Source organism: Rattus norvegicus, chromosome 19 (genome assembly GCF_036323735.1).
Source record: "Rattus norvegicus strain BN/NHsdMcwi chromosome 19, GRCr8, whole genome shotgun sequence".
NCBI lineage: Eukaryota > Metazoa > Chordata > Mammalia > Rodentia > Muridae > Rattus > Rattus norvegicus.
In genome coordinates this window covers 56,220,960-56,281,907 of record NC_086037.1, presented here as the reverse complement: position 1 = coordinate 56,281,907, position 60,948 = coordinate 56,220,960, and the positions used below count along the sequence as shown (strand labels likewise).

The 60,948-nt window shown below is 47.6% G+C and overlaps 1 protein-coding gene across 1 annotated transcript; it reads left to right on the top strand.

Moving 5' to 3' along the window:
• Positions 1 to 8,427: 8,427 nt before the first annotated feature.
• Fa2h (fatty acid 2-hydroxylase) lies at positions 8,428 to 59,668 on the top strand. The gene is made up of 7 exons (NM_001135583.1): positions 8,428 to 8,766; positions 38,670 to 38,762; positions 48,614 to 48,756; positions 49,305 to 49,411; positions 55,625 to 55,797; positions 56,742 to 56,994; positions 58,287 to 59,668. The coding sequence occupies exons 1-7, from the start codon at positions 8,497 to 8,499 to the stop codon at positions 58,364 to 58,366; spliced, it is 1,119 nt and encodes a 372-aa protein (NP_001129055.1). The 5' UTR covers positions 8,428 to 8,496; the 3' UTR covers positions 58,367 to 59,668.
• The last annotated feature ends 1,280 nt before the right edge of the window (positions 59,669 to 60,948 follow it).

Sequence of the window (60,948 nt, the reverse complement as noted above, 5' to 3'; positions counted from 1 at the left end):
CCATGTGTGCTCTTTGGTTGGTTGGCCAGTCTGTGAGCTCCCATGGGCCCAGGTTAGTTGACTCTGTAGGTCTTCTTGTGTTGTCCTTGACCCCTCCCTCAATCCTTCCCCCCACTCTTGCACAAGACTCTCCAAGCTCTCAGTCTAATGTTTAGCTGAAGGTCTCTGCATCTGTTTCCATCAACTGCTGATGACTCCTCTCAGAAGACAGTTGTGCTAGGCTCCTGTCTGTAATCATAGCAGCGTATCATTATTAGTGTCAGGGGTTGGCTCTCTCCTATGGGATGGGTCTTAAGTTGGGCCAGTCATTGGTTGGCCATTCCCTCAATCTCTGATCCACCTTTATCCTTGCCCATCTTGTAGACAGAGCAAATTTGGGGTCAAAGGTTTTGTGGGTGGGATGGTGTCGCTCTCTCGCCATCAGAAGCTGTAACTCACTTTTTAAAGACCAAGTAAATACATGAAAAGAAAACCAAACCTGATGTCATCGTGGCTCAGACCTCTAATCCTAGTTATTATTCCAGAGGCTGAGGTTGGAGGGCCTCAAATTCAAGGCCAGCCTGGACAATCTCATGAGACCTGTATCAAAACACATGGGGAAGAGGAAGAAGAGGAGAGAAAGAAAAGAATTTTACATCACTATTAGAAATGGAAAACCCAGTTGTCCTTGCCATGTGTCTAAGGCAGCTATAACAATAAATGTAACGAAGAAGATAAGATTGTATGATTGCTAAGGAAATCTCACTAGGAATTGCCCAAGTAGCAAAAGCTCACGTCTTTGGCAAAGAGTGAAAGACCAGCGTCAAACAACGGCTTTCTCGTCCGTATAATCAATAAGACCAGGGGTGAGGATGCCATACAAAGTAAATGGCTTTCTTGCTGCATGCTGTGGGGTACCATTACCCTCAGAGCTTTCCCACTCTTGGAAAACACTGAGGGAGGAAAGGCTCTGGGCACCTCAGCACTAAACACCCTGAGAGGTGAGGGATGCACCAGTCTTGAATTAGGGATTCTGAGTCATTCTAGAATTTTGTGTTCCTTTCGATTTTTATTTTTGTCTTTTTAAAGACAGAGTGGCTCTGTGGCTCTGGCTGGTCTGGAACTCATTTTGTAGACCAGGCTGGTCTTGTACTTACAATAATCCTCCGTTCTCTCCCTCCTGAGTACAAGGATTACAGGCACGTGTAATTGTAGATTAAAGGCTCTACCGTTGATGGGCATTTTGGAAGACTTGCTTTCCTCCTGGTAGATCTGCAGAGATCCATTTTGGGGCTCTGTCTGAGAAGCCAAAGATACATTACTTGCACATGGGGTGATTTTTTTCTGGGTAGTAAGGCATGAGTGTGCAAACAGGTAGGAGAAGCTAGACTGTGGGTAGATGGCTCACGACTTCACTCGCAGCCAATATACTCCCTCAGCAAGTTCATGGCCTCGGGTTTGTGCTAGGACCCATTGCTTCATGGAGTACTTACCCAGAGTGTTTCCAAAGAAGAAGAAGAGAGAGAAAGAACTGAGTAAGTATCCAAAGGAGCTGAAAGTGAACTGATTGGTGTGTGCATGTGTGCATGTGTGTATGCATACATATGTGTGTGTGCATGTGTGCATGTGTGTATGTGTGTATGTGTGCATATGTGCATGTGTGTATGTGTGCATGTGTGCATGTGTGTATGTGTGTGATGAGAGCTATGGACCCCTCAGAACAGAATTGTATTAAATCTGAGAATCAAATAAGGAAGAACTGATGTCTTAGAACACTACTAAGTATTCTAGTTTATTATTACTTAAGCAGAGTCTTATGTAGCCCAGGCTAGCCTCAAACTCATTGCATAGTCAAGGATGACCTTAAAAAAAAAAAAAAAGGACGTGTCAATCTTTAGAATTCTTTCTAAATTTCTTACCAATGTTTTCTTATTATTTATATCATCACTGACTGCCTTTGATCAGACATATTTTTTGTAAACACTCTTTTTTTTAAAGATTTATTCATTTTATTATATATATAAGTACACTGTAGCTGTCTTCAGATACACCAGAAGAGGGCATTGGATCTCTTTATAGATGGTTGTGAGCCACCATGTGGTTGCTGGGAATTGAACTCAGGACCTCTGGAAGAGCAGTCGGATGCTCTTAACCGCTGAGCCATCTCTCTCCAGCCCCCTGATCAGACATATTTTTTAACATTTAGTTATTTATTTTACTTATATGAGTACACTATTGCTTTCTTCAGACACACCAGAAGAGGGCATCAGATCCCATTACAGATGGTTGTGAGCCACCATGTGGTTGCAGGGAATTGAACTCAGGACCTCTGGAAGAGCAGTCAGTGTTCTTATCCACTGAGCCATCTCTCCAGTCTGTCAGACATATTCTTATTTCATACTTATATTTTATTTTTGCATGGTGGGTGTGCGTGTGCATGGGGATATTCTAATGGGTGGCTGCATGTGGATGCTCACACTATGGAGGCCAGAGGTTGCTATCTGACATCATCCTTCATCAGTCTCCAGCTTGTACATTGAGGCAGGGTCTCTCATCACCAACTAAGTTAGGTGTGTACTGGGGAATCTTCCAGTGCTCAGGTTTGTACGCCCAGGATTTTATCCGCCACCCAGCTCCTCTAGTTCACATTTTTTAAATTTTTTTATTTTTTTAAAAAAGATTTATTCATTTATTAAATATAAGTACACTGTAGTGTCTTCAGACACACCAGAAGAGGGCATCAGATCTCTTTACAGATGGTTGTGAGCCACCATGTGGTTGCTGGGAATTGAACTCAGGACCTCTGGAAGAGTAGTCGGGTGCTCTTAGCCACTGAACCATCTCTCCAGCCCTCTAGTTCACATTTTTAATGCTCTATTAAATAGGTGTTTAAAAGAAATTTTCGGGGCTGGGGATTTAGCTCAGTGGTAGAGCGCTTACCTAGGAAGCGCAAGGCCCTGGGTTCGGTCCCCAGCTCCGAAAAAAAAAGAACCAAAAAAAAATTTTTTTTTCAACTTCTGACCATTTGTTTCTAGTATATGGAGCTATAATTGATTTCTGTAAATTGACCTTGAAGCCATATCCTTGCTAACCTCATTTACCCTATCTCCAATGTCTGTGTGCATGTGTGTGTGTGTGGTGTGTGTGTCAATTTTTATTGGATTTTCTACATAGATGGTTGTGTCACCTCCCAATAAGGAGGATTGAGCTCCTTTCCTCTGAGCCTGAGGAGATGCCTTTTCTTTTTGTTGACCTTTACACCGGCCAGATCTTTACTATAACACCTTACATTTGTAATCCTGGTCTGTGGGAGTGGAAGCAGAAAGATCAGGAGTTTGAGATCACCCTCGGGCACATAGAGAACCAGAGGCCAGCCTGAGGACACTTGAGATCCAGGCCCCCCAAAATAAAACAAAAGCCAGGTGTGCCTTTAATTCCAGCACTCTGGAGGCAAAGGCAGGTGGATCTTTGTGAGTTCAAGGCCATCCTGGTCTAGTGGGTTCTAGGACAACCCAGGGCTATACACAGAGAGAGACCTTGATGTCATCAGAGATCTTGGGAGGGCATCAGATCTCCTGGCACTGTAGTCACAGACGGTCGTGAGCGTCCATGCTTGTGCTGGGAATGGAAGCTAGGTCTTTTGCAAGAGCAGCTGGTGCGCTTAACTGCTTAACCATCTCTGCAGCCAAACTTGTCATTTTTTTAAGTATTTGCTAGTATTACCAGTAGAGCCAATGCTTCACAGAATTAACCCCTGAAGCCCTGTGAGTCTATAATTTCCTTTGAAAGTTTAAAAGTATGTGTGGAGTTTTATTAACAAACATGGGGCTATTCTGTGCACCTATTTCTTCTTGAATGGGTTTTTAACAACTTGTATATGTGAAAGTTATTAGCTCACTTAATCTAATTAGCAAATTTGTTGGCCAAAATTAGTTAACATTGACATGGATTAATTTTTTGAGGGGGGAGGGTAAAATGGGCTGGTCTTAAACTTGGGTTCCTCCTGCCTCTGTCGTCTGAGTGCCATCTTCATGTGGATTTGCCACCATTCCTGGCCCACGCCTGATTTTCTAAGACCATTCATTATCCAGTAAAAGGAACAAGAGAGCTACAGAAGAACGGTTGATTCTATACCTGAAGGAGAATATCAAAGACACACAACAGCTCCCAGTGGTCAGAAGTTTGAGCAGCAAAATAAAGTGGCACTGTATTATAACCTGAAGTATAAAATGAATGTTGACTGCATAAGTATATGAAGGAGAATATGTAAATCTCAAATATGAAAAAGTATCACGTGGTTTATGTGGATATTACGTTATCGAGGAGACAGGGAGTTTTGTACAGTACTCATAGGAATGTAGACCAGCATAGTTACTTAGAAGCTAATTTACCTTATCTTGTAAGTGTAACACTTGTATATCCCAGGACACAGTAATTTGCATCTCTGGATATATAAGCTATAGAAATTCTTACCCATGTATACAGGAATGCTTATGCTAGAAGAACAAGACAGAGCTAAGTATGGTGGCACACTCCTTTAATCTCAGCACTCGGGAGGCGGAGGCTACCAGCTGTCTGTGAGTTCCGGGATAGCCTGGTCTTCAAAGCAAGTTGCAGATCATCCAGGGCTACTCCGTGAGACTCTGTAATAAGAGAGATGTTGGGGGGAGAGAATGTGCTTCCTGTGCAAAGGACAGAGAAAATAGATAAATTCATACAGCGATGATTAGGATGATTAGCAGACTGCAGTGATGCTCCGCCCCACGGATGATCCTTAGACACTACCAACTGAAATGCACAAGGCTACACAATGACAAGTGAATATCAGGTGCTTGGCACAGGACCAACTTAATTCAAACTATACTTCTTGTGGACACACACAGATTGTTAAATAAAAGATAAAGAGGCTGGGGAGACAGCACAGAATGTAGCATGCTTGTCTGTCAAGCATGGGAACGTGAGTTTGACTCTCTAGAACATGCACGAAGCTGGCCAAAGGAAGCAACAAAGCTGGTTCTGTAACCCCAGCTATGACAAGATGAGAGGGCCCTGGGTTCGGTCCCCAGCTCCAGAAAAAAAAAAGATGAGAGGCAGAAATTATTTTAATTTCTTAAAAATGAGACTAGAGAGATAGCTCAGCAGTTAAGAGTACTTGCTGCTCTTCTAGGAGACCTGAATTTGAGTCCTAGCACCCCACTAGGTGGCCAGAGATCCAATGCCCTTTTCTGGCCTTTGTGAGCACCCTCATACACATACTTACATGAATGCCTACACACACAAAAATAAAATAAATCTGAAAAGTAAAAAAATAAATAAATAAATAAGAGGTGAAGATCAGCTGAGAATGTAGCTTATTGGTAGAATGTTTGCTTAGCATGTATCCGAGTTCAACCCCTAGCACAGGAAAAAACCAGAGTCAGGGTCAGGGGCTGTTTATTGATTGATAACCAGGAGGCAGAATGTCCACAGTTTGGAGTACGAAAATAGGCTCAAGTTCAAGTGTCTGTCTTACCTAATTATACCGTTCGTTTTAAAATTTGCATATACCCCTTCATTTGCATAAGATATTTTAAAATACCAAATAATTAAAAGCAACAAGGCCAGGCATGGTGGTGCATGCCTTTGATCCCAGCACCCGAGTGGAGGCAGGTTGATCTCTTTGAGTTCGAGGCCAGCCTGGTCTACATAGTGAGTCCAGGCCAGCCAGGGCTAAATGAGGAGACTGCATCTCGAGACAAACAAGCAAACAAACAAACAAGCTGTTGGCACACTGTGCACACTGTTCTTGTTTCCCACTACAGTGTCCTGGGGCTTGTTCCATCTGTTCCCAGTGCATCTACCTGATTCTGTGTAATGGCTACATGGTATTTGCTCTCATTCCTCCCTCATGATGGCTGCATCAGCTCTGTGAACCGCATTGTAACTATTGCTATTAATCATACACCTTGAAATAACTCGTCTGCGCGATCACATTTCTAGACATGGAATTACTAGGGCAAAAATGTGCAGGTCACAATTCTGAAAGGAGGGTTCAGCTTCTTACAAGGCAGTGGTAAGCAGCAGTAACAGTAAGGGAGGGTCCCCCACATGGTATCTTCTAATGCACTTAGGAGCCTGGGCCTACCATGCCATGTATTTGGAACAGAGGAGATGTGAAATGGGGTGAGGACTTGTTGCCCAGGCCTGATGGCTACCTGTTCCTTAGCGGACCTAAATCCACAGTAGAACTTTTACCTATCCCTGCAGGGTGAGACCAGCTAGCCAGACTGTAAATCCTTCTATTGTTGTAGTGGCCCTGAGGCTTCTGAGACAGGCTTACCACACAGAGCTAGCTAGCCCTGTCTGGGTACAAGCACATGCAACCTGGAGAAACTTTTCAGGGGGTGGGGGCTGGGGGCAAGACAAAGTCAGCTGGATGGGGCAGCCTTGGAACTGGGAGTTTGGTTACAAATCAGGATCCATAGCTGGGCAATTAAAGCCGAGCATGGCTTTCCTTGTTAGTAACAAGGTTCTGATGATACACCCAATCCACAGGCTTGCTTCCCCTGTTTTTCCTTGTAGAAAGGAGGCATGATTCCCTGGTCTCCCTCCAGGATTCTCTCCCAGGAGGCGTGATGTAAGACAGAGTGAGGGGCCAAAATCTAAGAGCCTATGAAAAAATTCAAGATAACTTCAAATCTCAAGATAAATGTTTTAAAGGTTTTTTTTTAAAATTACATTATGTTCCTAGATGTGGTAGTGCACACCTTTGATCCTAGTACACAGGAGGAAGAGGCAGGCAAATCTATATGAATATAAGTCTAGCCTGGTCTATAAAGTGAGCTCTATATGTACAGTGAGACTCTGTCTCCAAAGAAAGAAAGAAAGAAAGAGAGAAAGAAAGAAAGAAAGAGAGAGAAAGAAGGAAAGAAGGAAAGAAAGAAAGAAAGGAAGGAAGGAAGAAAGGAAGGAAGGAAGGAAGGAAGGAAGGAAGGAAGGAAGAGAGAAAAACTGTTCCCAGGGAGGTCAGAGTGGGTACGGGATTCTTTGGAGTCAGTTATAGGTGGCTGTGAGCTGCCTGCTGGAAACTGAACTCTGGTGATCTGGGAGAACAGTGAAGGGTCTTAGCAGTTATCTCTCTAGACCCAGCAAAAATATGTTTTTCCTCCTTGAAAATATTACAAGTTTTGTCCTCCATTCACCGGATGGTGGCTTTATTCAGCAATCAATAATCCAATTATCAGTCAGAATAACAGGTCTCACAAAGGAGAAGATGTGTGCACACACCCATCAATTGCCAGGCAGGCTAGCAGTTCACCTCTACCTCAGAAGGGTTCCAAAGCCACTGCCCTTCCCAAACAAGAGGAAAAGCGGAGGAGGCTGGGGGGAGGGGGCACTGGATGAGCCATGTCTTTATTACAAGGTTGTGAGGTGACAGATTTGCTGATAGGTGGATAGATACATAATGAATTCATAAGTCAATAAAGTAAATAGTAATTCCCAAGATAAATACTTTAAGTCTCCCACAACTCAGAACGAATGCAAAAGGTCCATAGTGAACAAAATAGAAAACACAGTCTAGCTGTGCGGCTTCCCAATGCTGTCTTACTAATAATGACTTTTGTTTCAATAAAATATGATTTATAAAAACCACTAGAGAGTTGGCTCCGTGGTTAAGAGCATTGGCTGCTCTTGCAGAGGACCAGGATTGGGCTGTCAGCATACACATGACTCCTCAAAAACTTCCGAATCTCCAGTTCCAGAGAATTGACACTCTCTTCTGTCCTCCACAGGCATTGCATACCGTATACATATACACACTCGCGTATAAAGTAAAATAAATCTTTTTTAAAGTCGTCTGTCCACTCACCCAACCCACCCAGTAAAAATCGTTTATTTTTTCATTTTTATTTAAAATTGTAATAAAATGTGTATAATATAAATTTACAGCACTTCGAGAATAAATATTCAGCATTTAGACGCGCATTCGCATGGTGCGACGATATAAGTTTTAAATATTACATCATTATATATTGTAGCTGAGTTTCTGGTGAAACTCATACCCCCCTCTCCAACCCCCGGGATTAGATTAGACTTCTGCCCTGGTGCCACTTGTCATCGGCGCCTCTTGAAACTGCCGAATTGAATACAGTTAAGTTTCCCCTTTGAAGATGTGGTCCCTTGACGATGTTAGTGCCCGCCCGCCGAGGAGGTGGTCCCCTCGGTCCCTTCAGTCGGCTCGCAGCCACCCGCATCGCGGCACACCTGGTGGGCACGCCCTCTACCTGCCCAGGGCCACCTGGCGGGCCACGCTCCGCGCCTTGCGCTCGGGGCTCGGGTCCCTGCGGGCCAATGGGGAGGCGGCTCCGGCACCAGCCGCGTCCCCCCGAGTGGCCAATGAGAGCACGGCATGCAAATGAGCAGGTGCGGTGGCGGCCGGCCCGTTGCGGCTGCCCCGGCTCCCGAGATGTTAGAGGCGCGCTGGGCGGCCGCGGAGCAGACTGCCGGGCTCCGAGATCCGAGCTCCGCTCTCCCGCCATGGCCCCCGCTCCGCCCCCCGCCGCCTCCTTCACGTCCGCCGAGGTCCAGCGGCGCCTGGCGGCCGGTGCCTGCTGGGTCCGTCGCGGGGCCAGTCTCTACGACCTCACCGGCTTCGTGCGGCATCATCCGGGGGGCGAGCAGCTGCTGCTGGCGCGGGCTGGCCAGGACATCAGTGCCGACCTGGATGGGCCACCTCATAAACACTCGGACAACGCTCGCCGCTGGCTGGAGCAGTACTATGTGGGCGAACTGCGAGCGGACCCGCAGGTACCAGGCGGCCCCCAGGCACACCCCGCTCCTTGCCTTCTACCCCTCCCCCAGTCCGCCACTTCAGAGAGCCTAGATCACCTGCCCTCTAGGAGAACGCAAGGTGACAGCCGCCGCCCTCACTTCCCTCCGTTTTCCCAGTTTCTCTCCAGGTAACAGGTCACTGCCCTCCCCAGGACCCCCATTCCCCGTTCCTATCCCCAAGAGCTTGATCTTCCTCTTTCCAGCACTACCCTCTGACCCGGCTGCACCCTCCCTCCAACATGTCCCTTCTATGGCCCCCTGCCTCCTGACAACTTCAATTCCTGTTTCTGGCTCCAACCACTACCACCCTCCTTTTCTCTCTTCTCTTTCTTTCTCCGTATCAACCCTTCTGGTTTCCTTTCTTGTTTCAATAATAGGTCCCTAGGCTCACCTGGCCTCAGTTCCCCATCCCCACCGCTCTCTTGGTTCAAAGAGGCACAAATCCAAAACTCTGCTCCGCTAACTCCAGGGGCTCCTGTGGGTGGGTGGGGGACTAGACCTAGTTTTATTTCCGTCCTAAACAGTGTTGTGGGTATGAAAGAGTGAAATAAAATACATGAGCCAGCTTGCTAAGGTGAAGTCGATACTTCTAACCCAGACTATAAGCCCGGTACTGCCGTGTGGTACAGACTCATCTCGGATTTTGCCTTCAACCCACCGTGGGTGTCATTCTCCTTTCAGGATGTGAAAACAAAGGTTCAGTGAAGTTCTATAAACATTTGAGGTCAAACAACTAGGTAGTACAAAAATCAAGTGTTTCTTCCTCCAGAATCAAAGCCGTCTCCATCCTAAGCTTCAAGGGCTGGAGATCCAGTCCTTCTCCACAGAGCTCTTCTTGGTAGACTCAGGTTGGAGCCAAGCTAATTCCTTGTTCCCAAACCGGACAGTAGGACTGGTAACAGTAAGGCCATCGTGATGAGGTGTGAAGCAACGGTTGTTCCTTGTTGCTCCCTTTCTTTTTTTTTTTTTTTTTTTTGGTTCTTTTTTTTCGGAGCTGGGGACCGAACCCAGGGCCTTGTGCTTCCTAGGTAAGCGCTCTACCACTGAGCTAAATCCCCAGCCTGTTGCTCCCTTTCTTTCGAGTGCTTTTAGATCTTTAGATGAAAGGACGTGCCATTCACTGTTCCAGGAGAACCTCTTACCCACCTTGCCTCATCTTTATCTCTTACTCAGTTACTTACTTGGTTCTTAAACTGGTTGACAAGACCGTGCTAGACACCAACAGACATTGAACAGAACAAACACGGTTACCATTTTCACGGAGTGAACACGTTAATGGGGAGGGAAGGGACCATGCTACTGACATGATAATCGTTTAATGACATTCATTAATATTTATAATACTTGCCTACTGAGTCCAGGTGAGGGTTTCAGGAGAGCAGGTTCAGTAAGGGCTACCTCGAAGAAAGTGACATTTTCACCAAGAGCTAATTGAAGACAGAGCTTAGCCAGACAAAGTGGTAAGAAGAACATTCCAGACAGAGGAATAGCATGTATTTTAAAAAAAAAAAAAAAAGCATGACACAGTCAAGAGACAGAAATAAAGTATGGTGACCAACAGGCTGGCAGGTGAAGGGAAGAGGTGGGAGCTAGAAGTCACCAGGGCTTGATCTCGTGAGCCTCAAAGGCTGTGGTTGGGGGTTTGACTTGTGAGGCTAAGGACGTAAGCTGGAGAGTGGCGCAGAAAGATTTGCATCTTTGAAAGAGTATCCTTGCTCCAGTGACAAGAAGGAGTGGAGGGAACTCCAGTGGATGTAAGGAGACCAGAGAAAAGGCGGCCGTATAGCTCAACTGCCAATGTCCAGAAGGGAAAGGAGATTTCATAATAAGTGTCCAGACTTTGCATAATAAGTGTCCACAGTGGGAGTCCAGAACAGTAGAGGAAGCTGGAGTTTAGTGTCAGGTCTTGCTGAAGGAACTGTGAGAAAAATCCTACAGAAATCAGCAAGCAGTTAGGATCAGAACACTGGAGACGGCCAGGCCTGTGAGGGTGCATGGGCCTGCTCTGTATAGTAACTATTTTCAACAGAAGGGAGCCTGAGGGTGTGGCCTCTCTACTCAGTATCATTCTGAATGTCACTCCCTCCTGTGCGCTGGATGGCCCCACCTTCCTGCTTTGCCAACCAGCCTGCGTTAGGATTTGGTTTTGTTTCACCTTGCTCTGCCCGACCTCTAGGGTCAGAGAGGACTCAGAGGCAAAGCTAGTTCACCTTTGTTTTCTATGTCTGCTCTTAACCTGTCCCATCCACCAGTACCAGTGTGGTCACGTTGCAAACATCCAGATTTCTGGGCCCCAACTGGAGGGGATAGAGGAAATTAAAAATCTAAGAGTACACCTCCAATCCCACAGACCAGATCTCGCCAGCAGCCAGGCCAGTCACCCTACGTTACAGTTTCCTGTCACTCTGTTGGCAGAGTTCAAATGTAGATAGTACAAGAGTCTCCTTAATTTAGCTTATGGTTTTGTTTTGTTTTGTTTTGTTTTGTTTTGTTTTGTTTTGTGTGGTACCTCACTATATAGGTCAGGCAGTCAGGCTGGTCTCAAACTTGAGATCCCTCTGCCTGGGCCTCACAAGTGATGGGATTAGAGGCATGCACTACGATACCAGGCAAGGGTCTCTTTTAAATTGAAGGAGACAGGTAGTCAAAGGAGAAATTGGGGCTGGGGATTTAGCTCAGTGGTAGAGCGCTTACCTAGGAAGCGCAAGGCCCTGGGTTCGGTCCCCAGCTCCGGAAAAAAAAGAACCCAAAAAAAAAAAACCAAAGGAGAAATTGGGGGGCGGAGTGTCCATTCGAAGAAGTGACTAGGTAAGTCCTTTAACAACCTCCATGTTCCCTTCTCTACCTCCCTCCTCTCCTGCTGAGCCAGGGGTGCTGATACCCCCAAAGGTTGAGAGCCTTCTCCTGATGCGTGAGGAGCAGAAAGAAAATGCTAAGAAGTAGCCCCCCAGGGACCCTTCTCCAGCCTAATCATTAAGTGGGGGACACTCTCTATCTTCTTCCATAAAGAAGGCCCACCACACTTTTTCCCCAGTTCCCTACTTTGCCACACCCCTATGTACACGCTTACACACACATTCACACTCACACAAAGGCACACACAGAGAACAAGTCAGACTTGTTTGAGCTAACATACTGTGGGGTAGGGGAGATAAAAGATCCGTGGCTGATCGGGGAGGTTATCTCACTATGCCTGTCTGCCAACGGTCAGTTGGGTCAAGCTTCTTAGCCTAGGCACGGACAGATGTGTTCTCCCGCCTGCGGACATGACGCCCTGTTGTGAACACCACTTCAAAAAAAAAAAGTAGGGCCGGCGAACGGCTCGGTGGGTAAGGACACTTGCCACCAAACATAATGACCTATCCCGAGGTGGATCCCTGGAATCCATAGAGGAAGGAGAGAACTGACCCCTGCCTCTGACCTACCCCTGTGGACTCTGCACAATAAAGAAAATAAGGTATAGAGAGAAACAGGCAAGGAAGGGATTTTGTGTCTAAACCTCCTTCCAAGACCACAGATGTTATGTTCCCTAGACTTTGGACACCCATGAGTCACTGACACCACTTAAGTTGGATAAACCTCTCTAGATGGACTCACCTTTTATTTTAGCATTTACTGACTCTAGGTGACAATACCAATGGAATCACGGTCTTTTTGTTTAGTGTTTGTGGGTTGCTTTTGTTGGTTTTGTTTTGTTTTGTTTGACACCAGGTCATCCTGGCTGTCCTGGAACTCAATGGGCAAAACAGGTTGGCCTCAAGTTCACAGAGATCCACCTGCCTTTGCCTTCAGGGTTCTGGTATTAAAGACAAGCTCCGTCACACCCAGCCTTAAATATATTTTAAAATAAATATAAATTTGGGGTGGGGGTGGAGACAGGTATCCTGTGGCCCGGCCTGGCCTCAGATTCACTACGTATCAGAAGGTGACCGTGACCTTCTGTTCTTCCACCACCCAGGTGCTGAAATTACAGACATGTGCCACCATGCTCAGTTTATGTGGGCCTGGGGACCAGCCCTGTGCATGCAGTGCACCAACTGACCCAGATTCGCCGCCCCAAACTTAAAATGAGAAAAAGTGTCTCTTGTATCTCCCAAAACCATCATGGGTACTACTTGGATCACGCTATAGGAAGCGCTGAAACAAAACTTTTTGAACATAGTATTCTGTGGGACGTCGGCTAAGACTAGTGAAAGAGATAAAATTATGTATAGAAAAAAAATGTTTTTCTGGTGCCAGTTAGGGCTTATATCACAGCCCAAATGGGGTCCTTTGCAAACCACAAATCTAACACCAAGGGGGATCCTAGCTGTCAGAAAGAGACCTGTGTTTCGCCTACGTTGTATCACAGACCTGAAGAGTTCTTGGTCAGGAACTGGTGAGATCTGGGCCATCTGCCTGGGAATACTCCAGGCAGGATAAACCTGGACTGTAGCATTGAGGTAAGCAAATGTCTGAAGGACTGGGGGCCATATCCCAGTCACATGGGACTGTGGGGTTGGGGATTTAGCTCAGTGGTAGAGCGCTTGCCTAGCGCAAGGCCCTGAGTTCAAACTCCACAGTCCCTGCCACCTGTGGTGCTGCTAGGTTTTGTAATACAGGCTCAGAGTCTTAGGGTCTGAGTGATTAAATGGAAAGAGAATCTAAGATGCAGGAAGCCTTGGGGTCCCCTTCCTTCTGTAACGCCTTGGAACACCTCCAGTGCAGTCCTACTTGGAGATCTGAACTGAAACCTTGGAGAGCTGGTAATCTATCTCCACTTGCATCCCGGAGTAGAGATGAGAGTCGGTTTGTTGAAATCTACTGTCAAGAGCTTCCCAGGAGGGCCTGCCCGGCCCAGTAAAGGTCACCACCCTTTCCTAACTACTCTGGCCTGCTGACACACCAGCAAATCTTACCTGGAGGATGAAACCAGGGCCAGCTAGTAGCACATCTGTAGACCCAGCCGCCACAAGACCCAGATCCCAAGAGTGCTTGCTGCTGCTGTCACTTCAGATTGGATTTGAGAGCAAGAATGGAGGAATCTCAGAAATGGGCCTGTTGGGCACAATTATTTCCTTTGAAAACATGGTCAGGTAATAGCCCCAAAGCAATGCCTGAGTAACACCTGTCTTCCTTGCTAGTTTTGCTGTTTGGAGCCTCGCCTCCCTAGTATGACACATAGTGTTAACCCACATGTTTTTATTTAGACAATTAACGTGTTCCCCCATTGTCTGGACAACCTACCTTGCTGTCGAAGCAGCCTTTGCCAGGGTCTTCTGACCTTAGCTTCCCTACCTCTGACAGTTGGTTCTCACCCTCTCTTTGCTGGCCTGGCTGCATTCTTGAGGCTCACCCCTGCTGGGGCCTCTCTACTACTCTTCCTCCCTCTGATACCTGATCCTTTTGGTTTTCTGCCTGAATTCATTTTCTTTTGCAACTGTAACAAAATGCCACAGGCGGAGATTTAAAGCAACACGGGTATCCTCTTACGTTTCTGGAGGTCAGAGGTGGGGCATGAGTAGACAGGGAAGCATTCTTTCTAGAGTTTCTAGACGTCTTGCCTTTTCAGCCTTCCAGGGACAACCTGTGTTCCCCGAGTGACCACCAGCCAGTGTCTGACTACTGTAGCTTCAGTTCCATCATCACGTCTCCAACTCTGGCTTATCTGTCTCACTCTACCACTTCGAAATGCTTTTAGGGTTATAGTGGACACACCCAGATAATCCCAGATCCTTAACTGACATCTGCAAAGTCCTTTTGACAAGTAAAATAACATAATCACAGGCTTCAGGTCCTGGGACATGGACCCTGGGAGGAGAAGGCATCATTCTGCCTACCGTGCCCTGTGTCACCACCTCTGAGTCTCCATTGCTGTGTTCTCTTGTTTTACCTTTACCAGCAAAGTGGAAAAGGCTGAAGACCCCCACCCAGGTCTTCAACCCACTGGGTTTCAGCAAACCAGCTTCTTATCCCCACTCCACAGTGGAAGTGGAGTTACCAGCTATCCAAGGTTTCCATTCAGACCTCCACGTTCTGTTGTGCTGGAGATGTTCCAGACTTTACAGTACAGAGGGGACCCCAAAACTTTCTGCAAGCACCTCCTAACCCAGGCAAACCCTTCTGTAGCTATGGCCCAGAGGAAGATGTAGGACTCTTCCAAAGCCTGCAATGAGCTCTTGCCTCCTCCCAGCCGACAGCACCTTTCAGAGGTGTCTCTGTCCTAACCTCTGTCACTACCAGATGCTTTTTTTCCCCTGCCTCTGAGTTTCCCCTGGAAGGCACCATGCTCTCTGCAGGGTGGCTTCCTTCACTAAGTGTCCCCCCTGGGGTTACTCAGTGTTCCCATCTCTACCCACAGCTAATCTCTGGTGCTTGCTCTGACCTAGAGGATCCAAGTTGAAGGGGAAATGGTGAGCGACTGGAAACAGAAGAGTAGGAGATGTGACGGATGACATGCTGGTCCTCAGTGTTCTTTCTAGACAATCTCTCCTACTAATACCCTACTTTAGCTGGTTCCCACCATGCTCAGTACTGCCTCGGGCTCCTGGGCAGGTCCCTTCAGTGACCCCCATTGCCTGTAACACTTTCAAATGAGAGTTTATGCTGAGGCAGCCTTCACTGGCTTCCCGTGGATAACTCAAAAGTTTCGTCTTGCATAGATTCTCTTATCTCTTTCTCTACAACATTCCTTTTCCATTCTGTCAAATGCTCACAGTGTTTTACCTAGACTAGACTACTTCACAGCATTCTTCTCTCAAGGTTTCTTCACTACCCACCTGTCTCTTGTCTGTGAGACTGTGAGCTCTCTGAGGTTGGCATTTGTCTAACTCACTTGGGTTTCATTAGGACGAACCGGTTCTTGCCAACAGGGACTAAGAGAGAATTTGAGGGTTGGGGATTTAGCTCAGCGGTAGAGCACTTGCCTAGCAAGCGCAAGGCCCTGGGTTCGGTCCCCAGCTCCGAAAAAAAGAAAAAAAAAAAAAAAAGAGAGAGAATTTGAACAAGCCTCTGAATGGGCTGCTTGGGAAACTGGGCTGTGCACACCGTTGAAAAGATAATAATTCAAAATTTAAGGGGCTGAGGATTTAGCTCAGTGGTAGAGCGCTTACCTAGGAAGCGCAAGGCCCTGGGTTCGGTTCCCAGCTCCGAAAAAAAGAACCAAAAAAAAAAAAATTTTAAAATGTCTGAAAAATATCTCCTGTTTATTAGCTAATCTGGTTGGAGATAGGAGGTGGGGTTAGTACGTTCTTTGTTTCTGCCTTTGCCCTCCATTAGTTTCAGCCATAACTACTGGAACATATTCCTCTCCCAGACACTGCTGTGCACCTCTCCACGGTCTCGAAAGGGATAAAAGTGAAGTTGACCATAGGAAATAGTAAAGTCAATGTGGTGCACACCTGCCTGGTGCTTGGGAAACTAACCAGGAAGACAGAGTTCAAGGCCAGCATTGGTTATGTAGATTGACTGTATTTCAATGAGAAGAAAAAAAAAGCTTCCAACAACAATCAGTTGATTCTGGATGTAGTGTTATGTCCCATAATCCCAGCACTTTGGAAGCAGAAGCAGAAAGTCTGCCACAAGTTCAAGGCCAGGGAAAGCAACTGGGATACCACTTTGCTCATGGGGTGTGACTGGTCCCCCAGTGGCTCTTAATGCTATCCTCCAGCCACCAGGTAGTGTCGCTCAATCTTCTCTGACTGGTACCCATCTAAGGTGGGCAGACAACTTTATCACTCTCCCTACCTGTTCTTCTCTGCAAAAGAGAAAGTACTCTGTCGATAATAGAAAGGGGTGTAGACAACAGGCCCCCAATACTCAATGCACTTGAAAAGCTTATGACTGAAAACTATGAAGCCCAGACTTGGTTATGTAGACGGAGCCAATCGACAACATATCTGGTTGAAAATTACCTATGTGAATTAGTTGTAATTTCTTCTTGCACAGGAAAAAGAGATAGGATTCTGTTTTCTGTATCCTTCTCTGTCTGGTAGGCCTCCTCAGTATTGCTCAACATTGCATGATATGGAGATTTCCTAATGGAAAATGAGTCAGAGTTTGGGGGGTGTATTTCTCTAAATGTCTGGCTTTAGTTTATGAATTCAAATACTACAGCCCCCTTACTTGTTCTCTGGTGGTCCCTGTGCATATGTAATTGTGAGAATATAGGACTGGGATGTGTCTCAGTTTGTAGAGTACTTTGCCTAGCATGCAGGAGGGACTAGGTTTGATTATTGGCACCCATAAGCCCAGCATGGTGGTGCATACCTAGAATTCTAGCACTGCAACACTGGGGAGGTAGAGGCAGGAATACCTCTCTCTCTCTCTCTCTCTCTCTCTCTCTCTCTCTCTCTCACACACACACACACACACACACACACACACACACACACACACATGAATCTGAAGTTAGCCTCAAACATGATCTACATAAGATTCTGCCCAAATAGGAAGAAAGAACAAAAAGAAAAGAAAAGAAAAGAAAAGAAAAGAAGAAAAGGAGGAAAGGGTCTATGATCTAGGCCATTCTTATGAATGTCAAAGAAAAGACTTCAGGATTTTTGTCATTGTAGTTGGTATTTGTTTCTGTCTTAGGGTTTTACTGCTGTGAACAGACACCATGACCAAGGCAACTCTTATAAGGAGAACGTTTAACTGGGGCTGGCTGACAGGTACAGAGGTTCAGTCCATTATCATCAAGGCGGGAACATGGCAGCATCCAGGCAGGCTTGGTGCAGGGAAAGCTGAGAGCTCTACATCTTCATCTGAAAGCTGCTAGCAGAAGACTGACTTCCAGGCAGCTAGGATGAGGGTCTTAAACCCTACAACCACAGTGACACACCTACTCTTAACGAGGTCACGCGTACTCCAACAGGACCACACCTTCTAATGATGACACTCCCTGGGCCAAGCATATACAAGCCATCACAGGTTTTAATTATTTTTTCTGAGGCAGGGTTCATGTTGCTAAGTATCACTTTGAACTTCTGACCCTCTGGCTTTCACCTGCCAAGCGCTGGCACTGCAGTTGTGCTAAGTTTCCTGTACATGGGTCCACTGTTGCTGTGTTTTGGACAGAGCCTTGCCATATGGCTCAAAGTAAGCTCAAACTCCAAATCCTCCTGCCTCAGCCTCTCATGGGTTGGGTTTACAAAGGCACATGATGCCACCTTCTGATTATTAAATTACAAGGCCTGCACTCTGAAACTCCCTACATTGGAATAATTGTGGCTTCTATGACCCCATTATTGCCGCAGGTCAGGGTGAAAACCAGATCACTCTGGCTTCTTGAATGCTCTCTTTGACCCTGGCAAGTCCTTGGCAGTGCCAAGTTTAACTGTGATATGATACAAGGTGCCATTACAAAACAAACAAAACCTCAGCTGGTGTTTGGCTCTAACTAGAAGAGACTTTGAGTTCAAGGATAAAAAGGTCAAAGTGGGTGTTCTTTAAATGAAAACCAGTATTTTACAGACAGTAGAGTGAGGGATCCGAACCAGCTTTCCTTTAAAACAGGGAAATGACACCAGAATCAACATAGGTAATTTCTCAGGAACGCAGTAGCAAGCAATGGGTCATAGTCCGTCTCGAACTCTGTTCTGAGCACTTCCCAGCAGGGCTAGCTCTCAAGTACGTCTGAGCACCAAGGGCCTCTCCTGGTCTTCTGATGAACAGGTTAGGGTGTTTCAGAGGTCTCAGCTTCCAATTAGCTCTCACTATTAATAAGGCTGGGTATGGACTTGGGAGTTCTCTTACCCTCACAGACATAGTGAAGCGTTCTCTATTTTGACACTGATTTTTTTTTCAACCTCACTTTGCATTGTCTTACATCACCTATAGTCAGATAATAGCAATCTCCAACCTTTAGAGATGGGACACTTTGCCCAGGGCCTGGGAAAAGCTAGAGAAGGAAATTGGTCAGTGATCGAGCAGAACCTGAGTTAGTGTTGATCACAGCTTGATGAGATCTGAACTGAGCGAGGAGATAAGCCTCCAAGAACGCATGTGCGGGATTGTTTAGATTAGGTTAGCTTCTGGACATAACTGAAATGGATTATCTTGATTAGACTGACAGAGACACTCCACCCTGAAAGGGAGACGTGCTGTTCTCTGGGCTTGGATCCAAGGCTGCACAGAAAGAGGAAGCTGGCTGACAGTGGGATCTGATCAGTCTCTAATCCTGCCCGTGGAGGCAGTTTCACCGGTTATTTCAACTCCTTGATTTCCCGGCCATGATGGACTGTACCCTCAAACCAAGCCAGAATAAAGCCTCCTCCATCCCCTGTGTTCATCTGAGTATTTTACCACAGCGACAGAGCAGTAAGTAGCACAGAGGCTAAATCTCTGTCCTCAGCTAGCGGGTGTTTGCATCCTGAGATGGTTTTGCTTCACTTTGTGACTGGAGTCTGTCGGACTTAGAATACCTGGATGTCGCTAAACCTTATAGAACTAACAGTAAGGTGGCTTAAATTTGTTTGGCAATATGCACCTTAAAAATATTTATCGTAGATTTTCATTTTAATTTTTTTTGGAGGGAGAGAGGAGAGAGGAGAGAGGAGAGAGGGGGGGAGAGGGGAGAGAGGAGAGAGAGAGAGAGAGAGAGAGAGAGAGAGAGAGAGAGAGGAGAGGGGAGAGAGGAGAGAGAGAGAGAGAGAGAGAGAGAGAGAGAGAGAGAAGAGAGAGAGAGAGAGGAGAGAGGAGAGAGAGGAGAGAGAGGAGAGAGAGGAGAGAGGAGAGAGAGGAGAGAGAGGAGAGAGAGAAAGAATGAGAATGAGGTAATATGTACCACATGCATGCAGGAGCCCTCAGAGGCCAGAGGAGGGCATCAGATGGCCTGGAACTGGACTTACTGATGATTGCCACACTGTGGGTTCTGGGAACTGAATCCTGGTCATCTGCAAGAGCAGCCAGTACTCTTCCCACTGGATCATCTCCCCAGTCTAATCAGTCTCTTCCTTCCCTCCCTCCTTCCTTCCTTCCTTCCTTCCTTTCTTCCTTCCTTCTTTCCTTCCTTCCTTTTTTCCTTTTTTCCTTTTCTTTGAGACAGGGTTTCTCTGTGTATCCCTGGCTGTCCTGGAACTCATTCTTTCGAGAAGGCTGACAGAGGTCCACCTACCTGTCTCCTGAGTGTTGGGATTAAGGAGGTGTGACACCACACCTGGCTCTAATTTCTATTTGAACCCTTAAAGTAGATAGATAGACTCAGAGAGATCCAAAGTCGAAGGTCCGTGCAATGGGGAGCCAATGGGTAACACTCCATTTCTTTTGGAGTAAAATGGGATGGTTTAGGGTCACTCTTGTCCTTCTGCCTGGGCTTCTCAGTCTTCTGGAGACAGGAAGAGGGCTCTTAGATTGATTCTGTTTACTTTCTGGACCTCATAAACAGCCTCTGCCTCTGGGACGTGCCCTGTGTGAGGGAGATCTCTAGTCCAGAGCAGGTACTCCTTCCCCTGACATATGCCCTACTCTCTGTATGTTCGGTTACTGATTAATCAGCAGGTTGGACACTCCAGTCCCCTGACAGCTGTGCCTCTATAGAATGGGGGCTTGGAGGTCAAATGCAGTGTGGGGAGATGTGTTGGATCAAAAGGTGCATCTGGAGTCACAGGGACTGGAGGACCCTCTTTTGTTTCAGTCGTAGCCTGAATTCTGTGATTTAGATCACTAGGCTGGCAAGGTTCCTTTATTCTCTTCTTTCTGAGGAATTACATGTAGCCCAGGATACCCTCAAACTCTCTTACATAGCCAAGGCTCTAGTCCTGATCCCCCAGCCTCCATCTACCAGGTGCTAGGACTGTAGGCACCTATGACCAACTCCTGATGGTAGAACTCGCTTTGTGGACATAATAGGCTGTGAAACATCCCCAGACTGTGGGGGGCATGAAATAGTGGTGATTTATGGCCCCCCAGAATGCTGTCTAAGGCAGCATGCTCAACCTGTGGACGGTAACCCCTTTGGGAGGCGCATATCAGATATCCTGCATATGATTCATGAGTCATGACAGTGGCAAAATTACAGCTATAAAGTAGCAATGAGAACAGTTTTATGGCTGGGGGTCACCGGAACATGAGGAACTGTACTAAAGTGTTTCAACATTAGGAAGGTTGAGAACCGCTGGTCTAGGGGCCTGATGTCTGACAGCCCATTCAATGCTCTTGAAGGTCCCTAGGGTGTGGCCTAAGCTGCGAAAGAGGAGAGGCACCCAGAGGATTGGACAGTTCTCACCTCTGTTGAGTGTGGAAAGGAGGCTGCTAGGCTGCGGAGGTAGCTGATAAGTTACAGCTGCTTTGTCACGTACGTCTCCGGAGGACCATACAGGGTCAGATGACTTTCCAGGGCCTTGTCTCCTTCCCAGAGGTTTACCACAGGGTCCAAACACATTGTGTTCTCACCTGCCCTGGGGAGAGTGCTACTTAGACCTGAGAACCATGGGGTAAACCTTGGCTTTGGGCTGTGCCCTTTGATCATGTAAGGTCAGTGTGGAGTGTCTCAGCGAGTGCTAGCCTACCCTGGGGTTATCTCTGGAATGCCAAGGTGTCACAAGGAATCCTATGAGTCTCTTCAGAGTTTTCCTTGTCTGCCGTATGCTCTAGGAACATTGCCGAAGTCTCTATTGATGAGACACTGGAGTTCAAGCAGGCTTAAGAGCAAAGCCATTAGCAGGAAGGGCCTTCTTCCACCATGCCTGAACTCAGCCTCGTGAGAAGTTCAGTAACATGGATTGGAGCTGATCCCAGTTAGCCGACCTGGAAGTACATCTCAGCAGTCAGACTCAATCTGTCAGGATTTGACCTGGGGAGAGGGCAAGAGACATGTGTCATGCATGTAGCACATGGAGTAGATGTGTGTGCCCTTAGAGAGAAAAGACTGGTGGAAACTAATGAGGTCTGGGGATATGGCTCAGCTGTTACAGTGCTTGCCGAGCATGCACAAGGCGCTGGATTTTATCCCCAGTACTGAATGAATTAGGAGGCTCCTCAGAGTATAGAAGCAGGAGAGTTGGAAGAAGTTCAAGGTTATCCTCAGCTCAAAGCAAAAGGAAGAGGGAGAAAGAGGGGGAAGAAAGAAGGAAGTGAGGAGGGAGAGAGGGAGGGAGGGGAACAGAAAGAGGGAGACAGAGGGGAAGGAGGAGGGGGAGGGGGAGAGGGAGAAGAAAGTTCTGATCCCACTTTTTCTGAGTGACTTTTTATGCCAAAATATGGGTATAGTAGATGCCTAGGGCCTGGAGATGGATCAAGAGAGAACCTTCCAGGTGCAGGGTGCAGGGTGCAGGGTGCAGGGAAGAGGAACATAGTTTGATGGGTTAAAAAAAAAAACAGAGACAGACATGAACAGAGGCAGGCAGCCTTAGTAACTGCAGCATTTGCCACCTCACTTTGAGCCTTACATGTAGCCAACATTTGTGGACTTCAAGAAGGCTCCCATGGAATGTTCTAGGTGCAGGACATTGGACCTGTTAAAATGACAGTGAAGGACCTTGGTCCCTGGATGCACCAAGTCCACCATATTCCAGACACTCTGATTTCACGTTTCAACAGATAGTAATCAAAGCTCACTAAATGCATTTTATTAGAGAAACAGTTCTCGAAGGTTTATCATGTTTGGAAACGTTCGGTTTGCTCAAAGGTGACATAGTACCTTTTAAAAATTAAAATTATACTTTATTTTTAATCTCTTAATTCATTTTCTATTTTATGTGTATGAGTGTTTTGTTTATGTGTGTTTGGGCACCATGTGTGTGCCTGAAACCAATGAAGACCAGAAGAGGGCATCAGTTCCCCTGAGACTGGAGTTTCAGACAGCTATGAGCCTCCGTGTGGTTGCTGGGAATCGAACCTGAGTCCTCTGGAAGAGCAACCAGTGTTCTCAACTACTGAACAATCCCTACAGCTCCTACATTTATGTGAGTGTGTGTGTGTGTGTGTGTGTGTGTGTGTGTGTGTGTGTGTATACCATCATACTTATGATGAGTAACTTGTGAGAGTCAGTTCCCTCCTTCCACTGTGAGGATCCTGAGAATTAAACTCAAGTTTTCAGACTTGATGGCAAGTATGGCTGCCCGCCATGTCATCTCACCAACCCCCACACTATTGTTGCTGTTACATTTATTATTATTATTATTATTATTATTATTATTATTATCATTATTATTATTATTATTTCATGTGGTTTTCCTTTTGACACAATCTCTCTACATCATCTCCTCAAACCTACTTTTTATGTCACCATAATTACATATTAATATACTTTCAACCCTTAAATAATTGAAAGGAATATTCAGAAAGATGAATGTCCCTTTTACCCTCAGGCCTCTTATGTGGCCCTACGGAAACCCTTTACACATGAACCCCTGTGTGATCTTCTCTGTTTCCCACAGGGAGAATTCATGCAGGGCACATTGCCAAGATGCCTGCTGCGTTCTTTACCTCGGATACATTTTGTACCTCTTCCCACATAGTAGCATAGGAACATTTATCTTTCTTCATCTCCCATAGCTGTTCCTCTTAACATTCCACTCTAAAACATGCATGCCTGCACGGTAGTTCTCAAACACATGTAAGTAAGTTTGTAACATCAATGCAATAATGTGCATTCTGTATTTGAATAGATATTGCCAAATTCCCATCTAAAATGATTATATCATTTTTTTCTTTTCTTTAAAAATTTTTCTGGAGCTAGCTTATTGTTTCCTTTTTGAGACAGTTTCTTACTGTGTAGCCCAGGCTGGCATCAAAACCGTGGTGATTTCTGCCTCAGTGCTGGAATTGCAGACCCAGGCCACCAGTTACAAAAGTGTGTGTGTGTGTGTGTGTGTGTGTGTGTGTGTGTGTGTGTATACATACATGCATGGGTATGTGTGTGTTCAAATAAATGGCCTTGTGTGCACACTAAACAGACATTCTATCTCTGTGCTGCATCCCCAAACTTTACGTCAATGAAACTGCTGTCCAAAAATCTGCAGGAATGCCAGTTTCCTCATGTTCCTGCCAATTTTTTTTTAATTCTGAACTAATAGCTGAAGAAAAGCATTGCTTATTTTTTGGATTATAGAAAATATGAGGAGTTCAAAATATTTTCATGTTATGCACCTGTTTATAATACTCAGGAAAAAATGCCTTTTATAACCTTTCCCTATCTTTTATTAAATAGTTGCTCTTTTTCTTTTAAAAATCCCACTCGTTTCTTCAGTGTGTGAGTGTGTGTCGGTCAGAGAACAACTCCTGGGACTTAGTTCTCTCCTTCCATGTGAGCCCCAGGAATCAAACTCAGATGGTCAGGTTTGGTAGCAAGTGCTTCGCTCACTGACACATCTCCCTGTTGATCTGTTCTTCTTAGATCGATTAGCACTCCTTAGAAACAAAAGATGTCAGTGCAGTTCCAGCCATCTCTGCTACAGTTCACATTCTGCTTTTCATTTGTGTTCTGTTAATTTAGTGGGTCTCCTTTTCTATAAGAAGTTTTGAAATGTTCTTGAATGAATGAAAGTTATCAGCGGCTAGAGAGATGGCTCAGCCCAAAAAAGGCTAGGCTCATACCAAAAAGTTATCAATTTGGTCGAACTTAGAAAGGATTCTTCCTTTAAGATTTTATTCAATTGTTTAAGAGCAGCATCCTATGAATAAGCTATGCTCAGTGGTTTTTTATTTCTTAGGTATTTTACTGCCCTACATGTAATTTGCTGGTATAAAAATTATGCTTTTTAATTGATCATTGCAATACACTTATGTTTTAATGTTTTTTAATTGATCTTTTAAAACTCACATTTATCACATGTATGTGTGATAAACATAAATATATTACATGTATATTTATATATTAACATATATTTAGATAAAATATATAAATATGTTACATATACATTTAATACTACTTGGGAGCTCAATTTTGTACTAAGGAAATGAAAGGGCTGGAAGTATACGGCAATGGTAGACTACTTGCCAAGCACGTGCATTGCCTTGGGTTCAATCCTCCTCACTCCAAAGAAAAACCACCACCAACAAAACACATTAATATCAGTGTATGCTCACATATGCCCATAATCCTAGTGTTGGGAAGGCTAAGGCAGGAGATCTGCTCTCAGTACTAGCCTAGGCTAAATAGTAAGACCACATCTTTAAAAAAAAAAAACAAAAATGTATCTTTCTTTCCATTCCAAACAAGAGGCTGCTCCACTCTACAGAGCCAAGGGCAGGGCAGGAGCTGAGGGTCCTGCTAGCCTGGAGGACATAACAGTTGAATCTAACTTTCAGAGATGGGGCAACTCAGCCCTGTGGTCAGAACCGAGGCGGAAGTCAGCTCATATGAACCTATGCAGGTTGCAGACCCTACCTAGTCTTCAAGTTCATGCTGCGGGTTGGAGGGTCCAGGGTGGAGGTTGGAGAGGTCAAAAGTGAGGGCTGGCTAAGTCTTTGTGGGATGAATGGCTGTGAAATTCTGGAGAATGCAGGAAAGGGGAGAGTTAGAGAGGGAAAATGCAAAGCAACTTTGCCCTTGAATTCAGCCCCGGAGCAGGTCCCACACACTGCTTGGCTCTGTGCTGGCAGCCTGGGGCTGGAGGCACTGCCTACAGGTCAGGGGGTACATGTGGGTGCCCAGGAGCGGAGAGAGCCAAGAGGCTGTCGTATTTACTAGTAGTATGCCTTGTGTCTTTCCTGCAAAGCACTGTGTAACTCAGACTTCTTATCCCTCTGGTCAAGGGACACTCATTCTCTCTCCTTGACCTGTTGTTTTTGTCCCATGAGGAGCTTACTTATGCTCTCTGAGGGGCAGGAGAGGCAGCTCGGTGTTAAGAGTTGAGTCCCATATACACACACACACACACACCTGCTTATCTCACAATTGCCTGTAACTCTAGCTATTGGGGGATCTGACATCTCTGGCCTCTATGAGCACCTGTACTCATGTACACACACACACACACACACACACACACACACACACACACACACACGATAAAAATAAATCTTAAAAAGAATGGCCTCCTGGTGTAAAGGAAACAGTCTATATCTTGATTACAGCATTGCTTACACCCTTAAGATGTGTGCTCCAGGGACGAAGAGCCAGGGCAAAGGTCCTGGGGTATGAAGGGAAGGAAGGAATTTCATGAATGAGGACAAGGAGGGAGAGGAAGTGAGAAGTGATCACGGAAACTTTTCAAACAGTAATTGCACACATGAGACTCAGCTTGCTGTCAGCATGGTAGCCAGTAATCTTACACAGCTATTAGGTCTGGCTAGTTTATGTCAGCTTGACACAAGTGTGACTCATTTGGGCCAAGGGTATGCCAACTGAGAAAATGCCTCCATACAATTTACCTGCAGTGCATTTTCTTAACGTGTGGTTGATGTGAGAGGGCCCGACTCACTGTGGGAAGTGCTACCCCTGGACAGATGGGCCGGGGGCGTATAGGAAAGCAGGCTGAGCAAGCCATGAGGAGCAAGCCAGTGAACAGCACCCCTCCATGGCCTCTCATTCAGACCCTGCCCTGACTTCCCCAGTGGAGGACTGTGATGTGGAACTGTAGGCTCAGATAAACCCTTTTCTCCTCAAGTTGTTTCTGGCCATGGTGTTTTGTCACAGCAATAAAAGTCTTAAGACTCTGTTTAAAATAAAATGTAAGACGGTAATTCCTCTCAGTATCTGTTTTGACAGATGTCTGGTTTCGTTTGTTTTTTTTAAGTCTTCAGACAGGGAGGGTCTCATTACGTAGACCAGGCTGACCTCTTACTCACAGAGGTCCACTAGCCTCTGCCTCCCAAGTGCTGGGATTACCAGCCTGCACCAGCACACATGGCTTACTATAATACATAAGATAGCTCAGACGCATTTTCACCAGTACAGACGGTTCTGTTGGACAGTACTGGTCTAGAGCTGTAGCCTCTCTGGGATGACAGTTCCCAAATCAGGGGAGATTGTGTCCTTGGGTGCCCTGTGAACACAAATAGCTGCTCCTCGTCCCTTCTGCCTGACATGCTGCAGCATGTGCTCACCCTGGCCCTGTCAGACAGACTATCCAGCAGGACAGCCTTCTCCCAGGGTTGTTCAAGGAATCCATCCCCTCGGGTTAAAACACTGGGTGGCGGGGCTGGGGATTTAGCTCAGTGGTAGAGCGCTTACCTAGGAAGCGCAAGGCCCTGGGTTCGGTCCCCAGCTCCGAAAAAAAAGAACAAAAAAAAAAAAAAAAAAAAAAAAAACCACTGGGTGGCCACCAAGTATAAAATGGGGCATGTAGCCATATAAAGTTCTGAGTACAAGCTCCCCAGGAACCACCTCCCATCGCCAGTTAGAGGGTCCCCTCCCTATGCAGCCAAACTTCAGCAGTGTAGAGGGAGTCGGTCCAGAAGCTATCGGGTTAAATGTGAGGGAAAGAGACACAGGCTTATAGGAGGACACAGGACAGTCTGTGTTTCAGAACCAACCATGGCACCAAAGGCAGGGACGCCAAACTCTGTAAGCAAAATCATCCTCCACCATAATAAAATAAAAAAAAATAATTTAAAAAAAGGCTACAGAGTCAAGATCAGGGAGTTGTCTGAATCATTCAGGCAAAGTGTTTAGGTTTAAGGCAAGCCATTGTTGTTGGCTGTGGTTTTTTTTTTTTTTTATTGTTGTTGTTTTAAAAAAAAACAGTTCAGAGACTATTTTTTGTTCTTACAATGTGGTTTTGCATAGGCGTAAATAATGACAGGACAAATATTTTCTTAAATAGACTGAAAGAGAAATGAAGGGATATTGCTTCTGGGGTGATCATAAATGAGGTTATTTATAAATCTCTTTTATAAATTAGCCAAGATCTCCCTATGTAGCCCAGTTGCTGGAGGACTTGCTTACCACACACCCTGGGTTTGATCCCTCGAATTGCATAGATGCACAAACTGGTCATGGTGGTGTATTTCTATATTCCAGTACCAGGGAGGTAGAGGCAAGACAATCAGGAGTTCAAGACCATCCTGTGCTATGGACCAAGTTCCTGGCTAGGTTATGCTACATGAGCCCTTCTCTGTCTCAAAAATGAAATAAAATTAACTAAATAAAATAAAATGGCTGGTGAGGTGGCTCAACAGGCAAAGGCAGTCACCACCAAGCCTAACACCTGAGTTTAATCCCTGGGACCCAGATTGGGGAAGGAGAGAACCAACTCTGAGGAGTTTTCCTCTGTCCTCCACACATGTGCCACAGCGTGCATACCTGCACATGTGTGTGTGGGCACCCACAGTAATTAAAAGGTATCAATAAGTTAAAAATAATCAGATGCAGTATCCAGTTCGGAGAGGACAATCCCTGCGGCTCAGGGCATCACATAAGGAATCCGAAGTTTGTTTTGTATGTGTGTTGGGTCAATGAGGGAGGCGACATAGATTTTAGATGGCTTCCTGGTGTTTTCCTTGTGGTAACGCATCCTACAGAGATGCCTGAGAAGCCAGGAGAGAAAGGCTGAGAGGCTGTACTTTGCGACACTGTATCTGTTTTGTGAAGGAATGTTTCAAAGCATTGACACCCCCGAAGCTGCCGATGCTCTCGTGTGAACCCAAGCTCTGTTCCTTTGTACCCCACTCCTGCAACAGAGGATGGATCTTGTTCAGAAAGATCCAGAAGCCTCAGAGAGTGCCACTTGTTCACTCTCCCTAAGCCCAGGCCATACCTCCAGGAGGAGAATCACATGCACAGATCCCTCTGAGTCCCTAAATAAGACATCCCTTGGGCAAATGCAGCTGTCTGCTTGACTACTTCGTTGGAAGTGATTCCCTAATGGAAGTCAGAGGTCAGAGAGGACCCGTGCAGGTTCGAACAGTCCATGGCCAGACTTGGTAGAGAATCAAATGAATAACATGATTCAGCATAGTGGTACATCCTGTAACCTGAGCACTTAGGCTGAAGGAGGGTGATGGCTATGAGTTCAAGGCTAGCCCAAGCTACAAAGTTAGCCCTAAATCAGAACCCCTGTCCCCAAAACAGGAGCTGACAAGGTCTAATAGGGGTGTTCTGGCAATGCTTTTCATACATAATGTTTTTTATTTATCTTTTGAGAATTTCATACATGTATATAGTGTGTTTTTATCATATCTACCTCCAACGTCTTGCTCCAACACCCCTCCAGACTTCCCCTAACACATCCCCCTCCCAATCCATAAAGTCCTATTGTCCTTTGTCTTCCCCAATAAGGCGTTGAGTCCAACCTGTGTTGTCTATGTGCACATGTGGGGGTGGGGAGACATCCACTGGCAACCTATCAGTGGCCACACTCACTTGGCGAGTTTTAAATGGTGATTTAATATTATCAAGCCACCGGTCCCCTTTCTGATGTCCTGGAAGCGTCTGCTTCCAGGAATAAGGTTGCAGGTACTGGCATCAAAAGGACCCCATTTTGTGGCCAGAAGAAATGCCACACTCATGGTAAACTGACATCAAGAGCCTAGGTGCCCAGCCATCACTCTGTCCTTTCCACGAGTCTTGAGCAGTAGCTGGTGGTCAGACCACGACACAAGCTTCCTGTCAATTTCTTCCTGCTTTCCTTCTTTTCTAAATAATTTATTTGTTTTCAGAGCACCGATTGGTGTTTTGTCTACACCTATGTCAGTGTGAGGGTGTCAGATCCTCTGGAATTGGGGTTACAGACAGTTGTGAGTTGCCATGTATTTGCTGGGAATTGAACTCAGGACCTCTGGAGAGCAGCCAGTGCCCTTAACTGCTGAGCCATCTCTCCAGCCTACTCTGTTTTTCTTCTTTACATGGACACTGGGGTAGTGTCCTGGAACTTACACTGCCATGACTATACAGATGGTCATTATGGCCCCACTTTGGGGATTCGTGGCTTGTTGGTAGTCAGATGTAGCCCTTAAGGTCCACACAACATGAGCCAGAGCTGAGCCCAGCAAGCCCTGGCTTCTGATTTAGACCTAGGGAGACAGAAGCAGATTTTTAGAAGTGGAAACTACCAGGCTTTGCTGCCTTCTTTGCAGCTAAAGTTCCCAGCCCTCTAAACAGCCAACTCCCAGGAGGCTGCTCCTGGGGGCCCCTGAGGGTGCACTTGTCAACCCACAGAGCCCTCCTAGCAAAGAATGCTTTTTCTATCGCTCCAGATGGACCTGTCACCATCATCTTCCTCTTGAGGCCCTGCCTCTTGCACCTCTCCCTGGAGAGTGCGCTACCAGGTGTGTGGAACCACCACCTCCTCAGTGCCTCCAGCGGGTGGGGGCAGCTGGACACAGGGCCAGGGGCACCAGTTTCATTTCACAGAAAGGGTTTTCAAGCAGAACCCAGGCCGAGGGATAAAAGGACATCTGTCCATCCCTTGGTGCCCAGCCCCGGCTTTCTCGAACAACATTCCTTTATGCGGTTCCCCCTCCCTCTGCAGCCCCCGCCCGCCATACACTGCCTCCTTTCAGATGGCCTGTATGCTGGACTTGTTTGTTTGTGCTGCACCACGCAGGCTTTCTGTTGTTCTTCGCTGTTCTCTCCCCATGAACCCTCCGAGTACACCCTCTCTGGGGAAGACAGGGCCCGGGGACTGAAAGAGTGCTTGGGGGAGGAGACAGGGACCCTGGCTGGGGGTTTGGAGATATCCCAGTGAGCCCCTCCCAGAGCAGAATCTTGTCCGAGAAGCTCTGGAAGAGGGCATCTCTCTAGCCTTCCCAGAGACTACTCATCTGAGAGGTCTCATGGTTGTATGGGTTACCTGGTCCTCCTGGTCCTCAGCTTCCTCCGACTATCCTGCCAGTACCTCAGGGAGACATATGTTGATACTACTGATATGCTAGCTCTCCATGAAGATGTCATGGCTGTCCCTGGAGCTATGCATTAGGGGAGGAAATGGGAGGTACAAAGGACAAGGTTCAGGTTAAAGAAACCACCAGCTAATTATCACCCCCCCACACACACACCCAAGCATAGCCTGCCTCTGATGCACAATCCTTCTAAGTGGAGAAAACTGGGGAGTGACCTCTTGTGCCTTAAAGAAGGGGGTCAGGCCTCTTCTGAGCCAGAAAGGGAAACAATTGAACATCCCTTCTAAGAAGTATACATGGGTTACCACCGAGGGCCAGGAAGGAGGGCTGTGTTGACCAGGACACTCAGCTTTCTGACATCTTGGCATAGGATGAGATGAAGACCCTGGCTCCATATCAACATTGTATGTTTCTATCTCCATTGAGTCCCTCTTCCCCCAAGGCCTGGTGTGGATCCCAGGAGACACCGATTAAGACTAATGACGTCCCACTAGCTTCCATGACAAATTATTATAGACTAGGTGTATTAGACAACAGGAACATATAACCTCAGAGTTCTGGAGGCCAGAAGACGGAGGCCAAGGTGGCATAAGGTTCTAGTTTCATCCCTGCTGCTGTGATAAAACACTCTGGCCAAAAGCAACTTAGGGGAGGAAAGGGTTAATTTCATCTTACAGATTACAGTCTGCTATCGAGGGAAATCAGAGTGAGAACTCAAATAGGACCATGAAGCAGAATCCATGAAAAAATGCTGCTTGCTGGTTTGCTTGCCTATGTTTAGTTAGCTTTTTTAAAAATACGGGCCTATTACTTACCTAGGGAATGATACCGCCCACTGTGGCTGGGTCCTCCTATACTAATTAACAATTAAGACAGTCCCACATAGACATGCTCACAGGCCATTGTGATTTAGGCAATTCCTCAATCCAGGCTTTCCTCTCAGATGACTGTAGACTATAGTGAGTTAACAATTAAAGGTATCCACAACTCCTTCTGAGGTTCCTTCTGAGGGCTGTAAGAAGCCCTCAGGCAGCACCCCAGCTTCTGGTAGATCTCTATCAGAATGATTTCCCCTGGCTTCTTGATGCATCTTCCTTGTCTGTTCCTTCATCTTCACAGTACCCAACCTACACTGATGTTTCCCTGTTATATAAGAACACGTTACGTCAGAACATATACTAATCCCCTCTTCTATATTTCCAAATAAGGTCCGATTCTGAAGTGCTGGGGGGTTAGAAGGATCATGAGTGTGGAAGGGTGTGCTCTCCTGTGAAGTGACACTCTGAAGGTGACATTCTTGGTGTGTGGCCTGTGGCTCCTTGCCAGAGACAAGGGAAGGAAGGAGCACAAGTATAAATGAACACCTACCAACATGCCAAGCCCCTACCTTCCGCTTACTTTTGAAGCTGACCCTCATTATCTTGTATTGGAGGGAGGAGGAGGCTGGGGGTCTCCCTTCATGTATCTTAAAACCCTGGTTCCTCAGATGCCAGCGTATTACCCAACTCACTCAGGGCCTTGCTTGGTACAGGGTTCCCTGAATACCTATTCCCTGTAGGTGCCACCCAGCCTCCCCATCTAGATTCCTTGTTCTGGGAATCCGGGGAAGAACAAAATCCCCGTTCATGGCTATTCCTGCCCCTCCTTCTCAGCGAGTGGGGCACCCACACTTAGCAGCTCACCAGGAGTTTTCTAACAGTCACACTGAAGACTATTTATATTCATGTGTGTCAGTTTGGACTGCAGAACTTGTTTAAAATTCAAGTCCCTGGGCTGGGGCTGGAATTCAGTAGAGCATTTTCTAAGCATCTACAAGAAGTGGGGGGAAAGAGAGAAAAAATTCTAGAAATTTCATATAAAAATTTAGTTTTCTGGATTTTTTTTTTTTTTTTGGTTCTTTTTTTCGGAGCTGGGGACCGAACCCAGGGCCTTGCGCTTCCTAGGTAAGCGCTCTACCACTGAGCTAAATCCCCAGCCCCTAGTTTTCTGGATCTTTTTAGAAAGCATTAAGTTTGATGAAATAGGCCCCCATCTCCCATGGTCTGAACCTATGTCAGAGCTGCCCCTTCATCACAGGACATTCTCTAGAGTCTACCCATTCCTGTCATTCTCCCAGAGCCCAAGATCATGTGACATCGAGCATCGACTAGTATCTCCTTACTGCCTCACATGGGGTGTTGATTAGTATCTCCTTATTGCTTTGCATCGAGCCTTGATTAGTATTCCCTTACTGCCTGCCCGCCCTCCTTCTGTGCCAATGCTTGTAGCAAAAGGTTTCTCATGCTTTTATCTGAAAGTGATGCTTAATCTTCTTTATCAACTTGATGGGATTTCAAGTCACCATGGAAACACACCTCTGGGGGAGATATCCCCAGAAAGGTTTAACTAATCAGAGAAGACCTACCCTGAATGTTGGTGTCACTGAATACAAAGGAGAAGGCTGAAGAGTAGCATCCATCTCTTTCTGCTCCCTGACTATGTATCCTGGGTAACCAGCTACCTCACACCTCTGCCATCATGGCCTCCTTACCATGAAATACTGTATCCTCAAGCCAAGGGTCAAAGTAAACCTGGATTTGTGTCTGGTATCTTGGAAAGCAATGAGAAAAGTAACTTGTGCACTGAGTCGTTCTTGGTGGCTCTAGTTTGAGGGAAAATCCATGCAAGCATTTCTCAGTTTATTGAAGCAAAGACTCCTCCTGCTTGGACATTGTCTATGACCAAAAGGAGTGTGAGCCATGAGCCACACTGTGGCTACTCTACTTGACACTGTCACCTGTTCAGCTTCTGAAGATAGAAGCAAGGAGTTGGGGTGTCCTTACCAGAGAGAACTGACATCCTGCTCCACGAGGAAGATGAGCAGGGTGGTGGTACTTAAACTAAACTAGACCCCTCCTTCTAGAACTGACTGGGTAGAGCGAAGTAAAGGCTGCCTTGAATTCTTCTCCTGCCATGGGCGGTCCCCAGAAATAAATGTATTGATGGAGCTATTGGAAACCCCAGGGGCTGCCAGTGAAGGCCCGGCAAGTACTCTGTGTATTTGGGGCTAATGGGGGTGAGCTTGATGTGGGAGAGCTGGCTGAGAAGGAAGGCCAAGAGATGTAAGCAGGACTGTTGCCGCAAGACAAGAGAACGTGACACCTTGTGACCAGCCAGTGACTGGCATTGAGTCTGGAGAAGCTGGGGCAGGTGCTGCTGTCTGTATGCTTCTCTCCAACATGGCCGCAGACTGTGGCTGGAAGGATTTAAGGAGGTCAGAATGCCCACCTCACTCTCCACAGGGTACTGCCCAGCAGGTCCTCTTAGCTGGGAAAGTACAGTGCCAGCCTATGTCACCTCCTTGGTAAATTGCATTGATGATTCCTTGTATTGATTCTCTTTCTGAAGAAAAGCAGCCCATGGAAGGCACTGGAGCAGTCTTCTCCTGCCACCCTGCCCACATATAAACCCTCCTCGTATCTTTAAACCTAAACTGGCCATTCATCTGCTGATACATGACTGAACCCTCTCATTCAATAAGTATCTGAGTGCCATCCAAGGGCCCATGCCTCAGAATAGGCAAGGCCAGCAGGACTCTACCTCAAGGAGTTCATGATCTTGCTGGAGAGGCAATTGACAGGCAAAGAAAGGAAAAGAAAAGAAAAGAAAAGGAAGAGAAGAAAAAGAATGGAGGAAGGGAGAAAAAGAAAGAAGGAATGAAGAAAAAGAAAGGAGGAAGAAAGAAAAAGAAGGAAGGAAGGAAGGAGAGAGAGAGAGAGAGAGAGAGAGAGAGAGAGAGAGCGCCAGCCAGCTTGCCCTGAGCAAGACCTGTGTGTCTTCCCACAGTAAAGAATCTGGAAGGAACCCAGACACACAGGACTGTCTGGTCTCCCTCAGGTGGATCCTATGAGAACATGGTTGCTTGTCAGGAGGCATTGTAGTAAAGTTTGCGATTTCAGCAACCAGTAGGCCAAGGCAGAAAGATGGTGAATTCAAGTCCACCTGGACTTCATAGCAAGACCCTGTCTCAGTCACCTTTCCCCTAAAGAACAAAGCTGTCACTAGGCATAGGTAGAAAGGGTGCCTACAGTCCAGTCACACTGGTTAGCTCTTGTGGTAATCAGTCTTGTGAAAGCCAATACAAGTGTGATTACAGACTTACTCATCTTCCTCCCCAATACTGAAGCTGGCCGCTCTAAAGGCAGCAACCACAGCAGTTTTCTTAGCTTTGGGATTCTTTGTTGGTTTATAAAGCTCCCTTTGGCTTCCTTCCAGGATCAAGACAGTCTTTTAAATGCCTTGTGGAAGTTTCCAAAAAAAAAAATTTTTTTTTAAAGTTAGGGCTGTACCCTATTTCCCTAGGGTGACCTTTGCACACTTCTGATTCATGGATGGTGTTTGCCTGTGGAATGCAGAGCTGAGCCCAACCTGAATACAAAATAAACACCAGCCTGGAAAACAATGTCCAGACCTATGTGTGTGGTGTGTGTGACAGCCGCTGCTGGCAGGTCTCAGTCCCCAGAACCCCTCAGGAATGGGACCAGGACACCCTCACTCAGAGGGCCTTCTATCCCCCTGCAGAGAAGGCTTTCTAGACCCTCTGGGATCTCACAGAAGAATCTTGAGGAAATTAGTGATAAAATACATGTGGGGTGAACATGCCCAATCCAGAATATTCCTGCTAGAGGTGATGTGAGTGTGGGGCTGGCTCTAGCTCTCCTTGGAGTCTCTTCCCATGTCGGATGCCTATTAAGTCTTGTGACACTACCTCAGGCCTCTGAAAGAAGGGTGCTGTCCCACACAGCCACCCAGGGAGTACTTTGTTCATGTGGTCACTCCAGGAATTATTGAAAGCATACCACTCATGACACTTTCTGCCTGATAGCGTTCAGGCCTCGAGGTCTGATTAGGCTGGGGCAGCAGAAGAGAAAAAAAAAAAAAAAGACAGGAAGAGATTGGGCCTACACCTTCCCTGCATCCCTCTTCTCCTCATCCTTCATGGATGTCAGCTCTCACTCTGGGTTGGTCCATGACTCAAAAGAACTCTCTGGAAAGAACCACTGGCCACTCCATACTTGCCTGTGAGGGGCTGAGTCACACTTGCCTCCTGGTTCTTAGGAGTTGTCCCTCAACTTCTCTCAATTAAAAGAGAGTACTTTCTGGACTGAATGGAAAGTTTTGTTCCCATTTGTAGCCGTCACCTCTGTAAAACTGAACTTTCAATAACTTCTCAAGTAGAGAATTGGTCAGAAGTGAATAATTGGTCTATTTCCTCTTGTAGCTTCTATCTAGAGTCCCACATCAATAACTTTGTAATCTTCCTTCATTGATAAATATTTTAAAAATATTTTGTTTCCACTGTAAATATAAAGTGGCCAACTGCCCTTCTCTAGAGGAGGCCTTTTGTGCTGTAAACCTGTATTTCCTAAATAGTTGGTATACTTTTATGTGTGTGGGGAAAAAAATGCTGGTCTTCAATACATGTGAGAATCCCAAAGAAGTAGGCTCTAATGTCAGTGAAGACTTGCTAGCAAGAGAGAGAGCAAAAAGGCAGAGAGAGAGAGAGAGACAGAGACAGAGACAGAGATACAGACAGAGAGACAGAGAGACACAGACAGACAGACAGACAGACAGACAGACAGACAGACAGACGGAGAGCTTCCTACTCCCATGACCTTAATATAGGCGTCCATCAGAAGCTGTGGCCCAGATTATAAAGGTATATCTTCCCGCATCAAAAGATCTGGATCATGGGGTATCCCTACAGAGTTCTGACTAGAAGTGGGGTTTCCTCTTTGAGATGAGTTTTCCGCTCTCCCCTCTTCCCTTGTGTTTACACTTTTTGTCTGGTGATTTATTGTTTCCTGCCATCACCAGCAGCATCGGGGAGTGGCGCTTGGGCTCCACCTTCGCCGCTCCATCCCTGCTAACTTTCCTCTTGGGCACCAAGGCGGTGCCAAGTGCCATCACAAACCTGTCACACAGCTGCCACCACCGCACAAACTGCTGTGACCTGCCAAGGGAGCGGTGGGAGAACTGGATCTCAAATGATTTACTTAAGAAAAAAAAAAATCCCTCACAGTCGTGCCTGTTCATTTGGGTTAATTCTAGATGTAGTCTAGTTGACAACCAAGAACAGCCATCACAGGAGAAGGCAGAAGAAAATAGCCATCTAGGAAAGAGGGGGCTGATAGTACAGTGGCTAAAGCCCTCAGGAATATGTAGGAGACTAAAACAGAACTGTAAGGCCATGTGCAGGGGCTCACACCTGCAATCCCAGTGGTAATATAGGAGGAGCACCAATAGTTTTAGGATAGCCTGGGCTACCAAGTAAGTTCCAGGCAAGCCTGGGCTACAATGAGACCCCGAAGGGAAAGAAACAGCAAACCAACCAACCAACCTGAAAGGAACAAGAAAGATCCATGAATTGCTGACACAGCAGAAGAAAGAAGCTTACCAGGAATCCTTAGGGAGTGTCCATGTATAGTGTGCTGTAAAATCTCCCTTCCTGGTCCTCAAGAGAGTGTAAGATGCTTTGTTTAAAAAAACAAACAAACAAACAAACACAAAGGACTGGAGAGGTGGCTCAATGGTTAAGAGTGTAAACAACTCTCGAAGAGGCCAGGGGTTTGGTTCCCAGAACTGACATCTGACAGCTCACAACTGCCTGTGACTCCAGCTCCAGAGAATCTGAGGCCCTCTTCCAGCCCTGGGCACACGCACGCACACGCACGCACACACACACACACACACACACACACATAGTTAAAAATAAGACAGCCTTACTGAGGTGGTGGTGGAGCATGCCTTTAATCCTAGCACTTGGGAGGCAGTGACAGGTAGATCTGGGAGTTCCGGGCCTACCTACCTAGTCTACATAGTGAGTTCCAGAACAGCCAGGGCTACATAGAGAAACCTTATCTCAAAAAAGAAAACACTCCCCAAATAATGATGATGATGATGGTGATGGTGGTGGTGGTGGTGATGATGATGACGATGACAATGACAATGATGATGACCATACCTTTTAAATGCAGGACTGGAGGCTGTGTGTAGTGGTACATATCTATAATCCCAGCACAGGTGAGGCTGAGATAGGAAGATGGTAGTTTTGAGACCAGCCTGGCTGAGAACCCAAAGATGTGAAACTGCAGAAACGTCGTGTTGTATCTGGGTTTTCCCCTAGAAAATGCTAACACGATCATCATCATCACCATCAAGCTCCCTTAGGCTTGATGAAAATTGTAAGGGTAGTAGCAAGTCCCAATGCTACTGGGCCTGGTTGGTGCACAACCGTGACCCCAGTTCTGGGGAGGCTGACACAGAGGATGAGTCTGAGGTCAGTCTGGGCCGCATAGAGAGTTTAAGGGCCATCTGGGCTACATACTCTGCCTCAGGGACAGTAAAGAGACACCCCTGCTGCCTGCTTGGAGCTCCTATGCCTCTTGCTAATATCTGGCTTCCCAGGGCCGCTAGGCTTGTGGTTGTTTGGGGGCACAGGGGCTCATGGAAGTCCTCCTGGCAAGGTCCGTCCCTGCCCTTCCTACAGGGATGCCTGAGTTTTACTTCTGGTACAAGTCTGCTTTCCCCGGCTCCACCCCACGTGATGTCGAAGCTAGCTGAAGCCGTGCGATTTTCCCAGCACATTCCATTTCGTTCTGGCTTTACCACTTTGCTAGTTTAACTTAACCTTGAGCCCAGTTGGGCACACCTCAGCTAGTTCTGTCCCACATGTGACCCCTGACTAACTGGGATTGCTGGAGGACCTGGCTCCCAGCTGCCTTACTTTCCTGAGCTCACAGGGACCAGCCCGTGACCCACACGATCTACTGAGTAACCAAGCAGGAAGGAAGGGAAGGAGGGTGCCCTCGGAGCCTCTCTGCAGCTTGGTTTGCCTAACACCTGCCAGGCCTGCCAGCGACCCCTCGCCTCCCTCACGTCCTTGTAGCTTGCTGGCTCTCCCGGATCTTTCTGCATCTTTCATTTTTGTTTTGTAAGGGAGAAACACAAAGAATAATGACACCCACACCAGTGTCTCTGATTGCAAAAGCACTTGATGTCCTTGATTTCCACCCACCCCAGTCCCACCCGTGGGTTTTTTTTTTTTCCCCGTTCCCTGCTCCTTCGCCTGAGGCACCTGGGGACTCCATTCTCTCCCTTCATCCTGTGAGTGATTCTGTGTCTTCTCTTTCCAGGATCCCACAGAGAACGGTGCTGGAGCCCCTGCAGAGACTCAGAAGACAGATGCTGCTATTGAGCCACAGTTCAAAGTGGTAGACTGGGACAAGGTAGCTGGCACAGGGCATTGGGGATGACTGGGGTTACAGGGGATGGGGATGGAAGCCACGATGTGTGCCCAGGGAAGATGGAGAAGAGACGCTGGTGCTCACAATGCCCAGGTGTGACCTGGGGTGACAAACCTAGCTGCCTCTGTTGGGGCTGGGGCCGGGGAGAGGGGTTGCTGGTGGGAAGCTGGGGGAAACACTATGAGATGGCAAGAAACTCCCCCTAAGTAACCTGGACTAAGACAGGTCTCCTGTCAGGAGGCCTGAAGCTAGAAAGGGGGCAATAACAGGGTTGATATGCCCACCCTGGCCAGTGTACATGGCAAATCTGCTCCTGGCACCTATGCTCACTCAGGAGAGTCCCTTGTGGGTAAAAAGTCCCGGTATCTGCAAATATTATGTGGCAGAAAGGGCCAAGGAAAGCTGAAGGCATATACAGAGTCTTACACTTCGTTTAGAGTAGAGACCACACGGATGCTAGCTGCTGTGAGGCGAGCTCTGGAAGCATGAGCAGAGGCTCCCTATAGAGAAAAGCAGCATCGCCCAGAGGGTCTTGGATGAGGATCAAGCTGGGATGTTAGAAATAACGTCCCTCCATCTGGGATCACGGCACTGCCCCCAGTTGTTATCTCTTGGAATAGACATGAGTGTGCCTGTCTCCAAGGGCCTGGCCTGTGTGCTCTCTGCCTGCAGTGGGCATCAAGGCACAGAAGCACACGGAACAGCCACCCCTCTCTCCTCAACCCAGTCATGACAGCATGAGGAGGTGCCGGAAGCATTCCAGGTTACACAGGCGATCAGAGAAGGGATGTGGATCTCAAAGGAGCTTCTGACAGCCGGGCCCCTTTGACTAGAAGTCTCCAGTCTGTGGCTCCAGGACTTAGAGATCCCCTGTCTGTAAGGACCACCCCTGGAGAGCTCCCATGATAAAAAGATGGCGATTCCAGCTTGAGACGCTGGGAGATTATTCCATGCCTCTATCGCCTCCAGAGAACCATGGAACCAAGAAGAGAATGGGCCACCAAGAGGAAGGAAAGGCTTGCTCACATCACATGGAGAGCCTTTTGTGTTTCCAAAAAGAACCCACTTCTGCTCCCATTCCTGGAGGGGCTGTAATTATTCTCCTCACTGGAGACTAGAGGAGATGGGTGCTTAGTACACGGGGGCTTCTCTAGTAATGTGGGGGCTTTAGGATTGCTCTGCATATGGCTGGAACATATGAGGAGCCAAGGACACCGGCAACTAGAAATGGGACTTTGCCCTGGAACAGAAGGGGCTTTAATGTGGACAAGGGTTTGGGACAAGCCAGTGTGTCCTCATTCAGGGCTGTGACTAGCCAGTGGAAGGTACTATAGGCACAAATCCTCTTAGCCAGCACCAGTGAGATTAACTAAGGGCTTGACTCTTGGGAAGAACAAACTGTAAGAGAGCTCACTGGGACAGTGTGGCAGCCTATGCAATATTTCACTAACAAGTTGCTGTGGTTTACAAGTTGGGGACAGGACACACACACACACACACACACACACACACACACACACACACACACTCTTCACCCCCTGCTCTGGAGAGGTCCCTCTGCCTACCATGGTTTTTCTGAACTCTGGTTCAAGGCTGACCTTCAGTCAACATTATGTGAGGCAAGAAGAAGATCTAGTTCACCAGGGCTTTATTCCACCATTACTAGCAAAATGAGGGAGAAGGAGAACTCTACAAAGGGGAAACAGGAACACTATACAGAGCAGAAGAGGGTGCCATCCCTTAGCTCACTCCCAGCCTAGCTCCTGGCAAATTGGAAATCAATTTCCCCACCTCTTTCACATTGTGTGTTCTCTCTCTCTCTCTCTCTCCCTCCCTCTCTCCTTCCCTCCCTCCCTCTCTCTCTCTCTCTCTCTCTCTCTCTCTCTCCCTCCCTCTCTCTCTCTCTCCTCCTTCCTGTGATCCTGGACTGAGAGAAAGGAATAAGAAGGGGTCCATACTACTCTGGAAGGAACACCTTCCACCTGAGTCCCCTAGTGCTGTCCCCACCCCAGCCCATGCACCTGAGCAAAGCCATCAGAGTGCCAGCTTCCTAGTGGAGTAAAGAGTGTTCTCTCCTCCCCTCTCCTCCTTTTCTGCCCTCCCTCTCCATTTTTTTTGTTTTTGTTTATTTTTTCCCCTCTCAAAAGAGTCCCCCTGCTGTCCCACCACTGAGTCCCCACCCCCCTGCTGTCTCACCACCCCAGCCCTCCCCAGCTCTTTGGGAAGAAAGAGACTACGAGCTATCAGCTCGTTTGTTTCTGACCTGGTCAGGGTGGGTCAGAGTTAAGCAGCTGTGGAAAGACACCAACAAGGCAGTGGCTTTGTCTCCCCCACAGAGGGTCTGCAGGCTAGGGGTGAGTCTGCTGCATATTCAAGGGGAACCCTCTGCATGCTGCCTAGGAAGAGAGCCATGAGCTGCTAGGGTCTAGCTTCTCTGGCCCTAAAAGTGGGGGAGCCAAGTGGGTCAGGCTGGAAGGAGTGAAGAGAAGCTGGACTGACTGCTGGGTTAGGGGTGGAAGAATCTGAAAAGACTGCAGAGAGGAGCAAGAGACGCTGGTGCCACACTGTAGGAGGCAAGGTCCACCAGACGTTCAGGCTCCGTGTGGAATTTTACCAGAATGATCTAGATTACCTCTTAAATCTCTCAGTTGAGTAGGACGCAGGCTTCCTTAGGAGGCGGAAAAACAAGGCTGCAACTTCTTCCCACACCCAGATCTTCCCACGCCCAAATGTCTTCAAGACCCCAGCTGACCTGGTACCATAGTCCCCTTCACTCTTGACTCCTGGACACACCTCCCTTCAGCCTGCCTCGATTTAGACTCCCTACTGTGTTCTTTTCAGAGACCTCCCTGGTTGGCCTTCTGTACCCATTGCATTTTGGAAGGCAGGAGAGTGCCAGCCTCCCTCCCAGGAAGCAGGTAGAACAGATGGGATTTAAAGGGTCTGCTGAAGCATCTGCCCTGGGAACCTCTAGACAACAGATGAGCATCCAACTAGCATAGCTTCAGGTGGTTTTTCTTTTTGAGACATACTCTCTCTATGTAGCCTTAGCTGGCCCAGAGCTAAGTAGCCCAGGCTAACCTTGAACTCACATAGATCCACCTGCTGCTGCTTCCACCTCCCTGAGTGCTTGGATTAAAGGTGTACACCATTGTGCCTGACTGAATAACAATTTTGCTGTTGAGTTTGTACTTGAGCCAAGCATTTTTCATGAATCATTTGTAATTTAACTTGCTCCTGTTAACAATGTCAGGGGCCAGCCAGGAGTGGTGGCATGTGTGTCTTGGGAGGCAGAAGGAGTTAGATCTCTGAGTTCAAGACCAGCCTAGCCTAACAATTGAATTCCAAAAGAGCCAAGATTACACAGAGATACCCTGCCACAAAGGAAACCAGCTAACCACTTAACAAACAAACAAATAAAATGCCAGGAGCCAAAGCATGTAATTTATGAAGTGGAGCCAAAGTCTCCTGCCAGTGTTACTTGGCCAGCAGCTAAGCACACTTACTGACATGTTAACCGCAGATGAGCCACAGATAAGCAACCCAGACAGCAGGCTAGCCACAGGTGAGCCCCTTTCTCTGTACGGCCTTGCGTATATCTTGAAATCCTTTCACCTCTACTCTGGCCCACAGTGAGTCTCCCTGAGCCCTATAACTGGGAGAGGGGAATTACAGAAAGGAAGGACAAAAGCAAACAGCATTTGGAGGCATCTACAAAGTGGCTACCTATTCTTCCTTATCCTGCCTCAAGTTAAGCCAAATTCCAGCATCATCAGCTTCCTCACTGTGGCAAGACTCTCAGTAGACATAGGCTACCCTCCCCCCTCAAGTGACAGGTAGAAAAGCATCCAGCCAGACGTATCGCCAATCAAAATGCGTCCAGGCAGCTGGGGAGCTAGCTCGTCCAAAGCATGAAGAACTGAGTTCAAGTGCCAGCATCTACATATATGCATCTGTAATCTCAGTGCTTGAGAGAGGTAGACAGCCAATCCTTGTGAGCCAGCCAGTCTAGCCAATCAGTAGACTCCAAGTTCAGTGAGAGACTGTCTCAAAACAGACAAGTAAATAAATGAATGAATTAATAACATGAAGATGCCTAAGGTCTACCTCTGGCTTCCACACATGCATGCACATAGGCGCATTGGTACTCATACACATGTTCACGCACAGACACATACAAGCACACATGAACATCTATCTTCACACTACCTAGACAGTGTAGTGGTCAGTGCCTCCAAGTCCCTCCCCTGACCCCGATACCATATGCATGACCTTTAACATCAGGAGTTCCTAGGGCCTACAGAGCTGCCAATGTGCTGATGTTGTCCAGATGGGCTCTATTCTTTGCAGGTTCTAACGTAAGTCAACAAGAACTTGGGTCAGAACAAGGGTACCATGTCAAACCCACACCCATGAAACGATACAACTCCGGACTGTGAGCTCTAGCTTGGCTCACATCTGGTTATTCCACCAACTCCCCAGACTCCATATATCCTGAGTAGAGAGACACTGAGTACCAGAGGAGAAGTCAGGTGATCCAGAGCTACCCCAGGGGTCTTGAGTTTGTCCCTCCTCTTCTGCTCTGGAGAGGTCTGCACCAATCCTGACAGGACCACAGCCAACCAGCCTTATGCTCCAGCTAACAGGAGGCACTGCTCCAGAATCCTCACAGCTCTGCGCTGGGGGACTCACAGCTGAGAGCCCCTGACTTCACTGATTGGCGGTCTGGGTCTCCAGGTGCTAAGAACTCAGGCTCTGAGCTCCGTGCTCAGAGTCGGGTCCAATGGTAGCATCAGCGCTGAGCAGTCACCCTTCACTGTTATCACCTGTAATGGGAGGTTATCACAGTCCCCAACCATCTGTAGATTAAGGCTTAGGGCAGATAATGAATATGCAGGGAGGCCCCAGGGTTGCTCATCACTGGGATGTAGAAAAGGCAGCCAGGAACTCCTAGGGAGCTTTCTGTCCCTTCAGGTCTCTCCCCACTGGCCCATGGCTTCCTCTGCCTCCTTGGCTCAGAATGCTGCCCTAGAGTGGATGCTCTGGGCTTCACTTGACTTCCCCTTAAACAATTGCTTGAGCTCATGGCAGTGGGAGGATCTACTGGCACCAGGCAGCTGGCACCTCTTGCTCTTGCTCCCCTGGGGAGAAGCAGCCCCTAAGCACTTGCTGGTAGATTGAGGCAGCCCCACAGGAGTGTCCTTTGCTGCCCAGGAGAAAGGGAATCTAGGGAATGAGAAGGAAAGCAGGGGCAGCCCCTCCTCACCCTGGCAGCAGGCCCTCTGCCCACTCTCTGGGTAGCAGGCTGCCCTTTCTTTCCGCTGCACGCTGCTGCCAGCTGCATTCCTGGCATAGCCAGGAGCAACCTCCCCCTTTCTGTCGGGGCAGGGGCAGAGCTGTGTTGGGGGAAGGGCACGGGTACACAAGATGCTGGGCCTAAACACTCACAGACTTGCATCTGCATCCCAGGCCCAGATCTGTGGGCCACTGAGGAAGCCCCCCAAGCCCGGCAAGCAGAGTCTCTGAGCTTACCCTCATTTCCATCCACACAGCCCTGCACTGAGCACTAGACTCGCCTGTTATGCATATCAGGTCCCACGGGCTCAAAGTGAGGGGAGCCATGGAAGTCTCCAGATGCCTGGGAGCCGGAGGCATGACCTGTGTCCTATTTTTCTCTCCTTTCCCCCACCAACCTCCTACTGTGGCCCTAGACCTCTACAGTGTCTTCCGTCTGTGCCCCAAGCCTTAGACAACATGGAGTTGGAGAACTAGCCCAAGGGGCCAGCTCCGTGGAGAAAGCCACTTGCATGGGAGGGCAGAGGGCCAAGGAAGTGTGCACCTGGTAAAGAAGGAATTAGCTCCTTTCTCCCTCATTAGATTCTACCTAGGCAGTCGGCCAGCATTACCCAAAATCAGCTTTCTGCCAGCAAGTGAGAACCTGTCCTTCAGTAACAAGGACTGGAAGAAAGGTGGGGGGAAAAAAACAGAATGCATGTAGCAGCTAAACCAGGGCCTAGCACTGGGTGAAGGGAGGGGCTAGCACCAGGCGAAGGGCTTGGCTCTTGGGAAACTGTTTTGAGGCTACTACAAACACATACGGTAGCACATGCCTGTAATTCATCACTTGAGAGGCAGAGGCAGGAAAAAAATGTCTCAAGTTCGAGGACAGCATTGTCCACATAGTGAGATCCAGGCCATCCAGGGCTATATAACATAACAACACAACATACTGAATACGCCACTCAAGCTGTGAGTCAGCTCAGCCAGTGAGGCATTTGGTGCCAAACCTGGCAACCTGAGCTCGATCTCCAGGACCAATGTGGTATAGGGACAAAACCAACTCCTGGAGACTGTCTTTGACCTGCTAGCACCCTGTGACACACTCTCACAAGAGCTTGTACACATGCATATGCACACACACAAATAAAGGAAATATAATTAAAAAAAAAATCAAACAAGCTAAGGGGAGAGATAAGGAGGTTTCCACCCTAGAATCAACCAACCAGGCTCTTCAAGTGCTAGCCTTCTGGGCCTCCATATAGTTACTCCAAGCATAGGAGAAAGTCAGTGGGCTTGCACTTCTGCGCCTGTATGGACATGTCACCTTATACCCCTGTAATAACAGGACAAAGACCCTATTGTAGAATTATTTGCTCTTGGTCCTTAATGATGAGAGGGATGTTTATGGGGGTGCAAGCAAGGCCTTCAGGCTCCAGAGTCAAGTGACCCTTTCTGGGTACCAAGGACGACTATATCAGCAGTGAGGGGTAAAAAGACTACCTCAGCATTGAGGGGTTAAAAAATGGGCAGATCACAGGCAGCCTTGGCACTAACTGTAGGAAGCAACCTGCCATGTGTAGAAGATGTCAGGGCCTTCTGGTCTACCTAGACAGGTCAAATGGGCAACAGGACATCAAAGGGCAGACCACCACACAGAGAAACCCTGTTTAAAAACAAAACAAAGCAAAACAAAAAATTGCTCAAACCTTTGCTGGGTAGAGAGGAGACCCACCTGGCCACACCTCTGAGTAATAATTATAATGTTTTTAAGATTTATTTATCATGTATACAGCGTTCTGCCTGCGTGTGCACTTGTATGTCAGAAGATGGCCTCAGATCTCATTACAGATAGTTGTGAGCCACCATGTGGTTACTGGGAATTGAACTCAGGATCTCTGGAAGAGCAGTCAGTGCTCTTAACCACTGAGCCATCTCTCCAGCCCAGTGTTTTAGTTTTCTTAATTGCATGCATTTATTGGGGTGCATATGTGCGCCACAGCACTTGTGTGAAGGTCAAAAGACAACTTGGGGGAGTCAGTTCTCTCCTTCTACCATGTTGATCCCAGGGACTGAGCTCAGGTCATCAGTGCCTGAACCCACCGAGCCATCTCACTGACCCTAAAGAGTTGTTCTCGTAAATACCTAAGGCCAAATTGAATGCACAAATGAAACTTAGGCATATGGGTGTCACGTGGATCATAGAAGATCCAGGGCTCCGGTCCAAGACAGGTAGTTATAAAATAAAAGATGGAGGGATCGGGACCCCCGTTGAAGGAATCGGAGAAAGGACTGGAAGAGCTGGAAGGGGCTCGAGACCCCATATGAACAACAATGCCAAGCAACCAGAGCTTCCAGGGACTAAGCCACTACCCAAAGACTATACATGGACTGACCCTGGGCTCCAACCGCATAGGTAGCAATGAATAGCCTAGTAAGAGCACCAGTGGAAGGGGAAGCCCTTGGTCCTGCCAAGACTGAACCCCCAGTGAACGTGATTGTTGGGGGGAGGGCGGCAATGGGGGGGGAGGGTGGGGAGGGGAACAGCCATATAGAAGGGGAGGGAGAGGGGTTAGGGGGATGTTGGCCCGGAAACCGGGAAAGGGAATAACATTCGAAATGTAAATAAGAAATACTCAAGTTAATAAAGAAAAAAGAAAAAAAAAAGATGGAGGGATCACCCAGAGGCAACAGCTAGGAGGGAAATCCAAAGACATCACTAAAAATCAGTGATGATGTTGATATAAAGTGTTTTGAAGTAGTAATTGGGCTACCAGCCTTACATAAGAAACTGAGCGGCTCTGAGAGGTACAGACAGATACTTGCTCAGAGTCTCACAGCAGATGAGCAACAAGGCCACAATTTTAATATGGGCCCCTGACGTTAACGTCATTGCTGTCTACTGTCTGGACTCCAGAAGAATCTTACTCAGTACACTAAGTCATCAGAAATATCCAAGTACTTCTCCTTTCCCACAAGTAAGGCCTCTGATGGACTCTGACTCTGTGATCCTATGGGTAAAACTTTGGACACATTTCTTCACTATATGTCCATGTTAACCTATATATAATTCTCATATCGTACTCTGTGAATCAGAACACAGATAAAGCTGTATGTGAGAGGTGAGAGAGAGAGAGAGAGAGAGAGAGAGAGAGAGAGAGAGAGAAATACAAATAGGATTTCTGGGGACTGGAGAGATGGCTCAGGACCCAGATTTAGTCCCCTGCACTCACAGCAGGCAGTTCATAGCTACTTGTAACTCCAGTTTTGGGAGTCTGGTGCCTTTTTCTGACCTCCATGTTCTCTCTCTCTCTCTCTCTCTCTCTCTCTCTCGAACGCACGCACGCGCGCACACACACACACACACACACACACACACACACACACTGAAACACTAACATGCATAAAATAAATCTTTAAATTTAAAAAATAAATAGTGTCTCTGATCTTTTAGGTTTGTATCATGCGTGTCTGAGGAACAGCTGGTCGGCAGATGACCAAGTCCTAGCTCTGAATGGAGTGTCCTGTTAAGTCCTCAGCAGGTTCCTTTCTGCAGTCACAGAGCAATGTCAAGGAACTTGTCTGTCATGTGGACCACAGTTGTTCTCAACTCCAGACCTGTACCTGTTCTCTCTGCCGTTACCCTCCCCGCCTAGCCAAATCTTCATGTCACAAACAAATCCCAGACCACGCTCCAAGTCTCCCTTGCTTACCGCTTACCCTAAATATGGGCATTTGTGCCAGTCCTCTGGCCTCTGAATCGTGGCCTCTTTGAATCAGCACTAAACTGTCTGGCTTCATCCTGTTGAATGCACTCTTAACATTCTGTTTTGTAGCTAAAGGAACTGGGTTCCAGAAAGCTCATATAATTTTCTCAGAGTCACACACTGAGGGGTAGAGCCAGGATTTGAACCCAGGATTGACTCCAGAGTCTTCATGCTAAGCACCAAGCTGTGTGAAACAAAGGTGGTTTCTTACATGCATGTTGACTCTTCCCAGCACATGCCACACCCATGTGTACACTCACAAAAACCAAGTGCTAAACAACTGATTGAGTGAGTGATTACTTCAATGAATGGGTGAGTGAATTATTCAGGGCAACGTCAAGAAGAAAGTCTGCACTGGAGGGAAAAGGGTCCTGTTCGTTTATGATACAGGCAAGGGCCTCTTTCGTTTATGGTGTAGGCCCTAGCAATGCAGAATATACTGGGTTCTGTATGTATGGAGTCCAGCATGAGCTCTTAGACATCAGCACCAGGTTTCAACCTGTCTAACTCTTGACACTGTCTGAGTCATTAGGTGAGCTCTGATGGCAACTCCAGACTCACCATACCAACTTAGCAACTCCAGTGGGAGGAGCCAGCATTAATGGTTCTTGGCCTAAGCTTGCTTGGTCTGATCTGGATGCCACATCCTGGGGCTGGAAGGGGCAGTACGGTTAGGTATGGATTTCCCTCTCCCAAAGCCACTGTGTGGGTGGTGCTAAGGAACAGGATGCTGTAACCCAGATGCAGAAATGGATATCAGAATCCCAAGGTTTCCTTTGTCTCTCGCAGGACCTGGTGGACTGGCAGAAACCTCTCCTGTGGCAGGTGGGCCACTTGGGGGAAAAGTATGATGAGTGGGTTCACCAACCTGTGGCCAGGCCCATTCGCCTCTTCCACTCAGACCTCATCGAGGCCTTCTCCAAGACTGTCTGGTGAGCACCATGCAGGGTGTGAAACGGGCTACCCCCTCCTCTGATAATACCGGCAGTTAGGTCCCTCCTTATAATACAGAATATCTGTAAATTCCTGTGGATGGTGGGGCAGGCTATATCCATAATTAATTCCTGCACATGCTTTTATCTCCTAGTGAGTAGCATCCTTCCAATGTGCCTGCACCCGCTCATTTCCAAACTCCTTAAAGGGTTAGAATTAGAAGCCTTTAATGCCCATGGAAACAATTTTCCCTGCAATTAGTCCCTCCTGCCACAAGAGGTCAGTGTCTATATAACTGCCCAGAGCCAGTAGCCATAGCAGCCCATAATTCTTTTCTGCTCAAGATTCATCTCAAGAGACAGGGGCAGACGGACTCACAGCTTCCCTTCTCTTTTCCTCTGCTCTTCACACCATTGTCCCTTTTGGCCACAGCTCTTCACAGTACCTTCCTCCCTCCATAGTTAAAATGTATGCTTCAGGAAGCTGTTTTGTGTTGTCTCCCCCTCCCTCCCTGTATATCTCTCTCACCCTGATGACCCTCCTGCAGGTATAGTGTCCCCATCATCTGGGTGCCCCTGGTGCTGTACCTCAGCTGGTCCTACTACCGAACCCTCACCCAGGACAACATCCGGCTTTTTGCATCATTCACAAGAGGTAACCCTACAACTGGCTTCCCCCTGACTTGTTCCCATGGGTCCTGGAGGCATGAAACCATGTTCTCCATGATCTTGAGTTTCTATGGGCATAGAAAGCCACGTCACAACACTTTAAAGCAGGGCCTACCATGGAAACGAGTTGTCCTCCCCAACCCATAGATACAAAACCGAGCATCACGTTAGCAGAACCTAAACAAAATGGCACCATCAAATGTCACAACAATAAAGAGACACAGGAAGGGAACTTCTCACTGAGATTAAGAACAGAGACTATGCTAGGTGTGGTGGGGACACCCCCGCTCAATCATCACAGCCCCAGGAGGTGGAGGCAGGAGTACCATTACACAGGGAGGCTATTCTTATATACAGTAGCAGACCAGGGCAGCCAGAGCTGCAGTGAGATTCTGTCTCAACTCAGATAACAGAGAATGTACAGCCTAGAATTCCTTATTGAGAGGCTAAGTGAGGACCAGGCATGGTGATGCACTCCTGTAACCCTAACACTTCAAGAACAAACACAAAAGAATTACTTACTGTAAGCTGAAGGCCAGCCTCATCTACCATAGCATATCCAAGGCTAGCCAGGATTATATAACAAGTCTCTGTCTCAAAAGGCAATAGATGGCAGACAGACAGACAGGCATGAAAGCAGTATATGAGGTGGCACAGCTGAAGTCAGACAAGTCCATGCTCATATCAGATTGGAGGAGAATGTGGGAGAAGGATATGCAAGCACCACAGACTGTCCTCAGAGCTAAGGGCCTCACAGCAGAAGCTGAGCCCGTGGAGACACCCAGTCCCTTCTACTTACTGTGGAGCCTGTGCCGGACCACGTACTTCCTGGGGCTCCACTATTGTTTTGTCCTCTCAAAGCAGAGGGAACATAGTTATTCCGGAATGTATACATGTGTCAAAACATCACATAGTACATGGTTATGTGCATGGAATAATATCTCCCGGGCTTCTCTAAAATTAATTAAAAGTACAGTTGAGGAAGGGACCGTGGAGATAACACAGTTGGTAAAGTGTTAGTCGCACAAACACAGGTACCTGAGTTTGATCACAGACTCCATATAAACAGCCAGGCTTGGCGGTGAGCACGTGTGATCCCAGAGCTCAGGAGACAGAGACACATGGAATCCTGGAGTTCACTGACCAGCCAGTCTAGCCTAATTATTCACCTTCAAGTTCTAGTGAGAAAAAAAGTGGATGGCTCTTTTTTTTTTCTTTTCTTTCTTTTTTTCAGAGCTGGGGACCAAACCCAAGGCCTTGCGCTTGCTAGGCAACTGCTCTACCACTGAGCTAAATCCCCAACCCCAAGTGGATGGCTCTTAAGGAGGAGAAACACCCATGGTTGTCCGTCTCTGGCCACATACCTGTAGACACATGTGTGTTCTCACACACAAATGAGCACACAGACACAAAATATGACCTGAAAAAGTTAAATGAGTGACTGGGGTCGCTGTGACCTAGGATGTGGAGACCAGCTATCCCCCAGCCTCTGGTTAGGGGGTAGAGGACAGAGAGAGTTTGACATAGGCTATTATCCAAAGAGCACATAGAACCGAGTTTCTCAGAGCGGCTATTCTGCCACCTTGGTTTACCTCAGCCTCCAGTCACAGTGCATGCCTCCTGGCCAGCTAATCTGCCTGGCACCTCAGGGGCATTACTTTCCCTTGCCTGATCACAGTTTTGTCCCTGACACACACCAGACAGTTTCCTTCCTCCACACACAGAGGCTTCTCTTCATCCCACATCCCCTGAGGGCAGCAAGTCAAGGGCCTCTCACAGCCTTGAGACCCTCAGTTTATCTGCCTCACCCAAGACAGGGTGGGGGATGAGCAAGCTGTGGAAAGTGGCCCCACAACCCAGCCCAGAGCCCAGAGGGTTACGGTGCACATCCCACTAACCACCGTTACCCTTTCGGCCCACGCTGAATAGCTCAGGCACAGCACAGGGCTTGTTACTCAGAGGCCTGCTCGCTGAATCGCCCACTGTCTGCCCAGCACTCCCCTAACAATCACCAACAGTGGCAGAGCAGTCAGGGCTGGTGGCCAGAGGGGGAAGGGGACCCTAAAGCTTTGGCCCAGGTCCCTCTGCTGGATTTCTCCAGAGATGCCACTCAGTACCAGCTCCATCCGGATGGGCAGACTGGGTGATGCTGGGGTGAGGAGGCGGGTGGAGGCTTGACCTATGGGAAAGGGCAGTTCTGCACAGCCGGGACAGTGATTTGAGGGCTCTGCGGCACCACAGGCCTCTGCAGACAGCTAAAATGTGCCTGTGTAATAAAGGTCCAGTGTGGCAGGCTAGTAAGCCTGGGGCCACCGTGCCAGCAGCAGTGGTGTGAGAGACGCACGGCCACGTGCATTCCTCAGCCTTGCAAGGCACAAGTCACAGGCAGGGCAAATAAGAACTCTCAAAGCAAGGTAAAGGAACACTCAGTGGGGTCCCATTGCAGCTGCTGGACAAATGACATCTTCAAAGAAATAAAGAGAGGCTAGAGTATCAGGAAATACTACAAGCTCAAGGGAGACACAAGCTTCAGAGAGGAGGGGACCTAGGGGACCTAGGGGAGCCACATCTCGTGTCCATTCCCAGGAGAAGGGTAATTCCCGAGCACCCGGGGATTCACTTGGAGCCATTTGGGGCCACTAAAGTAACTAAGAACAGCCGGACCCTAGGAAAAGGCTGGTGGTCAATCCTGCTTCCCATCTACCCAGGCGTTCTCCCCCCCTCAACCACCCTCTGGCCGCTGGGTCTGGGCATACCTACAGTGTACAGACAACTGGGTCCTTCAGAGGGACCTCTCAATGCTGTCTCCCTCTGAGCCCGGTCTGCTCATAGTGTGGCCCAGATCAAAGTTCATCCAGACACAAACCTACCGTGATCTTTCTCTACCCCCTTTCTCTCCTGACAAGTCTCTGTGAAGCTGCTGTGTTAAGCACTGGACACATAGAGAAGAACTCACTCATAAAAAAAAAAAACAAAACAAAACTTATCACCACTTTGGGGGCAAAGTTCCAAATGGCATTACAATACCTAGTGCTTGAGAGTGGTACCCAAGAGCAGAGCAGGATGCACAAGCCAGCCGGAAGTGGGTGAAGACATCTGCATGGGCCATGTGGGCTGATCCCCAGGGAATAAAACAGGCAAGGGCACACCAGGGAAGAGAGCATCAGCAAAATCGGGTGTGCGGGAGAAAATGATATGGCACATCTAAGGGATCACTAGTGCTTTGATTTGGTCTCCATACGGGTGGCACGACAGGACTTGAGGGACATGGAATGTTGTGTTTGGGGGACTAGACTTTGGTTAAAGGCTATGAGTTATCACAGAATGACTTACCAAGGTATAGACGCAGGAGTGGAGGTCTGACTCTGCCCTGAGAGCCAATAGGTGGTAAGGTAGTGGGATTCAGAACTGTCGGGGTTGGGGATTTGGCTCAGTGGTAGAGCGCTTGCCTAGCAACCGCAAGGCCCTGGGTTCGGTCCCCAGCTCCGAAAAAAAAAAAAAAACACAAAAAAACAGAACTGTGACGTAGGGTTGAAGAGATGGCACAGTGGACCAAGAGTGTATCTTGCTCTAGCAGGGGACTTGAGGTCGGTCCCAGCACCCATGTCAGGCAGCTGATGACCCTTCTGTAATTCTAGCTCCAAGAGATCAGACACACACACACACACACACACACACACACACACACACACACACACAAAATAAATATCTAGCTTCAAGAGATCAGACACCTCTGGTTTTCTTGTATGCACACACACACACACACACACACACACAATAAATATCTAGAAAGAAAATTAGTGAACTAAGCTGGATGAGTGGGTAGACAGATAGATTTAAATTACGGATTGGGCATGGTGGTGCATGACTGTAATTTTAGCACTGAAGAGGCTGTCAGGAAAAACAATGATATACTCTTCCCCCACAAGCCATATGTTTATACGGAGACTATCTCGATAATAAATAAGGAAACAGACAAATGCCAATGGAGTTGAGATTCACATATCGTGAGACTGCTTTAATTTGAACAGCTCAGTAGCCTTCAGTTCAGGCACTACCTCTATCTAGTTCCAACTATCCTAACGCCTCAGAAGGAAACTCAGTTGCTCCCTATTCTCCACCCTCCTCCCCATAGTAGCCATCACTCTTTCTGTGTCCACGAATGTACTTGGTCTGGACTTCCACATAAATGGAAGCAGGCACTCTGTGGCCCCTGCCTGTGGCTTCTTTCACTCTGCCAAGAAGATCCAAAGTGGGTGGGGTGGCAGGTCCTGGTCACTGCTGGAAGTAGGGAGGACGATAACTTAAGGCTTTGGTAACGTGTGGGTATCCCCAGAGGAGGACACCCCAGTGACTAGCCTGGAGGGGTGAGGGCCAAAGAAAGAGGAAGATAGTCAGCTTCATTTGGGAAGGGTTAGTTCTGGGGTCCTGTGTACAACATGTGGAGATACACAGTGACAAGCGTCCGACCAGAGGTGGGGTGGAAGTGCAGATCTGGGGGTTACCAGTCTGTGAGAGTTTGGAGGGTGAAGGCTTCAATCCAAGGTTCAGTAGTTTCCACAGTAGAAGCCTGAGAGGAGACATCATCCCATCACTTGACTGGTGGTGGCACACAACTCAAAATCTGCTTAAAAACAAACAAACAAACAAACAAACAAACAACGGAAAACCCGCTGAACTATCTCTTTATGGGTGAGATGTGTGCTACGAGGATATTTTTTGAGACAGGCTCTTGTTGTGAAGCCCAAATTGGTTTTAAACTAATGATCCTTCTGCCTCAGCGCCCCAGTTATTGGAATTACAGGTGTGCACCACTATGTTTGCTTAAGATTATATATAATGATTTATTTATTTAATGTATGCGAGTACACTGTAGTTACCCTCAGACGCACCAGAAGAGGGCATCAGATCCCATTATACATGGTTCTGAGCCACCATGTGTGTACTGGGAATTGAACTCAGGACCTCTGGAAGAGCAGAGTCCCTTAAGATTATATCTTATGGGGTTGGGGATTTAGCTCAGTGGTAGAGCGCTTGCCTAGAAAGCGCAAGGCCCTGGGTTCGGTCCCCAGCTCCGAAAAAAAGAAAAAAGAAAAAAAAAGATTATATCTTATTATATCTATAAGAAGGGTATTTTAAGAGAGAGACAGACAGAGACAGAGACAGAAAGAAGAGAGAGAGAAAGAGAGAGAGAGAGAATATGTAGCTAAATCAGTAGTGAGGAAGAGGGATGTATAATTAATTTCCTAATTGCTCTGACACAACGCCTGACAAGAGCTATTTAAAGGGAAGGATTGGGTTGGCTCCAAGTTTGAGGCTAGCACATCAAGGCTGGGAGGTCTTGGAGCAGGGGCGTGGATCCTCTGGTCATTCATTCCCACAGTCAGGAGAGATGAGAGCTGCTCACCTCACTTCTCTTCACTCCCGTCCAGGAGACTGCATGGTACACACTCAGGATAGCTCTTCCCCGCGCAGTATAAATGTTTCTGGAAACACCCTCACAGAAGCACACAGAGGTGTGTTTCCATGGAGATGTTTAATCCAGTCAGTGGACAGTGAAAACTAACCGTCACAAAGGGTAAGCCAAGAAGGTGAGGCAGACGTGAGGGAGCCTTAGACAAGAGCAGAAAGGGCTAGAGTTGAAGTCTCCTAGAGATCAAGGACCAGAGCCAGAAGAGCTGCAGGATGTCATCAGAGGGCTGGATCTTGAGGACTTCAGCCCTGAAGACACTTGTATATCCTCTCCACATCCATTCAAGCTCATCTTTCCCCTCAGACACTGTGGTATCAAGTCTATTGACATGTCTGCATTTAGGTTTTCCTGTCCTTCCTGCCCATGTGACCCTACATCCATCAGCGACTGCTGCCTGTGGCGACTCTTTCAAGATGGTCTCCTTTCCTTCCCCTGTGCCACTGAGTCACCCTTGTAGGTAGAGATCTGGCATTCAGCCAGAGCTGTGCCTCCTGCAGTCCCCACTGGAAAACGTTGGCTCTCTGACCAATAACTATCTCTCTAGTAAAGAACCCTTCCCAAGCCCTCTACAGATCCTCACGGCCTTCTTCCCACCTTACCATAGGGCTTTTTTGGTGGGGCCTGCCACAGCTACTAGGCACCAAAGGTAGCCTTGGACTCTGGAGCCACCAGGCACAGGTGTGCATGCACCCATTCATCGACCCTGACCACCTCTCTCCCCTGCAGATTATTCACTTGTGGTGCCAGAGTCGGTGTTCATAGGCCTCTTCGTGTTGGGCATGCTTATCTGGACTCTTGTGGAGTACCTCATCCACCGCTTCCTGTTCCACATGAAGCCCCCCAGCAACAGCCATTACCTCATCATGCTGCATTTTGTCATGCACGGACAGCACCACAAGGTGAGCCACACGGGTCCCACCCCAGGCCCCAACAAGTGCAGCCGGATAGCCTCAAAGCCCCGAGGCTATCACCAGTTCCCAGGAGCCTTCCCGAGAGTCCAGCTTTGGGCTGGAAGTGATGGAAACCAAGAATGTTTGAGATTTATCAGAGGAGTGTCTGGGTTGGACACTCTGATCCAGGTAGGGACGAAGTGTGTCAGGGGTGCACATGCTCTAGTGTTGTGCACACCTGCATCACCCAGATCCGTCATCATCTTTAAAGTTCACAACTCGTTCACTCACTCACCCGGCAACGTTCTTGGAACACTCAGGGTATTGAACCAGACTTCAGTGAACAAAACAGACAAAATCCCTCATGCTGGTAAAGCTATCTTCTGAAGATGGCATTCCTGTGTGCCCATTTCACAGGGGAAACTGAAGTTTGGGGACCTTGAGTAACCGAGTAGCCGGCCCTCTGGCTCCCTGTAAACCCTCTTCGACAAAGAAGCCTCCGGTTGAGGAATGGGATGGGGGAAGCATCATGTTCAACTGCTAGGAACCTCTCACCACAATCTGTGCTAACCGCAGGCTGCTGATGTACGCCTCTCCCACACAGCATCAGGCCTCAGTCTCCCAAAAGCCCCTGTAGCAAAGGGCTTGGTATTTGGGCGTTTGGGCTCCTTTAGTAGCTAACGAGTCCCAGAACCCCAGTGATCTTAGGAGATGGCATGCTCTTGGGAAGCTTGCCAGGTCCCATCACGGCTATGACATAAGAAATGGTACACTTTATCTGGGTCTTTCAGGTGTGTTGACCTACGTGTCTCAAAGGAAGCAAATTTGCCAAGCCTTGGCAGGACAGGTCACTCCCTGTTCTTTATAAGAAGTATCACCACTTTGACACGTCATTGCCACAATAGGCCACCAGCCTTGGGCTGCCTCTGACACCCACACCTCTCTGCCAACAGGCACCCTTTGATGGCTCCCGTCTGGTCTTCCCCCCAGTGCCAGCCTCTGTAGTGGTGGCCTTCTTCTATGTGTTCCTGCGGCTCATTCTGCCTGAGGCCGTGGCAGGCATCCTCTTTGCTGGGGGTCTTCTGGGCTATGTCCTCTATGACATGACCCATTACTACCTGCACTTTGGCTCACCTCACAAGGGCTCCTATCTGTACAACATGAAGGCCCACCATGTCAAGCATCACTTCGAATACCAGAAATCAGGTAAGGCTGGGCCTCCCGGCCTTGATTTTTGTTTATTGACATATTTGGCAGATTCAGCCTCAACTAAGAGCCAGGCTCCGTTCAGGGAATGGCATGTACAGAAGGGCTCATTTGTGTAGTCAGCTATACAGAGAGGGGCAAGCAAGGAACCAATACATGACAGATTATCTCGGACAGTGGTGAGTGTCATAAGGAAAAGAAAGCAAGAAAGCATTGGGCTGGGTGGTGGCGGTGGTGCGACTTTAAACCCAGCACTCTGGAAGCTAATGCAGGAAGATCTCTGTGAGTTCCAGGCCAGCCTGGTTTACATAGAGAGTTCTAGGCTAACCAGATCTATATAGTGAGACTCTGTCTCAAACCAAACAGAAAAAAGAAAAAGGAGAAAATTTACCATATATTTAACTAGCATAACCCAAGTATCACGATCTTGTAATTAACATAAAGACATAAGTTAGCATACATTCTTGTATACTGTCTATTTTGTACTGAGAACACATCTCAATTCATATGCTAAATTTTCATCAGAAATACTTGATCTATAAAAATCTGTAATTAAAAAGACAGATTCATGGGGGCTGGAGAGATGGTCCAGTGGTTAAAAGCACTGCTCCTCTTCCAGAGGACCCAAGTTCAATTCCCAACACCAACCTGGCAATTCACAATTGTCTGTGATTCCAGTTCCAGGGGATCTGATGCCCCCACACAGACATATATGGAGGAAAACCACCAATACAACAACAACAACAATAATAATAATAATAATAATAACAATAATAATACAGACTTCACCAATATAAGTTGCTTCAAACATACTTCTGAGTTATCCAGTAACTGAGTCAAATATTTGAGTTCACATTGAAACTTAAAATAATTTGAATTGAATGAATGAGTTCTTCCGAGGATCCTAGCCCCACTCCCAGGATTCATTAGCCAAGTGATTCCTGTAGCTACCATACTGGCATGTAAAACCCAAAGAATAAAATTCAAGACACAGGTCTCTGCAGGTGTCACTGGAGTTGAGACCAGATGAAAAGAAGGCAGTGTCTGATGCCTGGGAAGCCAGCTTTCCAGGAACAGCTCCTTGAGGAAGGGAGGGACTTGTCCCAGCAGGGGACAGAGGGAAGCTGGAGGGGGGGGGTAACCTGGGAACACGGGTAGGGCCAGGCAACCCAGAAACAGGACAAACGGAGAGAGGTGTTTGGTCCTTGGTCCCTGGTGTTAAGTCTTAAGTAAATTTCTTTCTTCTCCTCTGCCAGCAGCTCATCTTCTGCCCTATTTGTCTCCCTCTGCAGGGTTCGGCATCAGCACTAAACTGTGGGATTACTTTTTCCACACCCTCATTCCAGAGGAAGCCGACCCGAAGATGCAGTGACAACCCCTAGACCCTCTGTTCTGCCCTCGGTCCATCCCCAGCCCCTACTCCTGTCCTACCCCCACCTCCACCCGGACCTGCTGAAGTCAGGTTGGCCAGGCAGGATGGGCTCTGTCTAGCCCTGGGGCTTGGTGGAGACCTGAAAGCAGGACCTCCCTTCTGGCTTACTGTGTGAGGATAGCATCCTCTGGATAGCCAAGTGGCCCTTGAGGACTGGCTCATTCCCAAAGAATGATGACCTCCCCATTGGCGTTCCTGCCTACACTTCAGCCCTCAGTGCTATTTTAGGGTCCAGATAATGGTCCCAAGGGGCATGAAGGAAACTGACCCCACCTGTGCCTTAGAACCCTGGGCTCCCGGGGAGCTTCTCCGATGCAGCAGAGGGACCAGTGTCACAGCAGAAGCATGGCGTGCAGGCCTGTGGCCACGTCGTACTCTCCTGCCCTTTCTTGAAAGAGTTTGATGGTTCAGAAGTAAATGAAGGGCTTTTCCAAGAAGAGGCAGAATGATGCCTCCCACAGGCCATTCCCAGACCCCAGGACAGCCATTCTGGGCCTTGCCAACCCCAGATACCAGCTATACTGTCAGCTGCCTCAGCGGAAGTAATCCAGCATTCATCTACCTGGGCAGAGCATGGCGGTGGGTGGCATCCTCTACAAGGCTGACAGGAGCCCTGGCCCTTGTCTTTGGGAATCAACAGAGGCTTTCTCTGTCTCCCCTCTCCCCCAAACCACAAAACTGCTCCCCAACAGAGGCTGGAGAAGTCTGTGTTGGTAAGGGCCCCACCCTAGCCCCGGCCATATTGACCTCCACCTGCACAGGTAGAAATCTGCCCCACTCAGGACCCTCCCAGCAGTGCCTCCTGAAGCCAAGAAGGGGCTTTTATGTGGTGCCTTATTACCCTCCCCTCCTCCTAGACCGTTCTTCCTCATAACCACAGCCCTCACTGCTCCCGAGTCTTATTTATAAACTACATAAATATTCTTAATCTGGCCCCAAATGAAGTAGCTGGTCAGATGGTCCTTTCTAATCCTATGTATTGAGCTTATGTAAAAAAAAAAGAAAAATCATCTTGCCTTCCTTTTTGTTCCTTTCTTACCCACAAGCGATTACTACTTGAAACTTGTCAAAAACCCAATGGGTGCAAAGACTAAAGAGAGGCAGTGTGACCAGTCTATGATTTGTACTGTTTACGGTGAAGCTATCTAGAGATTTTGGGATAAATATACAAAACTGCAGTTGTGAAATAAAGATGTAAATAAATTGTATATTTTGAAAAATAAAACATTGAGAAGAAACCAACAAAGACTCATTGGTGTTTGTTGATGGTGACTGGACTCCGTTATGATTGGGAAGGAGGGTCTAGAAGGAGGAAGATGTTATCACACCAAGCAAGTTGTACCCGGTTGCTGGGGAACGGATAATAAAAAGCTGACAGGCTGGGTGTCATGGTGCACGCCTTTAACCCAGCAGAGGCAGAAGCAGGTGGATGTTTGAGTTTAATGCCTTCCTAGTCTACAAAGTAAGTCCCAGGACAGCAAGAGCTACACAGAGAAACCCCATCTCAGACAACAATCAAAAATGAAAGACCAGGGCTGGAGAGATGGCTCAGTGGTTAAGAGCACTGTCTGCTCTTCCAGAGGTCCTGAGTTCAATTCCCAGCAACCACATGGTGGCTCACAACCATCTATAATCAGGTCTGGTGCCCTCTTCTGGCCTGCAGGTACATACATGCAGGCAGAAAGCTGTATGATGTATACATAATAAATAAATAAATGTTAAAAATTTAAAAAAAATGAAAGACCAAAAAATTCCCCGTCCCTCAACAACTATCCACTGCCCACAGTTCCTCAGTATAAACTTTACCTTGGCAGTCATCTCCCTCATCTATGCTGGAATTTTGGCTAACTTGATCTTGTGTAGTCCTATACAGGTGGCCACAGCTGCTGTGAGGTCGTGATTGCAAAGAACATATGCCCCAAAGACAACATCTTACAGCATTCCCCATTCTTTATGCCTCCTCTTCTGGGATGTTCTCTGAGCACGATGATGGGAGGTTAAAACAGATATAAACATGCACTGTAACCAGTCAAAAATGTTTCCGGGCTGGAGAGATGGCTCAGCGGTTAAGAGCACCCGACTACTCTTCCAGAGGTCCTGAGTTCAATTCCCAGCAACCACATGGTGGCTCACAACCATCTGTAAAGAGATCCGGTGCCCTCTTCTGGTGTATCTGAAGACAGCTACAGTGTACTTATATATAATAAATGAATAAATCTTTTTTTTAAAAAAGAAAAAAATATGTTTCCATTGTAATTCCAGATGTGGGGTATGGGACTGCTTCGGCTCATCCACAGCAGCTGACATGATTTGCCTCTCGCTCTAGCAGGGGCTCCATTTTGATAGTAGCAGATAGTTTCGGTGACTGTGTGACTCTGGGAATTCTGGGGACTCTTCAGAGAGTATATAAATGCTAGGGCCCCAAAAGTGTGCTGTTGGTTATTTTGGGGGGAGGGTAGTCCTGTGCAAAGAAGAAACAAGAACAAGAAGAAATACCCTGAAGACCAAACTTGCTCCCCAGG

What these genes read in the sequence shown, in the direction of transcription:
- Fa2h (NM_001135583.1), top strand. Translation starts at nt 8,497, where the DNA reads ATGGCCCCCGCTCCGCCCCCCGCCGCCTCCTTCACGTCCGCCGAGGTC. An exon ending in GCCTTCTCCAAGACTGTCTG is followed by an intron (nt 48,757 to 49,304) that starts GTGAGCACCATG and finishes ACCCTCCTGCAG; the next exon opens with GTATAGTGTCCCCATCATCT. An exon ending in CTTCGAATACCAGAAATCAG is followed by an intron (nt 56,995 to 58,286) that starts GTAAGGCTGGGC and finishes CTCCCTCTGCAG; the next exon opens with GGTTCGGCATCAGCACTAAA.